At 38.4% G+C, this 72,089-nt stretch overlaps 1 protein-coding gene across 2 annotated transcripts; it reads right to left on the bottom strand.

Annotated features, from left to right (window-relative positions):
• Positions 1–22,878: 22,878 nt before the first annotated feature.
• Positions 22,879–53,570, bottom strand: LOC149305626 (ER membrane protein complex subunit 2-A). 2 transcript variants are annotated; one of them, XM_089477443.1, is made up of 11 exons: positions 53,531–53,570; positions 47,071–47,184; positions 42,209–42,300; positions 40,103–40,188; positions 39,126–39,183; positions 32,733–32,818; positions 32,487–32,546; positions 31,061–31,142; positions 30,628–30,738; positions 29,494–29,598; positions 22,879–22,965 (listed from the first exon to the last, which is right to left on the bottom strand). In XM_089477443.1, exons 1-11 carry the CDS (start codon positions 53,568–53,570, stop codon positions 22,879–22,881), a joined length of 921 nt encoding a protein of 306 aa, XP_089333569.1. The 2 variants fall into 2 exon arrangements, with proteins under 2 accessions (XP_089333569.1, XP_089333570.1); XM_089477444.1 differs by having other exon boundaries at positions 42,209–42,273.
• Positions 53,571–72,089: the final 18,519 nt, after the last annotated feature.

Genomic DNA, 72,089 nt, shown 5'->3' with positions numbered 1-72,089 from the left:
GTAGAGATCTGGTGACTGTGGAGGCCATTGGAGTTCAGTGAACTTATTGTCATGTTCAAGAAACCAGTTTGAGATGATGTGAGCTTTGTGACATTGTGCATTATACTACTGGAAGTAGCCATCAGAAGATGGGTACACTGTGGTCCTAAAGCGATGGACATGGTCACCAACAATACTCTAGGCTATCGGGTTTAAACGATGCTCGATTGGTACTAAGGGGCCCAAAGTGTGCCAATAAGTCATTTTGGCGGTAGTTCACATCAGGTTAGCTTAGGGAAAAATGGTGGAGCTTCTGATGACAGAGACACTGTAGTGCGTTTTAAAAATATGACTCCTGGGCCTGGTCACGATAGGGTTGATTAGTTTAGTATAGTCATATGTCTTGTGACTTAGGCGTCAGGCATCAACATGTGTAGACCACTGTGTTAGATAGATAAGGAAACGCCCGGGCACATAAGAACAAAATGGCGAAGGACCTCTGTTTAAGGTGCCCGGCCAGCATCATAAGATGGAGGGCCAGCCTGCGTCACAGAACAGAAGCCACCAAGAGATAACACCATGACATAAAGACACTTGTCACTGGAGGATTCTGGAAAGTCCCCACGACGGTTATAATAAGCTAAGGCCGCAACCACAATCTTTGGAACCTCACCTGTGGTGTTTGCAAGAACGTGCATAGCTAGCCCAGGATGGATCCAGAGATCCTTGCATCCAAGACAAGTGGCTCTTCGAGTCTGTCCTTGTTTTCTGTCATTCCGAATTAAGAATTAATGAAATCGGCAAATTGTGTTAAATTTGCAATTCATACGACTTGGCTAGAAACTGCATGTGTAGTACTATGACATTTCAGGTACTGTACTTGTGTCAGCGTTAAAAGGGTACAATTGTACACTATGCTTTTGGTTTATCAGGATTATCAGTGTCCTACAGTATGACCTGACTAGTGACCACATGGTATATGACATCTGATATCTGCTGGAAATATATGATTTTAAATTTATCATTGAAAATTTACACTCACACAGCATGCTAGATATTATTACTTTGGTTTGAAGCCCATCATTTCATAACTCTTGTATTATCAATTCTTAACTAACCACACATTCTCTTGACAAATTCCCTTTTCAATATGTTGGAAAAAATTGATCACAGAAAACCCTAAAATGTCCAGCCGGCATAGTTCTGTGTGGTGGAGAATTAAGGAATGGGCCAAACCCAAAAAAATTACCAAAATTTTAAGAAAGACCATATTTGTATGGTAATAGTAGGATCTAAATTAGTCGGCAATACCATCATAAGTTTAAAACATGGGAAGGCATAACTGATCCACACATTGTTTTCTCATCACCATAGGGAATATATATGTTAGTTTTATACTATGTGTTGAATCTCTCATAAAATGCACAGTATCATGTTTCTAACTTGTGTGAAACCAATAGAAAAAGGCATTGCTTACTTGTTTTACTAGATGAGTTGTTTTCTGAAACCTAAAAGTACCAAGAATAAATCAATTTTAATATTATTAACAGATATTATACTAATTAACATCTAAAATGTATAAAAAAAGATAGTCACTGCAGACTGGTCTCTATTTCATATAACAATAGCAGGTCTTTAAAAGCAATGTTGCTAATCTGCTTTGGATAATTTTTATTTGCGGTAAATGTGTTTGGGTTCAATTTAAAACACATCTGTCAGATTTAATATAAGTGCTTAAAGCACATCTAAAACGCTGACTCTCATATAATATTTTAATTCTCAACAGTCACTCACTTAATCCCTCTATAACATTTAACAGTTTATAGAACTTTTCCCATTTCACATAAAATAATTCAGCTTTAAAAATGTTATAATCCTATTTAGCTTTAAACAGTATCTTAAGCGGAGCTTTCAATTTCTTATTGGTGCCAATTTGCATAAAAATCAATATTTCACTGTTATATTCTTGGACTAAAGCTCTCAGGTTTACAGATGTTTCTATATTTAGTTCCTCAGATCACCTCAATAAATCCCTCTGAAGACTTGCCTTAACTACAGCATTAAGTAGCTGGTACTAATGATACAAGCTGCATGAAGAGCTCAAGAGTTAGCTTATGTGACACAACTGTGGACCTCTTCATGGTTCAGATGCTCCTGGTTGGAGACGAATGTCTGCTGCAGCTTTAGGCGTCTTCTTAGGCACATAACTATTGGAATCTATATACAGGCACATAATATGTGCCTTAGGCACATAATATATATGGAATCTATATACAGGCACATAACTATTGGAATCCACACACAGCAAGGAGTCTTGGAACTGGCAGATGGCAGCAGATTGGGGAACTGCCTGGCGGCAGCAGACCAAGGGATTGAAGACAAGGTCAGACATACCACGTCATGCACAATAAGGCCGATTTGGCCTTATTGTGCATGACGTGGTATGTCTGACCTTGTCTTCAATCCCTTGGTCTGCTGCTGCCACACTAACATAAGATGGAGGAACCAACTAAGAACAGTGCAAGTTAAATAATAATCAATCCAAACTGGGTATCATGTTAGGAGATGGGAAGGTAAATGAAGTCCAGAGCCAGAAGTCAAAGCCCAAAATACCAGATGCGCGCACACCAGGATAAAATTGCCCGGGAAACAATGCTCCAGTTAAGGAGGCTGGAAGCAACCCCTGCTGTAAAGGTCTTCGTGTGGTGGAGGCCTGTCAGAAACCTGATACAAACTTGATGAGGACATGAGGGAGGCCGGAATCCCGGGAACCAGAGACACCTGGTTAAGAGTCAACTCAATTTAGCAGTACATATAATTTGAATATAAAAAGGGGGGTAGGATTGTCGTCTCTTCATTTGTGCAATGGAATAACATAATAAACCTTGGGGTAGCTAATAACCCAATTATATCCCTTAACCTAATTGTCTTCTCAGGGGATGGGAGGATTAATTTATAATTAAGGCTCCTAAGGGAGCCACAAAGTGAATGCCTTGCCTCTACCTTCCAGGAACAGGATAGATGGTTTAAAAATGAACAAAATATCTTCGGAGGGTATATGTGCCTCCCTAACCCTATTTACCTCAGTGGGATTGGGACTAAAGTTCTTCATTTTTTCACGTTTTCATCCTTGCCCTGTGTGGGATGAGTGAAAAAATAAGGATTTATAAAGCCTCTATACTCCCCACCCACCAATTTCTGTTCCCCAGGTAGGGTACTAGGCCTGGCTCGCAATCTTCATTCTAGTTAATGCCAAAACTTCGATGGGGTTGAGGTCAGGGCTCTGTGCGGGCCAGTCAAGCACATCCACACCAAACCCATCAACCATGTCTTGCACTGGGGCACACTCATCCTGAAATAGAAAAGGGCCTTTCCTGAACTGTTCCCACAACGTTTCACTATGCTAAAGCATTAAATCTATACACTTGATTTAATATATATATATGTCCCAATACTTTTGTCAATATAGTGTACTTCTCACTTTCTCAGCCTATTTTTTTATGTAAAAACTATTTTATTACATTAGTTATTCAAGGTTATCTGTGTTCCAAAAGGCAACGATTAGTCAAATAGAGAATTTTTACCATGTGTGTTAAATTTGGTGGTGGGTATTTATTTTAAATGTAAACAATTTGATAATAATGGGTAGCTGTGTCAAACAATATTTAATATGATTATGTATGCATTGAAAACAGATTAAACATGGTCTCTTGACAATGAAAACAATCAAACATATTGTTTAAATAGATTTTTTTTTGCAGCCCATTTATTACATTACAGTTATATAAACTCGTGGTGCCATTTTCATTTTCTTAGCCAAAAGTATCACGTTTCTGTTGGAGAGCAGTAATAAATGTTAACCAAGTGTCTTGGGAGATGGTGATAAATGTATTAAAAAGTGATAATTTACCTTATAGTTTATGCATTGAAAGACATCTTAAACATGTGTATTGTAATCAAAACAAACCATACAACATTCTGACACATCATTGTGGCCCTTCTAGAGTTACAAACATCAGCTTAATGACACACTTTCTTGAGCGATTATAGGTGAAGCCTAATTCTTCTGTACCTATGCAAAAACAATATGCATTTTATGGGCCGCTCATAAATTGGGAAAGAAAAAAAAAACAATAATAGTGCAGATTATCCAATTATTTGATATTAATATGAAAGATTTAGTGTTGCACTCACCAACAAACTTTAAGTTCATCTTAAAAAAAAAACCAATATTTACTTCTACCATATCTTTAAAAAACAAAGGTACACTAATGGTACATTAGCTTCACAGTTACATTATAAAAAGGCATAAAAAGCATAAAAGGCATACACGTTAATAATGACAAATGAGTATACAAAACAAAAATCACAATCACCGGTTGCCAAACGCCACTCTTCACAAAGGGATAACACCACCAATCCAAGACAAGTTTGAGCGGCTGGGAGTATTTAATTATTGTCAACTTTATAAAGAGCAAGAAAAACAAAAGTGTTACCTAGCGTATTATAGCTTCATACAATTTCTGAAAGGTTTACAAATGGAGCATCTTCACATGTGCGTCTGCATCCATTTGTAAATAATATCAGAAGGTTTCTGGAAATACTTTTTCAAAATAATATGTAATCTTGTACGTTGTATACATCCTCAGGTGCCCATCTGCCAACATAAGTCAGATATATGTGAAAGGTTAAATGCAATGGCAGTGCACTATAAAGAGGCAGGACATCCTGCTAGTTTAACGACATATCTCTGATAAACCCTTTGAAGTTTAAGCTATAAGGAGTTTTAATAACTGGAATTCATTATACAAAAAGCCATAAGGGTGACATTTCTCCTTTAAGCAGATAAATTGTCAAGCAAAGCAGTAGAATTTTGACTATATCCCTAAGGCCCTTCATACTCATACATACAGACATTTGGATTTAACAGGTGAGCGAAAAAATGAGTGGCTACATTATTAGCTTACAGCCACAAAACCACAGTGAGATAACCGCTAACCAGTGTCTGGTGATATCCCCATTGTTATGTGTGATTTCACTCTACATTTTTTTAGGCAGACCTCCTCACTTAAGTCCCAACCACAATTGAAATAATCCTTTGCCAATCTTTCAAAAGCACATAAACATAATAATGAAGATTTATACAACATTAACAGACTCCTTGGCAGACATCAGATCCTTTGTGATTCCATTAGGGATAGTAGTAATTGTATATAATAATAAGAAAAAATAAAAAGAAGAGCCAACAAATAGAAGTAAGCCAGGGTTATAAAGAGTGGGAAGCAATTTAAATTTCTTAGGTCTAACCATACATCATTTCCAAAAAAGTGATTTTAATCCGTAGTTGGAGCCCCTTCCTAGCTCCATCTCTGCTTTAAAACGATATGGTCGTGAGAGTTTAGAGTGATGGGTCCTCGGTTCTGGTATGAGATCTTTTTTGCTTGGTCTACATGGGCCATTTTTATATAAGTTGCATGTTATGTGTACATTTGTTACAGTTGATACTTTGAAACTGTTATTAGTAAGCATCAGTCTCATTGCTCAGATTTCAATATAACAATATTTTTACTCCCTAGAAATAAAAAGATTGGGATAATGAAGTATACCCTTACCTTGAAAGACTGAAACATTAGGTCATGGATTCTTCTGAAGACTCCTGGACAATAAAAGGAGGCAACTTAGCACATCTACATTACAAACAGGATTCTTGAGCTTTTAGGAAGAAATTACAAGCCAACAAAATGTTCTTTTCAGGAGCCGGGAAGGGAGAAACAGTTCTCTGAGATCATTGCATAAATACCTGCAACCCAAATTATCCCAATCAGAGGCCATATTACTTTAAGGTAAGAAATGCAAACTTAATGTATTTACTTTGCGTGAGACAACATGACGATCATGATACAAAGAATAATAAATTATAGGCCCCCTCTTAAATCCTAGTATGTGCTTGCGATATGTGGCATCTTGTCTGGGTTTCAGAGGTCTATTACAGTTCTATACACCTGTCAAAACTTTGCAAAATAACAGTTAATCCATCTTAATGGCCTGCCCTTCTATACATGTGTGTAAGTAAGCATACATAAAGTTCATTGGAGAATTGGTAACCTCAGACAAACTGAACAGGTCTTTTTTGATATTCTTGGAACCTGCAAGTGTAAGTAACGAGAAGCTACTGCATATTTGCCAACGAGTCAAGCTTAATTAGCTGTCTTTCCATTCCTCGACTGGCTAAACTAAGAGTTCCACACAAGATGCATTGAATAGCGAGCTATCTTGCCATCACAAACACGGCAGATGCCAAGTGGAAACCATACATTGACAAAAAAATAATTTCCACTACTAAGAGAAAAATACGAGAAACATTAAATAAAATATCAAAATATCTGAATATACCTACTTCCAGATTTCTACTGTTTGTCTAAATTAAGATGAACAAAAAATAAAAGCAATTGTCTTTTTTTTAAATGTATAAAAACACTAACACATGGCATATGCTAGAGGCCTGTGGATGGGGAGAATCTATGATTTCCTTGTATTTAAACCCAACAGTATCTTAGAATTTATTATTATTATTATGATCTTTTATTTATATAGCGCCAACAATTTGCGCAGAGCTTCTTACACTACATATATTCAAGGTGTATGATAAGACTTTGTAGACTTATGTTAGAATTAGCAATTTAGATTTTATAAATAACATAAGTTACTAATAAAGACATTGTTTATTTGTGCTCTAAATAACTGATCCAAAATGATGGCTATAGTCAGTGTGTGTCTGCCTGGGAATGCATGTTAGTGTGTGTTTGCATGGGAATGTGTCTGCCTGGGTATGTATGTCTGGTTATGTAAGTGTGTGTCTGCCTGGGTATGTATGTCTGGTTATGTTAGTGTGTGTCTGCCTGGGTATGTATGTCTGGTTATGTTAGTGTGTGTCTGCCTGGGTATGTATGTCTGGTTATGTAAGTGTGTGTCTGCCTGGGTATGTATGTCTGGTTATGTTAGTGTGTGTCTGCCTGGGTATGTATGTCTGCCTGGGTATGTATGTCTGGTTATGTTAGTGTGTGTCTGCCTGGGTATGTATGTCTGGTTATGTAAGTGTGTGTCTGCCTGGGTATGTATGTCTGGTTATGTAAGTGTGTGTCTGCCTGGGTATGTATGTCTGGTTATGTTAGTGTGTGTCTGCCTGGGTATGTATGTCTGGTTATGTTAGTGTGTGTCTGCCTGGGTATGTATGTCTGGTTATGTAAGTGTGTGTCTGCCTGGGTATGTATGTCTGGTTATGTTAGTGTGTGTCTGCCTGGGTATGTATGTCTGGTTATGTTAGTGTGTGTCTGCCTGGGTATGTATGTCTGGTTATGTTAGTGTGTGTCTGCCTGGGTATTATGTCTGGTTATGTAAGTGTGTGTCTGCCTGGGTATGTATGTCTGGTTATGTTAGTGTGTGTCTGCCTGGGTATGTATGTCTGGTTATGTTAGTGTGTGTCTGCCTGGGTATGTATGTCTGGTTATGTTAGTGTGTGTCTGCCTGGGTATGTATGTCTGCTTATGTTAGTGTGTGTCTGCCTGGGTATGTTAGTGTTTGTCTCTGGGTATGTCAGTGTGTGAACATGTGTCTTTGGGTATGTTAATATGTTTGTCAGTTCGAGTATCTGGGTATGTTTGTGTGGGCGTCTGGTTATCTATCGTTTAATCTGGCGTCTGTGTGCATTTTTGTGTTAAGTGTCGAGTGTCAATGTGTGTTAGTGGTGTGTGTCTGTATGTGTGTGGTGGTGTGTTAGTGTCAGTGCCCCTCCCAAGGTCAGGCTCTGAATCTGCCCTTGGATAAGTAGTGTAGCCTCGTGCACATCAATAGCACAGTGAGGCAGAAGTCCCGCACTCCCACCACAGGAATTTAACAAGTTAAGTGATGGGGAGAAAGGGCAAAGATATATAGTAAAAAAGGAGAGAGATAGTATGAAAATTGAGAGATAACGTGAACGATATAGGGAGATAATGAGGAGAAAGGGGAGAGCTGGAGAGAATGTGGAGATAATGAGAAAGAAGATGGAAGAAAGAATAAGAATTAGACATGGGAAAGTTTACAGAGAAAACAAGAAATTAGATTGATGAATAAAGGGAGAGATAATGAGGGAGACAAAAAAGAGAGAGGGGTATGGAGAAAAGAGAGAAAGACAAGGATAGATAAAGAGAATGATCAGGAGAGATAAACAGAAAGAGGAGAGATAAATGGAAAGGTGAGAGATAGGGAAAAGGGGTGAGGTAAAGAGAAAGATAGAAAGAAGAGATAAAGGGAAGGAGAGATAATGAAAGGGGATCAAATATAATGTCTGATATTTAGCTGAATCAAGAGAATCATGTTCTCATGCAGCAGCAGACCCAGTATTTAGATAAAATTGAAGGCAGGATAGCAGTATCTTCAAGAAGATCACCGCAAAGCAGTGCTGGATCCCCCAACAAGGCTAGCCCAGGCAGGAATAAGAAATAAAACAGTATTTGTTTATCTATGTACTGTACAGGTGAGGCTACTACAGCATCAGTTGTGATGGCCTACGATGTTGGCAGTGCCATTGCTCCATATAATTTTGATGATCCATCGTATATATCCTATGCTAGTCCTTTGCCCCATGGAAACATTTATTTTGACCCCTATGGTTATAATCTAACTCAAATAACATAAACATAAAGTTAGATACTTGCATTCATATTTAATATTTATATTTTCTAGCCCAACAATTGTGTCATACCTCTAGAGCTTAGCCAGTCGGTCTGGCCATCGGTAATGGTTGAGTCAGACACCCAGCATGTCAAGAGAGCACAACTTAATGGTTGGAGAGTTCTCCGAGGCTAATATTCCTCAGAAGAAGAAACCCTAAAATTAAAGGTTAACCTGAGTCAAGCTGAGGGGAACTGTTGAAAAAATACTCTTCTCAATCATCCTTGAGCATGTACTTTTTTTATGCATGGGAGAACCTTGCATTAGCTGTTGAGTAGGGTTTTTTTTGCTCAAGTCTGGACTCACAGACCTTGGCTGGGTTCTTGCTCAGCTTGACTCAGCTTGCACATGGCCTTTTCTGGCTTTCTTTACTCAACTACTTGTTAAGGGCAGATGACCTGTATATACACAGGATCCTGTCCACAAAACTTATGACCTCTACAACCCTCATATATAATATCAATTAAATTTGGTAGTCGTCTGTATGGACCCAGTTCCTGACAGTGCAGTTTATGATACAGAAAATTGATTTAAAAAAAAATTATCACATCATTTGTATGGATTTATTAATAAACACAAGGTTTTCGGGGGGAAAAAATTTGTCTAAAAACTGTATATAAAGGGATTCATACAGGCCTGCACAACATATGGCTGCATGTAACCTACTGGGGAAGACTGTGGGGCCCAGACCTAGCTGATGGAGGTACTCAGAGCCGCTGTCAGCAGTAACGTTCCTTTCCCGTGGTATCAGGTTTCAGTAAAATAGCAGTATAATGAATGATATTATTATTATTATTATTAATAATAATAATTGCAAATAAAATAAAAAAAAATACTAGAAATAAATGTTTATAGGGACCACAGTGATGCCATTGTGATGTCAGGGGTTTAGGTACAAGAGAGATCCTTTCTCGCCAATGCAGGGAAAAACTGTCAAAAGCGCCCCCAGTATAAACATAAAATCAAAGGTCTTCACTGGCCACCAAGCCAAAAGTATTAAAGAATAGATCCCCCTGTTACCAACTCCTGTTTTCCATGGACTAATATTGCCCTTATGGGTTTTGGAATTGTACAAGCATAGGTTAACAAATATAGTGTTTTGTTCAAAAGTAGGCTAATAATTGTGTTCTCAATCGTTATGAGGCAAGGTAAGTCATAATGTAAATAATAATAGTGATAATTGCAAAACTGATTAATAATAATTAATAATGCTAAAATCCACTTAGTTCTGCTTAAAAAGCACAAATGTATTGAGACAAGTTTTATTTAAACCAATGCGAGTATCCCACAAGGCATACACAAGAGATCTAGAAATTCATGAACTTCAATAATGCATAATATTAGCGCATAACAACTAAAACATAAATAGAAAACGCAAACATTTTACATACCTTTCGTTTTTTTCACATTTTTGCACCCTAGGTGGCGCTCCTATATGCAGCTTCGAAAGATTGATTTTGTTTAGTGTGGCATGCAGTTATAATAAAATACATTTGTCATTTTTATAGTTGCTTTGGGGCTTGGTTTGATGAATTAAAACATTTTATTCCACTGTCTTAACCATGGGTACCAAAAGTGCAATCTTAGCAACAAGTGATGTTCATAATAATGATGACATTTAAGGAATCTCACACATTGCCTAAAGACGGTTTAGATAATGTACAGAAAAGAAAATATATAAATTGTTTAGCGTAAATGCAAACAGATGTGCAGTAACTCATAAACTAAGAGGGGAGAGAAAGTATAAATTGTGTCAATCTGTCCCTCGCTTGGGACATCACCATGTGGCACTTTGGCACTCAGACATTTTCTCTCGAAACATTCTGTATTGCTTGTAGTTAGTAGCATTATGTAGAGCATATAGGTTCACCTATACACTCACTTTAAATATGAGTGCTATACTCACCACCAACCAGCTCAACTCATGGCTTGTGCAACAATTCTAGGGGGTCTAAAGAGACTTCCCTCGCACATGTACACAAAGTACTCCCATTCACCTGCAGTTTTGTTATGTGCTTTTATTTACATAATGCTTTAACCCCTTAAGGACCGGGCTCATTTTTCGTTTTGTACCCTGTGGGACCGAGGCTGTTTTGACACTTTTGTGGTGCTTGTGTTCAGCTGTAATTTTCTCCTCACCCATTTAGTGTACCCACATAAGTTATATATTGTTTTTTTCAGGACAAGATGGGCTTTCTTCAGATACCATTATTTTGATCGTATTATCTTATTTACTATAAAAAAAATAAAAAAAACATGGTGAAAAATTGAAAAAAAACCACATTTTATGACTTTTATTTGAAAAATCTTTTACTCACCTAAAAAAGCAAGTAAAAAAACCTGCTAAATAGATTCTACTACTTGTCCTGAGTTTAGAAATACCCAATGTTTTTATGTTTTTTTGCTGTTTTTTGTAAGTTATAGGGCAATAAGTACAAGCAGCGTTTTATGATTTCCAAATCTTTTTTAACAAATCTGGTCAGTCTGCCTCCATCTCCTCTTTGGAACATCTTTGAAGCAGGTTAACTCAATTTAACCCATTCAAACCATATATTTTTGAAAACTAGACACCCCAGGGTATTCCAAATGCTGTTATTTTAACCCTTTCCATGCACCAACTATACAACTACACTTTGTCAAACTTTGTAATAGTAATTTTTTTTATTTTTTTTTCCACACAAATTGTACTTTAGTTATAGATATACAGGTGCTGGTATATGTCACTGTCAAACAACACCCCAATATGTGTTCAGCAACATCTCCTGAGTACAGCGATACCCCACATGCATGGGTTTGTCAGATTGTTTGGCTGGTAAAAGGCTACTTTTGGGGCATGCGTAATTCAGGTGGTCATTTGGTCATTGTGCCTCCCTCTCCTCTTTGGAATATCTTTGAAGCCGGTTAACTCAATTTAACCCATTCAAACCATATATTTTTGAAAACTAGACACCCCAGGGTATTCCAAATGCTGTTATTTTAACCCTTTCCATGCACCAATTATAGAACTACACTTTGTCAAACTTTGTAATAGTAATTTTTTTATTTTTTTTTTCACACAAATTGTACTTTAGTTATAGATATACAGGTCCTGGTATATGCCACTGTCAAACAACACGCCAATGTGTGTTCAGGAACATCTCCTGAGTGCAGTGATACCCGACATGCATGGGTTTGTCGGGTTGTTTCAGATTTAAAATGCCACATTTGGGAAGTGCGCTTATTTTCTCCATTTTGGTCAGTCTGTACCTATGCCCTATATTTGAGCTAGGCCACTCCAATTTACCCCATCAGCCATTTTTTTTATATATTAGACACCCCTTGGGTATTTGAAGTGCTTTTATTTTAACTCTTTGTTGAGATTTTTGAGAATTTTTAGCACTTGCTCAAAATAATAAACTTTATTTTTTAATTTTATTTTATTTTTTTAATACTTTTTTATATTTTTTTTTACACATTTTGCTGGTACTGGATGGTTCATCTAGTGACATCACTGCATAATTATTTTTAAATGTTAGCACATTTTTTTTTAATTTTTTTTTCCATTTTTTATTTATTTTTATTTTTTTTGAATATTTTACTAATCACATAGTGATTAGAAAGCTGGGCTCCATTGACTTGCATGGTTGAATGCAGTACCTGTATTCAACCAGCAAGTGGAGCCAGTTCTCTAGAGGGTCTGGAGACCCTCTAGCGAACTTTTTCGTCTTTATTGTTTTATTTCCCGGGCCGCCACCATCTTGCTTGATGGCGAAGATCACCGGCAGCGGCGGCTGTGACCGCTCTCCGGAGCGGTCACAGCCCACCCAGAGGTAAGTGTTTGGTGTCGCTGGATGCCTCCTGATCGAGGCATTCCAGCGACACCATTTAAGTTTAGGAGGCGATTGTTGATCGCCTCCTAAACGCTTTTAAAACGGGCGTCCGCCGCCATACAATGTATGGCGGCTGTTGACGCCCCGGGGAGGGGCCAGACATGGCCCCCGATGCCGATCTCAGCCTTGCTGAATGCCTCGACATCGAGGCATTGCAGCAAGGCCGTTTAAGCGAAGAAAGTGATCCTTGATCACTTTCTAAGCTTATTTAATTTTTTGACGGTTCAGGACCGTCAAAGGTCATTTAGTGACCTTCTTGTTATGACGGTCCTGAACCGGCAAAGGTCGCGAAGGGGTTAATATGCATTCTTCAATGGTGGGTCAATGGCGAGGCATGGAACACTGAAGACTGGTGCTTAGGAGACCATGTTCATTTAAGTACAACTTATGCAGCTGCAGCAATGTTTATCACCAAGTTAGTTATGCCAACGAGATAACATATTTCTCTAATTTCAAAAGATCTCAATAAGAAATTAAGCATTTTCATAAACACAGTATTTGCTAAACTAAAACTTTCTCCTGTGGTTAGTAAATGACTTGCTTGAAGAATGTGGACTAGATGTTTTTTGCAAACAGCAAGCTATTTACAATTCATTTTTAAATTAAAACCCCACTACAGTCGTGGCCAAAAGTTTTTAAGAATGACACAAATGTTCATTTTCACAAAGTATGCTGCCTCAGTTTAGCTAATGGCAATTTGCATATATATACTCCTGAATGTTATGAAGAGTGATCAGATGAATTGCAATCATTTCCAAAGTCCCCGTTTGCCATGAAAATGAACTTAATCCCCAAAAACATTTCAGTTCTGCCCAAAATGAGCAGCTAACATCATGTCAGTGATTCTCTAGTTAACGCAGGTGAGAGTGTTGACGTGGACAAGGCTGGAGATCACTCTTTTATGCTGATTGAGTTAGAATAACAGACTGGAAGCTTTAAAAGGATTGTGGTGCTTGAAATCAAGTTCCTCTGTTAACCATGGTTTCCTGCAAAGAAACACGTGCTCTCATCATTGCTTTACACAAAAAGGGCTTCACAAGCAAGGATATTGCTGCTAGATTGGACCTAAATCAACCAATTATCGGATCATCAAGAACTTCAAGGAGAGAGGTTCAATTGTTGTGAAGAATGCATCAGGGCGCCCAAGAAAGTCCAGCAAGCGCCAGGACCATCTCTTAAAGTTGATTCAGCTGCGGGATTGGGGCTCCACCAGTGCAGAGCTTGTTTAGAAATGGCAGCAGCCATGTGTGAGGGCATCTGCGCGCACAGTGAGGCGAAGACCTTTGGCAGATGGCCTGGTGTGAAAAAGGGCAGCAAAGAAGCCACTTCTCTCTAGGAAAAACATCAGGGACAGACTTCTGCAAAAGGTACAGGGGTTGGACTGCTGAGGACTTGGGTAAAGCCTTTTTTCTAAAGAATCCCCTTTCCGATTGTTTGGGGCTTCCAGAAAAAAGTTTATCCGGAGGAGACAAGGTGAGCGCTACCATCACTTCTGTGTCATGCAAACAGTAAAGCATCCTGAGACCATTCATGTGTGGGGTTGCTTCTCAGCCAAGGGAGTGGTCTCACTCACAATTTTGTAAAATGTATAGAAGGAAATATGTTAGCCAATCCTACCTGGCCCTATGTGGATAAAATATTATAATTGGTAATTGGGTTCAAGTTCACTAGACATACCCAGGCAGGATTACTGCCAGTCGTGCTGAATCAAAGCATCAATTAAATAGAACCTGTCTTGCAGGGCCGGACTGGGACTGAAAAGCAGCCCTGGAAAAATTTGGAGACCAGCCCCATATAGTTTATCTCATGGTCAAGCTCTTATACCCACACGCACCCCTTATACATACCCGCGTCACACTATTCACCATTCTTTTTATCTCATTATTTGTATTAAAATGCCAGACAGCAAAAGTGTTAAAAAGCCCTAATAAATGAAATACATTACACATAATGGGATGAAAACATTTGCTACTGCAAACATTTTTAGATGAAAAAGTTCCATTTTATTCAGTGGAACAAAACACTGATCACATTATTCTTCACGATATTCTGGTAAGAAACTTTTATTTCTTTATTAATTCATGTAGACTATTTTTTTCCATATTTAATAAAAGCTATGATTGAGACATGTTTGGTTTTTATTTCCTTTCATTTGACAACCTACCCCCGAGTTATGCACCTCTGCCCCCAGGCTTGCCACTCTGCCCCCCTGATATGCCTTCTAACCCCCTATATGCCACTCTGCCTCCAGAAATGCCTTATACCCCCTATATGCCACTCTGTCCCATGATATGCCTTCTAACCCCCTATATGCAACTCTGCCATATAGGGGGTTAAAAGGCATATCATGGGGCACTCTGCCTCCAGAAAAGCCTTATGCCCCCTATATGCCACTCTGCCTCCCCGATGTGCTTTATACCCTCCTATATGCCACTCTGCCCCATAATATGCCTTTTAATACCCTATATGCCACTCTACCTCCAGAAATGCCTTTTACTCCCTGTCACTCTGCCTCCAGAAATGCCTTATACCCCCCCATATGCCACTCTGCCTCCCTGATATGCCTCAACCCTCCTATATGCCCCTCTGCCCCGTGATATGCCTTTTAACCCCCTTTTTGCCACTCTACCTCCAGATATGCCTTTTGACCCCCTATATGTCACTCTGCATCCAGAAATGCCTTATACCTCTATATGCCACTCTGTCCCATGATATGCCTTTTAACCCCCTTTATGCCACTCTGCCTCCAGATATGCCTTTTGACCCCCTATATGTCACTCTGCATCCAGAAATGCCTTATACCCCTATATGCAACTCTGGCATATAGGGGGTTAAAAGGCATATCATGGGACAGAGTGGCATATAGGGGGTATAAGGCATTTCTGGAGGCAGAGTGGCATATAGGGGGACACACTTACATACACACACATGCCGATTTTTATTTTTTTTTTGTTTTGTTTTGTTTTTAACAAATACAAAAAAATATTATACAGTACAAAAAATACATTGGTTTACTGACCTTCTACTTCTCTTGACTTCCGTCCTCTGGTAGCTGCACACTGTTCTCCTCTATGCTGACAGGATGTCACTGACCTGACATCCGGTGCTGCAGCAGTCTGAGTGCGAGGGGGCGGAGCTTTCACCCCTCACGCTGCTCCCATCACTATGCAGCCATCAGACTGCTGGGAATGTAATCGAAACGGCCGATGCGTGCTGATGCCGCCGGCCGGAGCTACTTTAACCCTTTTTTTTTATTTATATGGTAAGCTGGATCGGCTTGCCATATAAAGTAAAAAAAAAAGTATTAAAGCAGAGCCGGCCGGCGGCATCAGCACGCATCGGCCGTTTAGATTACATTCCCAGCAGTCTGATGGCCGCATACTGATGGGAGCAGCGTGAGGGGTGAAAGGTCAGTGCGAGGGGGCGGAGCTTTCACCCCTCACGCTGCTCCCATCACTAGACGGCCATCGCACACGGCTGCTGGGTGCTGATGCCGGCCGTCCGCATCAGCACCCAGCGGCCGCTTTGATTAGATTTCGGGAAGCCTGGGGGGCAATTGTCCCCCTGCCCAGCCCGCACCTGGCGCCTTCAGGGTTAGTCTGTCGGCCGCCCAGCCCACGGACCTGCCGGCCCACCGGGAAATTTCCCGGTATCCCAGTGGGCCAGTCCGGCCCTGCTGTCTTGCAAAGTAGGCATTGCACAGAAAGTCTACCGATATCTTTACCGCATTCCATATTTTTCAAAAGATCTTGCCTTGAGGCTTTAGAAGCTGTATCTACCTCAATGTGTGATAGCCAAGCCTTCGCACCTCTGGATACGGAAGCTGAAGATGTGCGGTATTTGCTCAATTATAAGACGATCCCCCAAAATTTGAATATTAATTTAGGAGAAAAAAGGCTGAATATAAGACTACCCTATAAGAAAAGTTTTACTAGTAAATATTAATTCACATGTAATCTATTTTTTCATATCTAATAAAAACTATGATTGAGAAAAATCATTTTTGTTTTTATTTACCACTCTGCCCCCAGTTATGCACATCTGCCCCCCAGAAGTGCATTATACCCCCTATATGCCACTCTGCCTCTGATATGTCTTTTAACCCCCTATTTGCCACTCTGCCCCAGATATGCATTATACCCCCTATATGCCACTCTGCCGCCCTGACATGCTTTTAACCCCCTATTTACCACTCTGCCCCCTAATATGCCTTTTAACCACCTATATGCCAGTGTGCCTCCAGAAAACCATTATACCACCCCCCAACTTACCAGTGCATTCCTAGACTTGTCCCCCATGCTTCAGACTCCCTGGCGTCTGGTGGGGGCACCTGGTGGAGGTCTGTGTGATGGGCGCAGACAACCCCCGCTGCTGCTGGCCGGTACTTCGACCAGGGCTTCTACGACTGTAGTGGGGTTCTAATTTAACCCCTTCCGTCCCCTATGGACCTACTGGTACGTCCAAAAAATGCATCCCAAGAATCCCCTATGGACACATCCCTGCCGCTGCACGGGAGATCAGGTTGTCGTTTGACAGCCTGGGCTCCCCGCTTTCTGCTGTCCGATCTGATGTAACAGCTTCCGGCATGAAAGCCGGAAAGCTGTTAAATTTTAAGGCATTCCCTTCCTGCTGACGTAACCCGGAAGTTCATCGGAGGACAGGATATCCTGTCCTCTGATGAGGCACAGACGCTGCGATCTCTATGCACATCTGTGAGGACTATGTCTCTCACCCCCCTGCCATGCTGCAAAAAGAAAAATAGAAAAAAAAAAAGGGTTAGTCATTTAAAAAATAAATCATTGAAATATAAATAATAATTAATAACATGTTCAAGAGGTCCCTAAGAGGACCTCTAACATTTTTTTTTTTTAAATATATATATATATATATATATATATAAATAAAAAAATATATATAAAGATAGAAGTGCCGGAAGCAGCGGAAGTTGTCTGGACATTGTGCAGACATCCACCGGCTGACAGACAGGAGGATCCAGGTCCCCTGCAGCACTTAGTCTTGTAGTCAGACATCTATTTGATGATCTAAATGTGGATTTTAATGTGACAAACAAAAATAGAAGAAATCGGGAAGGGGAAAATACTTTTTTCACAGCACTGTATAATACTGCTGGAAAATGAGTTCCACAAGAAAGATTTCACACAAAGACACAAAACGTAAAGCACAGGATCCAGATGTTACAACAAAAAACGGAGTTTATATGGAACAGCTATAGTTTCTTGTTTCAGCATCAGGCTCCTAGAATATCAGCACCATCTGCTAAAACGTTTGGCATCTTGAAAGACGCTCATATTCTAGCAAAGGTGTAAAGATATGTTTAATAGGCTTCAAAGGGAAAATAAACCACAACATTTTTCATCTACTTTAGCACGTTTTACTACCTTTCTAGTATTTCCTATCCAATCACATGGCATCAAGTGGGATATTAAAATTATCTCTTGGTGTTTCCATTAAAAAAAAGTGAAAAGAGTAGACCCAAGTCTGAAATTTAATACATTATTCTGTACTGTATGTTTAAAACAAATACCTTTTTAAAGTGGCCATTTAAAGAATGACTCCTTAGAGGAAAACAAAATGTTTTTGTTCAAAAAGGCAGATGTGCTCCGGTAGAACAAGCTGGGCCAAAAGAGCCGTATGATTTTTTTTTAGTAAGCAATAGCCCACTTGAAGTATGATATATGATCCCACTAATATATTAAGTGGGACTTAATGCTGACTCAATAAAATATAACTGCATTAGAATCTTTAGACCTTAAACGGGGCAATTATCAATAATGCATACTATCAGACTGCTTTCAATTAATGCTATGCCGGAGGGCACATTTAAAAAATAAAAATAAAATCAACTGATGACTTTGTACCTTTTAAATCCTATTAAATCTATAAAAAGGAATGTTGAGGACTAAAATGTTAAAATTAGGTAAAAGCAAGTATGAGTCTGTGTTTTGTGGTGTTTTGCCATGTGGTAAGCTCAGCCAAATGACACCAAAATCACTTGGTAATATTACCCTTAAGGGTGCTGTCAACAAAACAATAATTGCACCCCTACTATGTTGAGCAAAAACTATAATAGATGTATACTTTTATTCCTTCCCCTTAATGTTTAATTATATTTTTAAGCAGCTATTTTTAGCCTCTATGGCAGTAGCCAATCAGCAACTACTTTAGAATCTACAAATATTACAAATGTTAATAAAAAAAAAAAATATTTCTAGGGTTTGGGGATTCCACATTTCTAGGTATGTTTGCAATGTTGTGTTCTGTTACAAAACTCAATGTTAAATTCAGCAGTTTAGGGCAACCCTAGAATGTTTCTTTCAAAAGGAGAGTGAGTCCGCTTCTATTATTGTATAGTGAATTAGTAAAGTGGTTTTCAAGAACTCCCACTGAATTATCCTGCATTACACAGGGACAACTTTTATTTATACAGAGGGAGAGATGGTGCTGTAGAAAAAAGCTGAAGTTGTAGGAATGATGGCAGGTATGTTCTTGCTGAAAAGATTGTAGGCTTCTCTGAATAAGTGGGGTTTGCAAACGTGAAGGATTTTTAACTATTTTGTAAAAGGGAAGCCAATGGAATAGTGTCATGCAAGGAACATGTTTTGGAGCGATTGCAGAGGAGAGAGTGGAGACACAGTTATACCAACCAGTATGATGTTGCAATAGTCAAGGTGGGAGATTATAAGAGAATGAAGTAGGGTTTTTGTGTCTTCTTGGGCGAGGGTAATGTTTTTAGGTCCAAGCAGCAGCCAGCAATGCCTGAATTATGTGAATTTAATAACATTTTTGATATTCTAAAAGACTCAAATGTTTCATTTTCAGCCTGGTCGTGGCTCATGTCTTAGGCTCTACAGGTTCTCTACAGAAAGCATGTTACCCATTTGAGTTTAATCATGAGTCCTTGGGTATATAGTTAGGTGTGGAAGTATTTGGACACTGACACAAGTTTTGTTATTTCATCTGTTTGCCAAAATAAATTAAAGTTACAAGTTCATTCTCCCAGCTTTAATTTGATGGTATTCACAAATTGTCGGAACGGTTTAGGAATTACAGCTCTTAATTATGTAGCCCCTTCTTTTTCAAAAGTAATTAGACAACTGACTCAAAAGGTGCTTCATGGACAGGTGTGGGTTATTCCTTCACTATTTCTTCATCAATTAAGCAGGTTAAAGTTTCGGAGTTGATTCGAGTCGGGGCATTAGCATTTGGAAGCTGTTGCTGTGAACCCACAACATGCGGTCAAAGGAGCTCTCAATGCAAGTGAAACAGGCCATTCTTAGGCTGCAAAAAAATAAAATAAATTCCATCATAGAGAGAGCAGGAACATTAGGAGAGGGTCAAATCAACAGTTTGGTACATTGGGAGGAAAAGAACAAAAATGGGTGAGCTCTGCAACCCAAAAATGACTGGCCGTCCACAGAAGACAACAGTGGTGGATGACCTTGGAATGCTTTCCATGGTAAAGAAAAATCCCTTCACAACATTCAGCCAAGAGGTAGGTATGTCTATATCTAAGTCTACCATAAAGAGAAGACTTCACAAGAGCAAACAGCTACAAGGTGCAAACCATCCATAAGCCTCAAGAATAGAAAGGCCAGGTTTTAAGAAAAAAACCAGCGAATCCAGTTCTGCAACAGTATTCTTTGGACAGATTAAACTTGTACCAACATGATGTGAAGAAAAAAAAAAAACAAAAAAAAACCACTATGGAGAGGGCTTGGAACAGCTCACAATCCAAATCATACCACATCATCACGGTGGGGGCAGTGCGATGGGGTGGGTATGCATGACTTCCAGCGGCACTGGGTCTGTGATGCGACAGAAGACGGAAGCAACCGGTTGAATTCTAAAGTGTATAGGGATATATTATCTGCTCAGATTCAACCTAATTCAGCGAAGTTGATTAGACTTTACAGATGGACAAATGACCCAAAACATACTGCAAAAGCAACCCAGGAGTTTAAGGCAATGAAGTAGAATTTTCTGCAATGGGTGAGTCAATCGCCTGACCTCAACCCAATCGAGCATGAATTTCACTTGCTGAAGACAAAACTTAAGGCAGAAAGACCCACAAACTGAAGACAGCTGAGGTAAAAGACCTGTCAAAGCACCACAAAGGAGGAAACCCAGCGTTTGGTGATGTCCATTTGCTCCAGACTTCAAGCAGCCATTGGAGGACTGTGTATGAAAATGGTGGCAATTCCTGAACGTTTCTTGATATTTTGTTCAACCCCTTGAATAAAAACTGAAAGTCTGCTCTTCAATTGCATCTTGGTTGTTTTAAATCTATTGTGGCGGGATACAGAGGCAAAATTATGAAAATTGTGTCAGTGTCCAAATATTTCTGGACCTACTAGTTTCAGCATAACTAACCCCATTCACCATAACTAGAACTTTTTATTTACCAATCAATATAATTGTGTTGGAGACTATTTTACCTTCATGACCCTTATAAGACCCCTTGGAACGTTTTAAAGTCAAAATGAATTTGGCTAAACACATCTCCAAAAAACAAAATACTGTCTGCGCTTCTCACCCTAATAAAGTTGGCAACAAATATATAAACATAATATAAATGAGAGGTTTTGGTTTTATGAATTGGCCAAAGCATAATTAAGCTCACCCGCCACGTCAAGGCACACTCTCAATAGGGTGAGATCCTACTCTCACCTCCTACATAGTGGGCACACAAAGCAGTTTATACTGCTACCAAAACCTTATTAATGTGTTGGGGGAGGTGCAATTAAACCTCCTCCCATTTAACCCCTGGACAGCAAGCTGCAACCAGACTGATGAGGAGCCAACAAGGTCAAATATGTGCAAACAGGGAAAAGAAAAAATGTCGGTGCGCTAAGCTAGTCTCAGGCTCAAATAATACAAATGTATAATATGAGGCCTACCAAACAGTTTAATTGCACCTCCCCCAACACATTAATCTGGTTTTGGTAGCAGTATAAACTGCTTTGTGTGCCCACTATGTAGGAGGTGAGAGTAGGTTCTCACCCTATTGAGAGTGTGCCTTGACGTGGCGGGTGAGCTTAATTATGCTTTGGCCAATTCATATAACCAAAACCTCTCATTTATATTATGTTTATATATTTGTTGCCAACTTTATTAGGGTGAGAAGCGCAGACAGTATTTTGTTTTTTGTATACATTGTACAGCCAACACACTGTATTTGCAGCATGCTCACACTGTTTGGTAGGCCTCATATTATACATTTGTATTATTTGAGCCTGAGACTAGCTTAGCGCACCGACATTTTTTCTTTTCCCTCTAAACACATCTCCAACAATGTAAAAAACTGGGGGCAGAAAAAGAGAGCAAATTCTCAGGAATCCCTCATATCCAAAAAATAAATAATTTTATTGGAAAGTATAATATGCATCACCAATGTTAAGTCACTGGCTGATTAGTGGCCTAAAGAGTCATAATTTGATTATTAGGTTAAAAACTGATCACTTGTTAATAATAAAAAAAAAACATAAAAAATATTTTATTTTGTTTAACTTATGACCTGTCCCCTTTCTCTCTGACTCTCACTGATGGGAGAAGGGGTTATCTGCTGTAGAGTGTACCTGACTTTAAAGTACCTTTGACTTCCAGGTTAGTGCTGTTGAAGACTTGTTTTTCTTATTATGTGTTTTTTCTTTTGTTTTTTAAAACGCCTTCAATGTTCAAATTTTACTTGGTCTCCACAAGCATTAATCATTGCATAATCGTTCATGGAGCATAAAACACATTTTTACTGGGGTATAATATACACACACCTTTGCAGGACTCTTGAAAGGGGGATTTTACAGTACACATTTAGGTACAATTGTTATGTAATAACTGTAACTTGGAACGTTAGTTACTCGGAACACATTATAAAAGATTTTAAATATATCCTCTCGGTTTCTACAAAAAAAAAAAAAAAAAAGTCCGATTTGCTTATAAAGCCACAGCCAACACATAAAATTTAGTCTGTGTGTTTGGGGAAACACTATAGATACGACTGCACACTGGTTTTAATATATCAAGAAAACATTAAATTGTGGGAAATTAAAAGTGCTAAAGTTTCCTAAACTGGCAAGAGCTGATCGGGCTGAATTTGAGTGATCCTGTTTCGAGTTCAGTATCTTACACAAGTTAAAACGAGGTCAATTGAAATCATATATGTAAAAATACATATAAAAGAAATAAGGACATCGCATGTCAAAAGGAACATTTAATTTAAATTAGCTTGAAACATTGATGAAAGTTAACAATGAAATCACATGAATTAAAGTAGATACAGCAATTTGTTGGTCTGTCTATATTAGGATTGTGTAATCTGCAGAGTTTCCAGCATATCTTCTACTGCTTTTAATGAAAACTGCGTTTCTTTCATACTGCGACCTGCAATCTGGGGAAAAAGAACACAAAAAACCAAAATCACTCATCAACTTTATTAATGTGTGCAGATATAATATGGTTAGATTATTTAAGAAGACAACTTGTTCTGCTTAAATGAACCATAATTATGCCAAGTGGCTCAGGTAAAAAGAGCAAGTAGATTTATGTGCATAAAGTATATACAATATTTATTTATTTTTCCTGGAACCATTGTATTGTTATGGTTTCTGGCCAAGTACTGCCATTTTCCCAAACCACTTACAAATTCACCAGACATATTGGTATTATTTTACTTTATAAACTAATATAGTACAAGATTATTCATATTCCATCTATATACTGTGCTAACAGAAATGCAAGGTCATTATACTGAAGTTTTATTTAAATTTTACAGTTCCTTACGTGCCATAAAATGACAAAATAAATTAGTAAAGGATAATTTACACATGGCGCCACATGGTGATGTTAAAAATAGACAGAATCTAGGATTGTCTTGATTTATGTAGTTTTCAGTACTGTTGCAGCATTTAGACTATTTCATATTTGTGTGTATTGAATTGGACAAAGTAAATTTTTTTTTAATCCAGATGGCAGTTTATTTAGCATTTGGATATGTTAATAGGGTGTCAACATATTCCGTATGGAATAGCAACAAAACCAGGAAAACAGCATTGCTCACTAGAACTTACAATAGACAAGTCCAAACAAAACGTTAGTTGAGTGTGGTGTGCCTTTTGATCGCCGCATTATACAGTAACCCCCCAAAATCTGGAGAACTGTAGAAAGGCAATGATTTCCCATCATCATGTAATTCCAGACAAGGAACATATTGAAATGTGCATATTGTGGAGTTTTGGCAGAAGTGTAGGAAACCCTAAAATCTGGAGAACCGGAGAAAGGCAACGATTCCCCATCATCTTGCAATTATATGAACAGCAGCTGTTGGTATGGTTGCTTCTTGTTCTGTCAGGAGTAATATGGGGATCTGGCCCATGCTAACATTTATTACCAGTGTGAAACAAAACCTAATAACCAGAGATCTGTTTACCGTGTAATTAGGTACCGCATACATTTCATTCAAACAGTGCTATAATTAATTAAAAATCTCTACCCCCCCACCCATTCCCGTAACGCTTTGATGATCATTCTGTGTTATAAACTAGTTACAAACGGCACAAAGGAGCTGGTTCCCACTTCATCTGCAACGTTAAACTACCAGATATTGTTTTGAGACACACAACACAGAAGCTCAATGAAAGGTTAACAATCACCTTTATCATTAAACTAAGATTTCATTTCCACTCACAAGTATTTACTCAGGAAGAAATTAAGCCCAGTCAATTATATCTTCCGATAATTATACTCTCAGTCAGGTCTATTAGAGGGCTGCAAACCTTTGAATTGAAAGCTGTTGAGTGCTTCATGCTGGTTTCAAAATGAGTTTTCCAACAACACTGACAACCTCCATTACTCACCAGGCTGATTATACTAAATATATTAAGAAGTTAAATTGCTGTTTTTGTCAGTAAAAAGCATATTTTCAATATCTTAGCAGCAAACTATGTTTTTTCTCTTGAGAACCCTGGAGTAATTTGCTTTGAGTAAGGGAAACCATTTCTTAACTTAATGTGAGCATTTAAACACTTAATAAATTCTCAACATATTAGTTTATTTTCTGCAATCCTGCACATAACCTCTTTGATTTATGACTATTCTGCTGAATTAACTTCACTTTACTAAGCTTCACATGAAGTGTGTGGAAGGATTATGTGATCAAGAACAGTTCCACTGAGGCAGCAATAAGCACCAAGAGTGGTTAACCTGCCTCTGACCTTCATCTAACCATCCAGATCAAATCGGTTCCTGGGAACGCTAATGTAAATACAGACCTGCATTTTAAGGATTTGAGCACTGAATAATTGTTCACAATCAACTTAATTTTTGCTTAATGCTGAAGCTGAGTTTGAGAATATTTTTTCAGCAACACAGATAAAAAGGAATGATTACGGAGGAATATGGCTCAATAGGAAAACCAGAGATCCATTGTTGCTTATGCAATTAGTTCTGTCTACCAAACCAAACAAGACCTACCAAAACTGTTGCTTACTCAATAGGTTCCGCTTACCGAATCAAACGGGACCTACAGCTCTCCGCGATGCAGGATAGTAGACGCACACGCAAGGTTTTGCTGGTAAAATAATCTTAAACTACGTAAGTCGAGTCCTATATTGTAGATACTGGAAGACTATTAGCTTGAACTATGGTTTTTTATCATATGCACCTTGACCTTTGGGACTTGTGTATGCTCTGTATAATTTTATAGATGCACCAAAGAGTTTCATTAACTTACACGAACATTAAAAACTACATATTCTCCAAAGAGATTTTACTGTTAGCAACAGCAACGTTAATACGACTTCTTATAAAAAGGATAAAAAGAACTATTAATAAACACAGCAAAACAGTAGGAATACCTTCTAAAATCAAGTAGGACACAGAAAGACATACGATCTCCTGATACCCCTCACAGAGGTGAGTTGGTTTGATTGTGTTAAATAAACCAACTCTTGTCCAGAAAGGATATCCAGAATTCCTCGTTTGTTGACCTTTAGTTCAAAACTCCTGCTCTAGATACTTGGCTATAAGGCAAGAGCTGCTGTGCCAGGTTTTGGCAACCTATACCCTCCAAGCTGTAGTTGGCTTGCTGAAAGTAACTGCATTTAGTGAATTAGGGAATTCACAAGTCTTAGTTTGTGTTATCTGAGTTAAGTAACCAAAACACAAGGGCATCTTGTCCTAAAGCTAAATACAGTTAAACTCTATTAATTCATTATTTGCTAAGCTGCTAAACATAGACACGCTTGCGGATGCCATAACACACAGGAGTCATGCTGGACCAAGGTCCGGCTTGAGAAGCCAGCACATAATTCCAAGGGCGAATCAATTTTTTAAAATTAGCTGACTGTCTTCATTTTGGACTTAATATAAGCGTCTATAAAAGAAATGCGAAGCTTTGATATACATTTGGAAATGCCTTGTTGCATTTTATACATTTTCTGTTTTATCATTTTTAAACTTATTACACATTAGTTTTTCCCCAATTTCTTCACACTTGCCACAAATAAATGTAAATAAAATAACATGAAGCTGTATTACCTACCCCCATGGCCTAAGCTTATTTAAAATGTGTTTAAAAACATTTACATGTAACTCATCTTTTAAAATTCTGCCAACCATGATTAAAAAGCTTTGTAGAGCAACATTTTTTATTTTTTTTTTTATTTCCCCTTTCCTGGCTGATAAAGCAAAACTATGCCTGGGCCTGTGGGAGAACAGAATGTCTTTTCTTCTGCTTCTTCCCTTCCCAGGCAAACAGTAATGGTCCTAATCTGATGCTTTGGGAGTTCCAAATCCTTCGAGAAACAGCTTTGATGCAAGAAAGCAAAGTCAATCTTTAATGCTTGGGAATCATTCGATAAAATCAGAGGCTTTTGAAGAGAAGAGGTCAGATTTCTGCACTCTGAGTAAACATTTCAGAGATAATGCTAAAATATTAAAGCATGGATACAGATTAAACAATGGGTAGACCAATTTTGACATGCATGGTCCATTTAAGAGAGCCCATTGTGATTTCTCTCGCTTATTTTACAATAATATACAGAGTCCTTTGTACTTGAGATGATTATAGAAATAACGATGTATAGGTGGTACATAGGAGAAAAGTATAGTTAAAATGATACCATTCATTGGCTAACAGAGTTTAATTGCGAGATTTCGAGACCAAGTTGTTAGGTCCCTTCCTCAGGCATTACATAGGAACACGCCAGAAGTTAAATTCTTTTGAAGGGTTCTAGGATGCGTTATTTTATGCAATAACAGTAATCTCCTCTATTCTTATTGGCTCAAAAATGGTAATTTGTAATGGCAAAATATATTTAAGTGTTTTACTAGATAGCGATATTACCGGATAGACATAATGGAGAGTTTATAAAATAAAAACGCACAAAAGAACAAGACGACAAAGATTGTAGAAACATTGGCAACGACTATAATTGGCACGCAAAAGATTTAAACATTCACACTGGATAAAAATTTTTTATTTTTTTTTTAAACGGGAAAATAAAATATATCCCTCTACTCGTCATCACAACACACGGGTGGGTATTGCAGGAGCTCCTCGTGGGACTAACATTAGTCAAAAGCTTATTTCAGAGGCAAACTGTTCAAAAGTGCTCTTAAATATTTATAATGTTAATTAATGCTTGAAGAAATAATGTTGCAAACAGGTCTTTTTTCAGCATAGCATGTACTGCCCTCAACAAGAGAACAGCTCCATGAACGAGCATCAAAAAGCTGCACTGTACACGCATAGACATTAAGTATTCAAATATACTTACACACTGTCACTTGCCACAATGTGCAAATATATATATATATATATATATATATATATATATAAAATATCAAATGTATTATTTGCAACATTTTTAGAGATAGGAGCAAAACTTTGTTAAAGGCATTTAAAGCTGTAGGTGCCAGAGAGAAAGTTTTAGGGACCGCACTAAAGTTTAAGGCAGGGGTTCTCAAACTGCGGCCCTCCAGCTGCTGCAGCACTACATCTCCCATAATGCTCCTTCAGCTAAGGGGCTGGCTGAGGAGTATGGGAGATGTAGTCCTGCAGCAGCTGGAGGGCCGCAGTTTGAGAACCCCTGGTTTAAGGGCTAGGGAAGGAGCCTATCCATAGAGATCAAAAGAAGGAGGTATAAACATTTGGGTGCCTTTTAAGTGCTTTCAAGTGTTTTTATGTCTAGAAAAAAATCTAACATTTTATATAAACTGTATTAAAGTATTTCCTTTTGGTGCAGATGCCTTTAAATCTTCTTTTACTATTTTTATTCACTTATTTTACATTTTTTCCTAGGGTTTTGCTGACCAAAAATTAAAGCGTATAATTCAGAAATATATATTATGCATCTATAGTTGGATTAAAACTCCAGATGCAACACTGAATGGGAATAAGACCATTATTCATGCAGAGATACTCTCATTTAGTGCATTGGTTGACTCTGTACATCTTGCAACACTACATATTAAATTTAAACATGAATGCAGAAAAATAACTTATTGATAATATTAAATTTTAGGCCAGTGCATCTGCAATCAATCAATAAATAAGCATATAAATTCAGGTCAAAAAGTGATACTTTAATATGTAATGAAAAAATTAGACTTGCTTTCATTTATACAAAACCATAAGTTTTCACATAAAATCTGCCTGTGTTTATGAAAAAGGGGACCAAATAATTCCAAATAAATATTTAAAGTATACTCCTGTCAAAAGCAATTCTGATCATAGCAAAGAACCACACTGATTGAGGTAGTTTTCATTGACTAGCAATTATTTTGTCCACACTAATCATAAAGAACAGCATTTAAGAAATGGAAGGAACCTTTGTTTTACCTAAATTATGTGCACTTTAACCACATGTGCAATCACAAACACGTGTCTGTCATATTAAAACTCAGCAGCCTGTCCAAGTAAGTATTTAACTGGAAAATGACTGCAAAGTGGATCGCATGAATGCAATCGGTAAGCATTAATCAGATTTGCCTGCTGGTTCCGAGTCTGCCGCTATTGGACATGTTTAAGCAGTTAACATAATAGAAAATGTGAAGGTTGCAATAGAAAAAACCTTCAGAAGTAGTATCTACGTAGTAATTTGCACTGTAAGAATAAAAATGGGGAAATAATAAGCATTGTGGAATGTATACAATTCTGTGTCCATACAGCAGTGCAAAATTAAAGTTTCCATACAGCAGCAGGTGGTCCTCATACTAAGAGGTGCAGGTTATGAATTATGTATACAAATATAGTATAAGTTATTCACAAGTTCAATGATATCTTTACTCTACAGTTACTCAACCCTTCATCTTACCAGTGATACATCTATGTGGCCCCCAGGTCACTTCCAGGGGCAGGGAGGACATTACCAGATCATGTGCGTTTTATAGGGTTTGGCCAGGATTACATGTAAGTGCAGTTTTGAGGCTAAAGGGAATGCAGTCGCTTCGAGACCCTTCATTTTGGTCAAAAACAAAAATGCATTTTTATGTTTTTTTTCCATTTTTTACTTAAAAAGGCAGACCTTTATTGTCCTGTACCGCATTTTCAAACGATATTCGATATTTTCGATATATTCACTTTTGTTTATAGTCTGCCAAACTGGGCAGGTAAGCAATTTCCGTCAGTATTCTATATAATGCATCTTTCATCACCCATATCTCGTCTGGGCTGTGACACGAGCTTCACCGGCGCATTTAACTTTGCAGACACCCAATGAGTGAGCTAAGATGCAATGTAAAGTTATCTAAAAATAATGTTTTTCTTCACTTCACTTCTTTACTGTAATAACTAAATCCACAAGCTGAAGGTGACATATCACATTTTGTGCATTTTTGTAAATAACCCAGGGAACGTCTAACTATTGCAATGTTTAGGAAAAATGTTACATCACTAATTTTCTTGTTTAAATCATACCTGGTAAGCTCTCTTTATCTGATTTGCTGCCCATGAGGCATACTTGACATTGTCCTTCTTCATTTTTGCACTGGCTTTGGGGTTGGATGCAATGTGAATGGAGGACTATAAATACGAAACAGAACAAAACAATGAGAACGTGTTAAACAAAAAAAACACAACATCTTCATCTTTTGCCATTGGTCGAGACTAAAGTAAATCAAACTATCACATTGCAGTGCTTCCAACTTTTGAGCCTTAGTATATCCAAAGCCAAGGGTTTGGTTTACAAGACATTGAAACTCCAAGCACAAGCATGCAGAAATCATAAATAAAAAATTGCAATACTAGAATGTCAAGAACTCACAATTATGAACTGAAATTCTCATTAGAGAGCACAGCGTTCTTACAATAAATTAAAAAGTAAAGCTTGGGAGTTTTCTAATGATGTTAAATGGCAATTGTATCTTTGCTCTGCACTGTACATAAAAATACAATGACTTTTTTTTTATTTATTTTTTTTTTTAAAATAAATGTATTGGACAGCCAGTGGCAACTATTGAAGAACAACAGCTCACAAGGGTCTCTATTAGGTACATACAAAAGGACTTTGGTTGCTGTAGTTCATAAAAATAAAACTAATCCAGCTAACGAGTTGCATGTTTTCCAACACAACACTTAAAAAAACACTTGGAAGAGGTAAGAGCCTAACCTAGGAGGAGACATTAAGGTAATATAGTTATCTGAGCCTGGCTGGTCAAAAGTGGAGGACTTTAAGCCAGAGTTGAGGAGGTCCACCTTGAGATATCTTCACAAGCCGAGATTTATTACAAATACAGAGAATATCAAAGCAGCAGTCTTCATGGATAGGATACTTTTTAATTAAAGCAGCCAAATGGGCATAGTATAAAGACTAACCAATGACTGTAAGACATTTAATAAGATTTAATAAGACAAAAGCAATAAAGATAATGAAAGCCTTCTCCATTCTCCGTACACTATTATATCTTGCAGACAGGGTACCAAGATTAAGAAAATCTGAAATATATCGATGTCAGTACCATTTTAATCGTAGGATCTTTTTGAGAGGTTGAAATATTTTTTTGGTTTTTTTTAGTTCCTATGTATATATATTTTTTAAAATAGGAAACTTACTATGTAAAGTCCAAACAATGATCTCATACTCTGATTGTTCAACTTCAAAGCCTGGGAAAAATATTTTCTAGATAGTTCAAGATTTTCAAGTCCACCTTGAGTATATTTCACCTGGAGAAAGATGATTCATTAGCAAACTTTGGTGATGAAACCAAACAAAAATATCAATGCAAATTACTGGGTAGGGAATCGCTACAGAACACACCTCTTTGTGAAATGATGGTTAAAAGGCTACTGTTGAGCAGCCATAATGCTTGAACGAAAGGCGCCAAGATATGCGTTACGGAAGGTTACCATGAACGGCAAAACTATACGCAATAATTTAAATATAATAAGAAACTAAGCTTGGGATGACCTACTTATACCTAGTGCCTTGTGGGATATTCCTCATTCCAAGACTGGGAATTGCTCAATTAATGTGGAATATACTCACTTCTGCAAACTGCTGGTAATAGAAATGGTTGTGTGGGTTAGTCAGGATAAGCTCCTCCAAACAAAAAGCTGCTTTTGCATAGCTAGGGAAAAGAAAAACAGAAATGGACACGTGAAAAGCGGGTTCATACAGCAGTCATGTATAGATGCACAGATCACCAAAGTTCCATGTTAAAGCCTCAAGATTGTAAGCTTGTGAGCCGGGCTCTCTCCGGCTGTCAATTCTCGTCATACCTCTTCAATATATGTATTGTATTAAGTGCTGCGTAAATTGTTGGCGATATATAAATAAAAAATAATAATAATAGTCTATATTTGTTGGGGCGATTAACCCACAAACTGCGCACATACAGTTATTCTGTAAGTATAGACGGCAAATGTAGCAATTAATTATACTGATATACACTGTACTGTAGGTCAAATAGCATAAACGTAATTTATGATTAAAAAAAAAGGCTCTTCATTTTTTTTTTAGTTAGTAAGGAACATAAAACGATTTACACAATAAACGCTTCCTAAAATTTACTCAAGTATGTGACTGCGAATGGCTATTTTTATCATATTCTTGACCAGATTACCCTTTCAGAATTTACAGAGAATTTAAAAAATGGGCTATTGTAATTCTTCATTTAGAGATCTAGTGCTGGGACATAAGCAAAACTAATCGAGAACAGGAATTTGTGGAGACTTATCTGACTAGCTTGGGAAAATACAAAAAAAAGTCATGAAAACTAATTTGAAAATTACATCGTTTTTAAATTGCAGATATTCTTTCCGAATTGGGTGAAAAGAAGGTAGAGTGTTGAGTTATTTACATACATGCAACAGGCACAAAAGAAAAAAAAATACTTTCTCTTGAGAAAATCTTGGGACTTCACCATACACCCAACACGAAAAGGAAGGAAACAATGTGATAAAATAGGCAGGGCACAATAACTTAAGGCAGATAAAATAACACGCCTCTGCCTTCGAGAGAGGAGGATAGAATTAATGCTGCAATATTAGAAAACTTGAACTAAGGCTTGAGGCTAATCCTTTCACATTGGGATTTCCTCCTGTCAATGCAGCCATAAAAGCACCCAACAAAAAACATTACATATCCAATAAGCAGACGCCCATCACACTCAGAATTCCTGATTACCGCTGGCTTTGTACCCTGGCAACTGGGAGCCTCGAGCGATAAAATGACCTTTGTTGGCAAATACACTTAAGTAACTCGACATGTTAAATTGTTTTGTTCGCAAGAAAAATAATTAAAAATGATTTAAACAGGCAATAAAAAAAAGGAGGTAATAGGCCTATCAGAAGTTTGCTGCACACGAAACAAACAATTTTAAAGTAATATTTTTTTTCTGTTAATAAATATTTAATTTAATATAACCGAATGCTGTCTGATACATTACAGGTGTACCAACTCAGTAACTTACTCAAGTTCATTAATGTAAAGTTCTGCGAGTTCATGCCAGGCTTCCTGGTCGCCAACAAATCTGGGAGGAAAAAAAAAAATAGATATACTTGAGGAATAGACCACGACTGGGTGGGAAACGAGAGTAAATGAATAGTGTTGGCACACAGCTAAATCAAATGCAAATTTTAATTAATTCCATTTTAATTAAACAAAAAAAAAATATATATCAGAAGAGTAAAACAAAATCCTCTTGTAAAACACTCACTGTTCCAGATACTCATTCAGCTCTCGGATGGCCTCGGTGCTTCGTCCCTGGGCTTTTCGAATGGCGATCTTTCGTTTTCTGGCTGCCTATAGGTTAACATTAATAGAGGATTAGTCGCTTACAAAACCCAAAGGGATTGCGAGGAAGGTAATGTGTGGCTGTGTAAATGATCTTAATGCCAGAAGAATTCCTCTACATGGTCGCTGTTTGGATTGAGAACATAAACACACGCTACGGTGTCCACCGAGACAATGCAGAGCCGTGCTCGCAATCACATCTTGTATGCCCTCTTTTTGATGCAAACGCTGTATGCATCGCTTCATTTGAAGAAACGACCGGTCAGAATCTAGTAATTACAAATCAGCAGGGGATTTTAATCCCCAAACACCATTCAGAGCCGTATCTCTCCTTCCTGTGATTCCTCTAATCTGTCTGTATCTCAGCGGAGGTTTTACTACCCTAGAGGTGTAAATACAAGAGGGTTTCATTGCAATTCCTTTGGTTGACTCAATCAGTTGCTACGTGAACCAAAAAGCTTTGCTTTCAAGAGTGAACTTATTCTCATTGGCAAAAAAGGGATTATTGGCGTTATTAAAATGTTCACGGAAATTAGAATAGAGACGGAAGGAAGACTGCTTAAATAAAATAGACGTCTGAAGCCCATTTAGGTAGCCCAACACACATGGGGCAGAGTTATAGAAATCATGTTGGTTGTGATTTTATTGTATTTTACACATGTGGAACAAAACTACTAAACTAGCAAAAACAAAAAAAGTACAGTGAGTTGCAGATATGCGCAAATGAACCAAAAACAAACAATTTGGACTAATTTTTCGGTTCATTTTTGGCTAATTTAATTCATAGGCCATTTGATTCAGGAGAAAATCAAGGGGCATTTTTAATTTGGGAACATAATTTGTTGCCCGGTGCTCACATTCACTCTCACGCTCTCTAAATGTTTCCCTACCTTCTCTGCTGACCACTTCCATATCTTCTTCTTCATCTTCTATCTTAATTCACATCTCCACAGATGTAACCCGGTGGGAGCTTCTGCCCAAATGGAGATGCATGTGGTGCTCCAATAGGGAGAGAGGATGTCATCACAAGGACCATCATTTGGCCCTAACTTGGACTCTGAGCAATATGGCACCGCTTACTGTGATGTCCTCTCCCCGATCCTCCAATCAGGGAAAGGGACCTCATCACAAGCTCCGTCATTTTGTCCTCACTTGAACATGGGGCAATATGGTGGGGCTTGTGAAGGATCGCGGAGAGGACATCATAGTAAATGCCGCCATATAGTCCATAGTTCATGTGAGGGAAAAATGACAACGCTTTAGGTAACGACCTTCTCCCCGTTTGGAGGATTGGGGAAAGGACATTACTATAAGCGCTGCAATTTCAGCGGACGTTCCCACCAGGTTATGCCTGCGGAGAAGTGGATAAAGATAGTAGATTGAAGATGGAGAAGATAGAAGAAGAAGAAGTAGATGCAGAAGTGGTCGCCAGAGAAGGTAGGGAAACATTTAGAGAGTGTGAACGAGAATGAGAGCGTGAAAGGATGTGAGTGAATGTGGACCCACACGTTTCAGATGAAAATTATGAGCTTTTTGCTTTGTTTTCTTCGATTCATGGGTGTCTGGCATCTGGCTTTATATAAATGAATTTGCCAACATTTGGTAAATTTGCAATTTGTACTAATCCGAACGCACAAGTCTAGAGTGTCGCTTTATGCTTCACTTTCCATTTCCAAACACATATTAACACTTATTACTTTAACATGGACACCAGAAATGCCCCCACTTACAATACTGGGAGACTGATTATTTTTTTTTAAAGTTGCTGTTCCATGTGGATTTTTTTTTCTCTCATAATTTGTTATGTACTACCATTAAAGTATATATCTTAAATTAACATTCCCTGTGGAGCATACAACTATCAACACTGGAGTACAATCTGTTTTTTTTTTTCCTTTTTATGCCCCAAACGCTTCATAATTCCACAGACAAACCTAGCGCAAGCACATGACACCACACATGCACACATCTCTAGCAGTGAAACTGATATCTAGCAGAATAACCAACTAATTATGGCATTATATAGTGAAAACCTAATTTGTTTTCCACCTGTCCTCATATAAAAGCCGGGTGACAGATTTACTTTTAATTAAGCACTAAATTCAGAGAATATAAAAAAAAATGAACATAAACGTGTCAACCAAAGGAGCTTTTTTTTTTTAAACTCTAAAAATTGCAATCATTACATATGTATTATATATAGGGCTGCAACAACTAATCGATAAAATCGATAATAATCGATAATGAAAATCGTTGCCAACGAATTTCATTATCGATTAGTTGAATCGATTTTTATCGATTATAAAATGAGGGTTTTTTCAGAGCAAACGCTCTGAAAAATACCCCTCATTATATAAACCGTTTCAGTGACTCACAGCAGCAGCTCCTACTTACCAGTCCCTCCCTGTAATCACTGTGACAACTGGCCCCGCCCCCTTCCTTCTCCCAGAAGGCCAGAACCACATGGCTGTGACACTCATCTAACTGTAAGTATAAAATTTGGGCTGCTGAAAGTTAGGGGAGGTGGGGTTTAATTTAGGGGCAGTTATGGTTAATGGGGTGTTTAGGGTTAATTTAGGAGAAGTTGTGGTTAATGGGGTGTTTAGGGGCAGCTATGGTTAATGGGGTGTTTAGGGGCAGTTATGGTTAATGGGGTGTTTAGGGTTAATTTAGGGGCAGCTGTGGTTAATGGGGTGTTTGGGGTTAATTTGAGGCAGTTGTGGTTAATGGGGTCTTTAGGGTTAATTTAGGGGATGCTGTGGTTAATGGGGTGTTTAGGGTTAATTTAGGGTAGTTGTGTTTGATGGGGTATTTAGAGTTAATTTAGGGGTAGTTATGGTTAATGGGGTGTTTAGTGTTAATTTAATGATGAGGACTGAGGGTTAATTTAATAAAGTTAAGGCGCAGTTAGAGGTAAAGGGGGGCAGACTAAGGGGAATCTAAATCCTGGGGGCAGTGAAGATTAACCCAGTACTTATTTATAAAAGTATGGTGTCAGTGTGATGCGAACAGGTCTGTGACTCTATGAGGGGACTATGAGATATCTGGGGGTATAAGGCATATCTGGGGAGGATGGAGTGACATATCTGGGGGTATAAGGCATATACGATATATAAGGCATATGTGGGGAGGGCAGCGTGGCATGTCTGGGAGGCAGTGTGGCATGTCTGGGGAGGATGGAGTGGTGTATCAGGGGGTATAAGGCGTATCAGGCACAGTGGCATATGTGGGGGTAGAGTGGAGTGGAATATGTGAGAGGCAGCGTGGAGTGGAATATGTGGGAGGCAGCGTGGAGTGGAATATGTGGGAGGCAGCGTGGAGTGGCACATGTGGCAGGCAGCGTGGCATATGTGGGAGGCAGCGTGGAGTGGTATATGTGGGAGGCAGCGTGGCATATGTGGGAGGCAGCGCGGAGTGGCATGTCTGGGAGGCAGCGTGGCATGTCTGGGGGGCAGCGTGGCAAGCCTGGGCTCAAATGTGCATGTGGGAGGCAGCGTGGCATGTCTGGGAGGCAGCGTGGAGTGGAATATGTGGGAGGCAGCGTGGCATATGTGGGAGGCAGGGTGGAGTGGAATATGTGGGAGGCAGCGTGGAGTGGTATATGTGGGAGGCAGTGTGGAGTGGCATATGTGGGAGGCAGCGTGGAGTGGCATGTCTGGGAGGCAGCGTGGCAAGCCTGTGCTCAAATGTGCATAAATTGGGGGGGCTGGAAATAAAGACAAGAAATGCATTTTATCAGTTTTTTTTTTTTATTCTGCGTTTGTATTTAACATCCATTGTTTATTAAATTATTTTAAATAAATGAAAAATGTACATTCATTTTTTTATCCGATTAATCGAAAAAATAATCGGCCAACTAATCGATTATGAAAATAATCGTTAGTTGCAGCCCTAATTATATATAAATATATTTAAGGAAAAACTAATAAAAGAAAAAAAACAAAACGATGATGCCTCTTTCTTGTTATCAAATGTAGGCTTTTTCTCTCGATTTTTTTCCGAATGAGTTGAGCAAATTGTATACAACAGAGGAAGCGTTAAAATGATTTGGCCAAAGCAAGCTGTTTGGCTGGGTTAACGTCCCTTCATTTTTGCTTTATTCTAAAATCTAAGCAACTCCATGTGTCAGCATACACATAAGAAAAAGTGATAGTCTGTTCTATATGCCAAAGTAAACTTTGCAAAAGTTCTGTTTAAAATCCAGAGATTTTTTTCCCTGCTCACAGCAGCCGCATGTGCATATGGAAATAATTAGCAGGTAAATCATATATAAACAATTTCAATACCTGACAATTTATGAAACATTTTTATTTAGCTTTTCACGCCGCAAAATAAGACGCCTAGCCAAGCCGAATTCTTTATTGTCTTCATGTCAGTGTTGCTCTATAAACATGAGGTGTCTCACTTTCAATTTTGTTGTTAAATTTGTCATTTATGGGGGCAGGAAGGTAGGGTTTGGAGGGTGTGGGAAGACTAGCCGAGAAGCTGGGAATAGCGGAAAACAGAAAATAATAAAGTATACAATAAACAAAAAAAAAAATAATCGAAACAATAGCATAGGCTACTAAAGACAAAAAGTACTAAGTATGAGAGTAATCTTTGACTATAAGCCGGAACCAGGTAAATGATTACTGAGAACATGAAAATGTTGCGCAATGAAACGGAACCACCGACCCTCAATACTTCAATCAAGTGAAAACGATGTGCTCCTTCAACATTACAATAACCATAAAAGCCCAGAGATTAGCAGCTGGAAATACACAATGTCAGGGAAACTTTGAGCTTGCTTACGTTAAGCGAAAAAAACCGAAATTTTCTTATCATGAATTTTATAGCTCCAAGGGGCAACATACTTTTGGGCAGGTCAAGATCGGAAATTAAAAGAATAATAATAAATAACAACAAGCTCTTCCTTCTCCTACAGGCTATAGTCACACCACCCACATGGATCCCCAGAAAATACAGAGCCAAAACAAATTTAATGCAAAAAAGACACTAAGGGAGGGAATCAAGTGCTGCCACTTGGAGTTGGGAAAATTTACGTTAAGTAAATGTTTTGTTTTCCCCCCATCCTTTAAGCGGCAGCGTATATTAGAGACATAGCAAGCCAAAGAACTAGGTTGGGTTAACCATTGACTGCAAAACTTTACACCGAAAAGGAGCATCCTCAGAGGCCAAAATGTTGAGCCTGTAAGGCTTTAAGAATGTATGGAGAGATGACCAGGTAGAGTTTTCGCAGATCTGATCTGGAGAAGCTGATATAACTTTCAGTTTTTTTGGAGGATTCTGAAACTGCTTTAATGCAAGCAGAGTAAGATTTTCTCTTATACCCATCAGGTAACAAATTAAAGGCTTTTAGAATAAAGGATCAGGAGGAGGTTTTCACAGAACCACAATATACCACATAAATTAAATAAAACACAGGTAACTAAGGCTTGAGAAGCTGTGCAAAACCACAATGGCAAGAAACACCCAGACCACCCAGAGACAGTAACCAAACTGCTGATGGGAGAGAGCCGGGCTTTAAAATCTGCATTTACCAACCAAGCTATCTCATAGTCAGGTACAGCTGACGACATCACCGTGTGACATACGAGACTCCGGCAATGGCTGACTAAACACAGCCGCGCATGCAACCGTTTATAAACACAGTGGCAGTCTTCCAGGGACCTTCTGGGATGCCACTCATTGAAGGAGAACCAACCCCGGTAGGAAAATAATAAATGGAAGCAGAAGAAACGCCTGTCCCTGCCCAGGACAGGGAAATACTGGGGATCAATGCGGGTGGTGTGGCTTTTTGGCCTGGAGGAGGAGAGGGTATGTTAGCTTTTTTATTTCAGATCCTGTCCTGCCCAAAGGTTTCAGGATAAACCCTAATGTACACTGCTTGCTTGGAGGAAAACACACTTGCTGTATCATAGCGTGCTAATGCTTTAATAAATAAATCGCAGGATACTTAAGAAAACATTTCCATTAAAAGCTAAACCATTCCTTCAAGACGAAAATATTGGATAGAATAAGTGATACGACCCCTTACAAGCAATGCATGAATAGTTACAACTGTAACAATAATTATAAATTATTATCAGTCACCAGATACAGTTAACAGTATAAACTGTCCCCATTTAGATATTGAATACACAGCTCATGGTACTTGTGCAAGGAAAGAATATGTCTCTGTTAATAAAAAATAATTAAAGGAAATGTATTTCCCCTATGGGAGAGGGAATGATTTCAACCAATATTTTGCTATTCAAAGTGTATAGTCTTGAGCGGGTTCTATCAAATTTCCCTACAGGCACGATATTTCACTTACTGTGTTGGTTGGATCTTCTTGTAATATTCTGTCATATATCTGGAGTGCATCATCATACCTGTTCCAAAATGGAAAGTGAAAACCACGTCTGTAAAATTAGTTCCAGAAAACATACATTTTAACCAAATAAACTGCACGATTCAGCACAAAATGGTTCTGTTCTGTTGAGCTCAAAATATGTTCTTCTGCCATTTAATTTGGTTTATGAAGGCAAGGAAATTGGAAAACATTAAAAATACAACTATTTTCCATTGCTCACTATTGGGTGTTACCCTGATGTACAATAACACTTCTTAGCCAAAAATAAAAAGGGATTCTGAGTTCTGTCGTTGTTGTAAATTCATCACATCAAATAAAATGGACTCATGAATATAGGAAGATGAAAAATGTTAAGGGGGTTTCACCTTAAAATGCACTGTCTATGTAATAATGCTCAGGATGTACCGATTATCAGGTTTAAACCCTGTAGCATTAGCAAATTGCGTGTATGTGTATGTATATATATTTATATACATAGACACACTGTATGTATACTCAAATACACATAAACAAGTCCTGGGCCAAATCAAGTGCTAAAATGATCTTGATGCTTGGGCTATGTGTGTTTTCTCCCAAGATGATTTCCATTGTTGTTCTGGTAAATAACTAATACATCATAGCCATAAGAAGTTAGTTAATATTAACAAGTTTGATATAGCTGGGAACTTAGCGTGCATATTTGTAAATGGCTGATGCTCAACACGCACATCGGCTCAGCTTCCGTTGGTTTTAATGTAATGTCCGCTCTTAAGTATGCAGTTGAGCCGCCATGACATCCGCATGTTGTGAACACCCCAGCACTCAGTAGACAAGAGTGTATTTTTCCACATTTGATTATGCTCCAAAACTTGATTTGGTAATCTACAGGTTTACATGTTGCAAAAAACTGACAAAAACAAAACCAAAAAAAAAACTTGAGAAAGTAGTGATATTCTTACCTTTCCATAGCTTCAAATCGTAAGCCGGTTAGTTTCTTCACCCTGTGACTGCCAGGAAATTGTCTTCTCAGCTCCTGCAGACAAGACTGGAAACACAATGAAATATTACTATTCGTGGGCTACATAGAAGAAAAGGCTTTAGGAGTAATTATTTCCGTAAGGAACATAAAGTAAGCAGACAAAGCATCAGAAAAAATGTAAGCAGCATACTGAGCTGTATACAGAAAGATGCAGAAAGAGGAAGGTTTCTGGTCAGACCCAACCAAGGAGTATTGTGTACAGTTCTGGAGACTCCAACTCCAGAATTCTAGAGAGTACAGAGGAGGGCTATAATGGTGAATGGTTTGCAGGGTAAACGTTATCAGGGAAGACGAAAGGATCTTGATTTATACAGCTTGTGAAGAAAAGAGAGTGAGGGAATGTGATAGAAACATTTAAATTCTTTAACAAAGTACAGGAAGGAAGTTTAGTTCAAACGAGAAGAAATGTTAGAACAAGAGGTCAATCTAAAACTAGAAGGTCAGAGGTTTAGCGGTAAGGAAAATAAGTTTTATTTTGCTGAGAGGGTGGTAGATAAGTGGAACTGTCTCCAAGAAGAAGTGGTAGAGATTAACACTGTAAAGGAAATTTAAAACATGTATGGGATAGGCATATGGCGATCCGAAACCTAAGATGAGATCAAGGACTGATTGAGGTCGTTACGGCAGAATAAACAGACACCAGGCGAGCTGAATGGTCAGTTTATATATTATATACATATATATAAGTATATATTATACAGAATTGTATTGAAACGTCCTTCATACCGTAGATCAGTCATAAGCCTTTACTATGTATATGTCGCGGGTCTCCATCAGATCCTATTAAATACTATTTTTCTGTTGCAAATTTAGGATTGGGGCCTTGGAATGGAGATTTATGTGAAAAGGTTATTCACATAAATTTTGGCAGGTCAAACCATGTCTGCAAACAGACAGACAAATAATACGTATTATAATAACGGCTTGCCAGGAAAAATTTTAGAACGGGAAAATAGATTTTATTCGCAGACCACAAAAGCACCGAAAGAATGAATTGAACACGCTTAGTTGGGTTGCATTTATTTGGGAGGCGGAAATTGCATTTCCCAATTAATGTACAGCATGCCCCCTGCTTATTACAGGTGGTGGCCCAACTTTGAGGCAACCTAAATTTTAAATGTCCCAGAAGACAATGCAAAGAACTTGCATGAGAACATGCATAGCAATCATGTGAAATATGACAGAATTGACAGAATTTCCAATAAAAATATCAGTAGGCACATAATAATACTACAGGTATTCTGATAGGACACCGTGTCAACAAAAGTGCTGATTAGTAGTGCGTAAAATGTAATAATTGAGGAAACTTTAAAGAAATCTCTCTGATTTAACTGCATATTATACAACGGGCATCCAGGATGTTCCTCTCTTTTTGGTGAATAGACCAATAGACTATGGCCTAGGGAATGACTAACAGAGCAATTTAAATGCCTTGGAACTTTGGGGAAAACTGTAATAGGGGGTTATCTTTTACTGGATCCAGTGAAACAGATGTGCTCAAGCCAGTAAGAGATGAAGCTCAACATAATTTTACTTTAACGTTCCTTAACTTTTCCTTGAATAAGCGTTATTGCAATTTCTCAATACATAATTTTTGCAAGATGGTGTTGCACAATGCTGATTATAAGTGACGATTCATAGGGTACCCAAACTGCACATCTAAATACCTGCTACTCTACCCATCATGTGTTTTAGTTTGATGCGTTTGGAAAGAAGAACAAAATGACTGTATCTCGTAACGACTGGCTGCTCGTTAAAGGAGGCGTTGTACGGGCTCTTTTACTGCAGGCCTTATTTTAGACTGCGGTCTCATCTTAAACGTTGGGCTACAGAGGATGCGGAGGGAAGCGTACGTAAGCATGGATCTTGCGCTCAGTACAGGCAATCAGTGGCGAGAGGAAAATGAGATGGTATTCTAAGCGTTGCACACAGGTTACACTATGAATAGAATCCAGCATTTAGGAAGTCCACAACACACAAGCAGGATATAATTGTTGGGAATTTACATAAAACAAATCCCACTTACCATCGCTATATCGTCACGGCCACAGTCCAGTGCAGCAATCAGCACTTGTTCATGTATTATCCAAACTGCAAAAAGAATGAATATAAAAAAAAAAAAAAAAAGTGTATACAACCTCATAACCAAAACTAATAGACTGATACGAATTCATTTTGGGCAAGTGCAAAAGTGGTTGTTTTGAATTAAAAGTGAATTAAAAAAAATCTAAAGTTATGTAAAAGGGAGGTGCTCAATCTAGCGTTATAAACATTTAATGTCTATACTGAACCTCAACTCACCATGTTTTGTACAAGTTATAATTCACCTAAAGAAAATGTATTATTAAATGACTATTGCATTGTTGGTATAAAGTTAGCCAGCTGATCCCCGCAGCCTTTGTACGGGGGTCCGAGGAGAAAAGACAGAACTTTAGGACAGTGTATTGATCACCGAGTATCTGACTATACGTTACGTATCTTGTACTGTTAAAAAGATGCGATTATTGACAACTAACTCGAGGTGCTAATTTTTCTTTTAATCCCTTGAGAATCATTTTGAAAACTTTACTTTTCATATAAGTATATTTACAGCTTTAGGTATAACTTGTGCAGCACTCCTACTGAAGTCAATGGGAGTAACACAGGCCAATCACATAACTTTTAGCTACGACATATCCGATTGGCTGCCTCTACTTCCATTGATTTATGTGGCATTAAGCTCCTGACTTCAATGGGAGAACTACTGATCATGTGCAGGAAGTGTACTTAAGTATGCTTCCTGTTACTACTTCCTGGTTTCAGGAGAGGCAGGGAGAGGCGGACATTAGTCTCTGCAAAATAGACCACCAATAGGCATTTTCTAAAACAGGGAAATTATTCAGTCTGAGGGAACATTGTAAATGATTCCAGGACCGAACGTAACCTCTAACATGCATTGTAATTTATGTCATTGGGCATGTAAACCAAAACATAAAACATGAAGGTCCCCTAAATAGCACAAAAATATTTGCATTTGATAGATGTGTTTGTACTTTAATGATAGAGAGAACAAAAAAAACAGCTTAAGAATCAAACAGACCACTGATTCAAATATTCTCACTTATATAATCCCTTATACCATCTACTGTCTTGCTGGAAAAACAGTAAAGATCTTAAATTTGCCAAGCACAAAAAGAGTTTATAATACTACATTCTGTACATTCGAGCGGCCCCAAAATGGGATTTTTCCAGAGACAAATGGAAGGTCTTTCGCCATTTTACTTTTTATGTACATGTAAGTCTAGCCACTGATAAGTATGCTTTGATGGAGGTAGAAAAAATAAGGTAATTGAAACATGCTTTGGATAAAAAATAAAATGATGGTAAGGACTGAAAGGAAATCAAACTGGAGATCAACTAGGATCTACCGCCTTAAAGTAAGCAGGGAAAATATGCAGACTAGGCAGACGAACAGGTCCTTATCAGTCATCCACATCTACGTATATACACACCAAAGAACTTCTACAACGTCTGAGCCATCTTATTTACTCTACGTTAAGAAATCAAAAGTTGATTGCCATTAAAGTCATAAAACTGAAGAAATATAGTAACCACCACTAAGAGTTCCTAAAACTCTCTGGTAAAAGACCTGTGTTAGACGGGAACATGTGAACTTAAACTCAAATCAATAAAGCCATTATGTACTGAAACTTTAACAATAGGCAAAATATCACAAAGTTCATGGAATAATGAACATATTACATTTCTTGAACTTGACCAGGGAAAAAAAAAATCTCTCACAGAAAAGCATTTTGTCTTTAGTGACCTGGCATGGTCCGCCATGTCTTCATTATCTTATTTAGCAGAATCGGTAATTGAAAAGCTCCAAGCTCCAAGAGATAGTCTCTTGGAGCTCTCCTTGGTCAAGTTCAATAAATGTAATATGTTCATTATAACATGAACTTTGTGATATTTTGCCTATTGTTAAAGTAGGACCAAGAAGTAGTGCTTGCATACATTTTTTGTCTACATACCCTTATGAAATGGAAGATAAATAAAGAGGATTTTTTTTAAAAAGTGTAAACTTACCACCTCATTATGGTAGACAAACGACTTGGGGCTCCTAATAACATTATTGTAATAAACAATATAACCATTGTTTAAAAACTATAAAAGTCATACCACTAGACAGAATGCGACCCAAAAAGCACAGGGAGAAACATAGCCAAGTTTTATATGGAGGTGCATGCCGTTGTACATGCATAAATCAGGATTTTCAGCGATGTCCCAAACCAAAAGCACAACATATTTTTGTATTACTTGAGAATTAAGAAAAGCACCGGTGCTGCCAAAGTTCACAACTCTACAAGATAAATGAGCTTTTACCATTGGGGCTCTGTTTAATATTGTTTAAAGGTACCAAACGATAGTCCCGTGCCAAAAGGGGTCAGATTTCCTATATGTTAGGTGACCGTTTCCTGGAATCTGTATATGTTGGAACAGCTGCTGCTCACAGGAGACCTAATTATCAGCAGAATGCAATCCTGTGGAGACCAAGCATGGGGTACCCAAAGCAAGGAGAGATGTAATGTATCAGAATGTGCTCTCCGTCGCCTGCTCAGACGACCCACCGAGTGATGACAGAGTGCCGAGCCAATACAAAGTTGACTTCTGTGCCAAAGAGATATTTTGCAGATCTTTCATAGCAAACAAACTACAATTAAGCTCACCAGGCTTGTTCATAACCTTTGAATATACATTTCTGCCTTTGTAAACACACACTCCAATCTGCCGATTTATAGAGTGCTGCCCAATTTGGTTTAGTTCGGGTTTATACAGCACAAATCCATGCAGGAGCCTGATGAACGTATATACATCAATATACAGTGTTAAAAAAAAGATGGCATTAAGTAAAATGTTAGGAGCGATGGCTCCCAGGATATAAAGGAAGCAACACTTGGTAAATTACATCAATATTATTTGTGGAGCTGCTTCTCTGGTGTTTCACACATTATGAAGGCTCTCTGCTGGGGATCTCATGTTATGTGAGGTTTTTGTTACTGTTGGATCGCTCCACGGAGCGACTTACATAATTTGCTGGGAGACAAAAAGCTGTTAAGTCAACCTAATGCATTCCTTTACTATCTCTAGCTTATATAGGCACTTTTTTGGGAGATCTGTGGATGGATCAAATAGGGCATGGCAAATAATTGAATGTGCAGTCATTACTCGAGCAGAATTTAATTGACTTCTTTGTGTGCATTCTGCTGTGAATAGCCGGACAGCACACCCGTTAGTTCAGCCTGTCAGGAGGCGGGCAGCAGCCACTGGAAACCACTCAATTATCGTAATTCACATTAAAAAAAACTTCCATAGAAAACATATGTATACATGCATGCAAGTGTGATTCCTAAAGATCAGTAGTAACCATATTATAATCCACCAAAAAGGAGGAGTAAATTACGGACTATGGATAATCATGTAAACCCAGAAAACAGGAAGCTAAGAGTTGCTTCTTTCACTACTGTAAACATAATGCGCTTTTCTAATACATTTCAATTTATAAAGCACAATTATTTATGATTACAGTATTTTTTAATGATCAATTAGCTTTTCAAACTTAAACTTGTGTTAGCGAACACAACACTGGAACACAGGAGTGAAGGTTGTGAAGGACCTCTGTACACCTATGAAGACATTCAAAATCATCTGTTTCCAGCTCCAATAGTCTTTTACAACATTAACAAAATCTGTGCTGTATTTCTGATCCGTAATTTTAATTGGCAAAATTTGCTTTTCTTTCAAAAAAAAAACTAAACTTCTAAGTGACCTCAAACTTTTGAATGGTATCATATAAGTTACTTTAGTGGACTGGTCTTCAAATAAAATGTATCAGATGCCAGACTTGAGCATATGAAACGGACGAAACCAAAGCAAAGAGCTACAAATTTCCCTCCAAAGTTTGCGGGCTCTTCCTCCCTTCTCTGCCAACCACTTCCGATTTCACGTCTTACATCTTCTTGTTCATCTTCTTTTTTCGTCTGTGGATATATCCTCCCGGGAAAAACCTCCACTAAATTGTGGGAGCTTCAGGTGATGTCCTCAACCCTAATTGGAGGGTCGGTGTAGAGGAGGTTACCAGAAGCTCCCCCATTTTGCCCTAAGACCAAAATGGTGACGTCTTCTCCCCTCGATCAGAATATCGGGGAAAGAACATCACCGCAAACTCCACCATTTTATCCTAAGATAACCTTGTGTGAACACAGAGGCTCAGGATGAGAGGACAAAGACAGAAGCAAGCAGGGAGACAAGAGAAGATATAGAAGAGAAAGGAGAAAAGAACAAGAAGATGTGAGACACAGAAGTGTCGGCAGAGACAGTAGGGAGACATTCAGAGAGCATGAGAGAAAGAGTGAATGAAAAAAGCAAATGTGGGCATGTGGACAACTGACCCGAATTTTAAATCACCCCTGATTTTTGTTCAAAGCGACTGAGCAGGAAACAGAATTTGTTGTCCGAAAACAAATGGGCCAAAAACGAACTGAGAAATTTCTCTGAATGATTTTTGGCCCATTTGCACATGTCTATTAGATACCTAAACAATGTATATCGCACAGGAGCAGTTATCTTGTCTTCCAGTCCACAGGATTTGAATGAGTTTCTGATATATATTGTCAAACGGCTGCAACTCTGGTGGAAACTGGTTCCTTTAGCCTTTGAATAGTTTATGGAATGGTCTGTGCTAAAAGCAGTGACGTAAACCTGTATGTAAAATGTAGGAGTATGGAAAGTGACAGAATGATTTTAAATTGGAAAATAATAGAACATTTCCTAAAAGATCATCTATGAGGAATAAGGGCTAAGGGAGTTTTATAAACATCTTTGTAACAATTTGTTTCCATTACTCACTGTCATCTCCAAGTTTCGAAGCATGTTCATTTAACAATTCTTCACCAACTTGAACGATCTGTTCGCTGTTTCGATAGTTTTCTTCTCTCCATGTTTTCATTTTGTCTCGCATTTCTAGAAATAATTTAAAAAAAAAATATTTATATTTATAGATCTTCAGATCTCCATAAAAAGTAATCATTCTAAAATACACTATAAACTATGTGCAAGGAAAAAGCAATTTCTGGATAGTATGCTAGAATTAGCCAATATTGGGACAAGTACGGTCAGTTGTATAGAGATGTGTGCACCGACAAGCCTGTTCGGTGGTGCAGAGGCATTTGACATATTGGTTTAAAAAGCCAGAGGATAAACTTTCCAGTGACATGTCTGGATTAATGTCTTAACTCATCCCACATCAAAAAATCCTCCTTAAAGGATCATTCTATTGACCCTAAAAAAATTCATTACACATAAAAACACACTGAAGAACTTTGTGAGTACCTTAATATGCATTTTTGACTTTGCGATACAATACCTTTACCTTCTTCCAAAGTTGCAGCACCCCTAGGATTCCCACTAGTGTTGACCGCTAAAGTAACTCAGTTATTTGGCAGGGGAGCACTCATTACAATCAACAGGAGCTCCAAACACGCATGAACGCGGGCAGTCTCAGACACATGGAAATCATGTGTGAGCCAACGCTGGAGCTGGCTGAAGGTGACCACCTTGAATATGTGCAGTCCCAGCAGCATATGTATTTGGCAGAATGCACCACCTGGGGCTATGGGGCAAATGCTCATCCATAGGGATGATTAGATGGAGTCTCTCCATGCATTTCCATGGAAAACTGCAATTCCCAGCTAACACTGCATTAAAATACGTACCTATAATATTTATTGAAGAGTTATTCAGTGAAAAAAAGTGATATCGATTACAAGCAAAACTTACCAGCATGTTGGGGGAAAAAAATCTGAAAATGGACTGACCGTTTCTTACCTACTACTACATATTTCTAAGTTTTTATTTTCATCTCTCAGTCCTGTACAAAATGAATACACTGATATATGTTTTCGGCAACAAACCAACAAAAAAGTGTGAAAAAGCGACATCACACAAAACAGCAAGGATTGGGCATAACGCTTCCATGAAATAACCCAACACCAAGAAACAAAACGTTTCTAAACTCAGAGCTCAAAATATCAGTAGACTAACAATCCTGAGAGAACTCACATTTGCCATCGCTAGATATTACATTTTTAAGCCTAACCAAAACCACCCTTGGGTCAAATTTCCTACGAATGCCTCTGAACAAACACTTCTTGACATAAAGATCCTTGGAAACTATAATGGTACTGTATGAATATCTGTAAGCATGAACGCATCAGCGAATTGGCAAAGGCTGAATACATGGAGAAGCATGGCAGCCAAGTTTCCCTAACCTACCAATAACTTGGCCTCCAAAGCATTCTCCACACCATTATAAATGAGCGCAGTAATGGGTAATGCTATCCTGTAACTATACCCTCTGAAACATTTGTCACCCAAATTTGGAATTAAAAATATTGCTAATTCTGGCTAGTGAAAGATATTCTTTACGGTATCATTTCTCCAAGGAGTAGCTAGAGAAAAATGTGCTTTAACACAGCCATTTATGACACCTTAGAATATAAGCTTTCTTTTAATGAAGAAATAGACTTTTAATAACATGTTAAACACATGCACATAATAGGAAACCAAGTTCTAGAAGATTCATCATACGTATACTATGAAACAGAAATAACGTGGTGAGAAATGAGGAATATTTGTTAAATATTTGGATAGCTATTTATCTAGACAGGCAAACATTCAAACAGATCTTTGATGTTTACTGACGTAAACCCTTAAATCAGGGCCAACCATTCTCAACTTCATCAAAGGCCGAGATGGCTATGCAATATGTATTATTAAATTGGTGAGATTACTTCAGAGAAATCCTTAATCCATAATATCCGGGGGCGGGGGGGTATAGAAGGTTAACCTTATCATTTTACATCTACATAAGAAAAATTATCCTGTTTTTTTTTTTTCTACATGTATAGGATGGTGAACGTGACAGTGGTATTGTACATGACAAGCTGTGAAAGGCTTCCTTACATATATATATTAAACTCTAAAATATCACACAGATATAGGCTAAAAAAAATAAAAAATCATACGTTTTACATTAGATATTTCTAACATATATAAGAGACATTTTAAAATGATTTTCTTCTGACAGAGTAGCGGCTATATGCAACAAAAAGTGAATTTCCCCAAAACCAACAAATCAAAATCTCCTAAGAAATAGCACCCAATCTTAAGTGACAGGTATTAAGAAGAAAATATGCCCCCCCCCCCTTCTGTTATTTAATCTAAATATATATTTTAATCAAGATAAATGTTGGTAGAAGGAGACAAAGCTAAAGATTCCTAAAATATTTTGTGGTATAACATCTGCACAAAATATCTTCAAGTAGTTCTACAGAACATCAGTGAGCCATCAATCAGCAGGTGATTTTTATTAAACCTTCATCATAAATAGCATAACCAATACGTTTTTATATACCAAAAACTTAAGCCTTTAATTATATTTGAAATGACAAGAGAACAAAAAAAGAAGAAACTATTTTTCCGTAATAAAGATGAAGCTGTCCTGACCAGAAAAAACAAATCACAGGCCAGGCTAAATAACTGTCACGAAGCAGTAAAGGCCCAAGGAAGTCTGCAAGAACTAAAGATCCTCTATGGATAAAAACATTTCTTGTATGCGTCTAAAAACCGTACATGGCATTTGCTCAGATCTTGAATATGGTTTCCGAATCAAAAATTGAGAAGTTACTCTTATAATGAACAGATTAATGAAAGTCCACTTTTGATCAAAGAACAACCCCTCTGTTAATTTGAGGCAATATATTGATTGAATTGTAGAAACATAATTTTCATAGGTGACATGAAATATATATCCAACTAAGTACAATTAGCCTGAATTTTATGACTTTTTATGCTTATGTATTTAAGGTACACTAAATCAACTGCATAGACAGACACAGTTCTACTTAACCAAGAGGTTCTTTTCCCACGTAGAGGAGTCCTCCATACCTCAGGTAGGGCAGGACTCAAACACTTAAAAAGCCTCTTTCAGAGAGCCCCAGTGAATAAAAAAACGACTACACAGAAAGCGAAATACAATGTAAAAAGACTTCATTCAAAGAAAATAAGGGGACAAATGTGTCATGAGGGATCAGCCGGGAAAAGAAGTTCCCTGCCATCCCATGTGACACTGTGGACAGATATACCAAGACTTAAGAAATGGTGGGGGAAAAAAGAAGAAAAAAAAATAGCCTCCAAAACCTTCTGACCAAAAGGCAAGTCTTCCTTAGCCATGCAATCAAGTCTATAATGCTGCCCTGGTCAGGAATGATGAGGGACCTTTCCGCCTAGGAGGTAGATATGGTGCAAGTAGAGTGGGCTCGGATCCCAGACGAGGCAGACTGACCAGCGGCAGGATAAGCCCAGACTGATGGCCAAAAATAATTCCACGAAAGAGTGCTTAAAAATACTTAAGGATTTAATTAGGACTGGACGAAGCCAAAAAAAACACTGCCTGAAGGGCAGAGTTCATTCTAAGTAGATAGAGCCGGTTAATGTAAGACCTCCTCCTTCGTCAACTGGGGAGACAGAAAAAAAGGTCGACAACACAATCTCCTGGTTCTTGTGGAAGGCTGACTGTGTTGGGTGTAAACTCAGGAGGCAGAGGCAGCACCACTTTATCCAGAAAAAAACCCCAAAAAAACAAAGAAATGGTTCCTTCATAGATAAGAGCCCAATGTTCGCCCATATGTCTAGCGGAGGTAATGGCCACCAAAAACGCTGTCTTTAGGGACAGCAAAAAGAGAAAACGACTGAAGAAGCGGATTCTCTGAAAAACCAGATTAAGATCCTAGGGAACCATATTGGCGACAGGACGTGGTCATATCAGATAAAGTGGGGCTCTCTGGGAGGGGCTTTTAAGTCCTTCCTTACCTCAGGTACGGAGGAGGAGTCCTCTCTGTGGTGTCACTTGGGCTGGAGATAAAAAACTCAAATGTGTACACCTAAAGTCTTTAAATCTTTAAAAAAAATCTTTATGATCTATTCACTAGATCAAGCTTAATGCATAACATTGTTCTATGACCTTATTGAAAGTCGTGGTGATCATGTTCAAGCCTAAGAAGTACAGATATTTATACGATAGCTTGAGGATTCAACTAGTCATGTCATTCTTTTGATATATTTTTGGCTGTTAAACTCTTATATGTGCTACTGGTTCCTATATGTTTATGACTATATGTTCATTTAAAGAACTAACTGAATAATGCAGCATTATATTGAAATTTACCAAACAAAATACACTCACTGGCCACTTTATTAGGTACAGCTTGCCAGTACCCCCTTTTGCCTTCAGAAATGCCTTCATTCTTCATGGCATACTTTCTACAAGGTGCTGGAAACATCCCTCAGAGATTTCAGTCCATATGGACATGATGGCATCACACAGTTGCTGCAGGTTTGTCGGCTGCACGTCCATGACGCCAACTTCCTGTTCCACCACATCCCAAAGGTGCTCTATTGGATAGAGATTCTGTGACTGTGGATGCCATTGGAGTTCAGTGAACTCATTGTCATGCTCAAGAAACCAGTTTGAGATGATGTGAGCTTTGTGACATGGTGCATTATCCTGCTGGAAGTAGCCATCAGAAGATGGTTACTCTGTGGTCATAAATGGATGGACATGGTCACCAACAATACTTAGGAAGGCTGTTGCATTTAAATGATGCTCAGTTGGTACTAAGGGGGCCAAAGTGTGCCAAGAAAATGTGCCCCACACAATTACACCACCAGCCTGAACCGTTGATACAAGGCAGGATGGATGCATGCTTTGCTGTTGTTTACGCCATCTGAATGTCGCAGCTGGAATCGAGACTCATCATACCAGGCAACGTTCTGCCAGTCTTCCGTTGTGCAATTTTGGTGAGCCTGTGCGAATTTTAGCCTCAGTTTAATGTTCTTAGCTGACAGGAGCGGCACCCAGTGGGTTCTTCTGCTGCTGTATCCCATTTGTTTCAAGGTTCGACGCGTTGTGCGTTCAGAGATGGTATTCTGCATTACTCGGTTGTAACGCGTGGTTATTTGAATTACTGTTGCATTTCCTCATCTTAAACCAGTCTGCCCATTCTCCTCTGACATCAAGACATTTTCATCCACACAACTGTTGCTCACTGGATATTTTCTCTTTTTCAGAACATTCTCTGTAAACCCTAGAGATGGCTGTGCGTGAAAATCCCAGTAGATCAGCAGTTTAAACCTCAGCATGTTGTCTTGACTAAATGCTCTGAGTTGCTGCCATGTGATTGGCTGATTAGCTATTTGTGTTAACAAGCAAATGATCAGGTGTACCTAATAAAGCGAGTGTATATATTTGTTGGTTACATTTGGGTTCCTCAGACAAGTTATGGACTTCACAAAACCCTGCAGGGCTGAAAGCTAGCCTAAGGACCACCTGTTAGACAACAGCATTGTAAAAGAATGGTGCATTATTTAGGGTATCTTTTCTTGTCAAGTAGAATGACGAGCAAGTATTTTGAGAGAAAGGATATTAGTTATATTCCATGGAAAGTAACAATTATGGCAGGGACCACATGCACATTAAGACAAAAAGAACTGGTGCCAGAGAAAAAAATTGCACACAAACAAAGGAGTTGTCTAAGATACAGTCTAGAAGTGTGATTTTCCTCCTATTAGCCTTCATGGGTCCACTATTATGCATACATTACACATCAACATTTGGAAAGACACTATAGTTGCGTTATATTAATATGTTAGGGAAGGATATGTATAAATTATAAGTATGAGTTATTTTCATAAGAACATGGTTCATACGAAATTAAAATATATAAATAATCCCAAAATACAGATAGCACTTTACTGATTAAGAATTAAGAATTATGACAGTAACCCGCCGAAGTAAGACACTACGGGTTATGAGCTTCTAGAGCTAGATGGCGGTGTTTATTCACCAATCCATAAGTTGAAGAATGTATGTAGAATTTTATTTATTTAGCGTTAACAGATGTACTTAGCACTTTGCAGTAAACAAGTATAATAAGGAGGAGGTACAATAAGAGCAGTCATAGACAGCAGTCTACAGACATCACAAAAAGAGGTCCTTGCACTATAGAGTTTACAATGGACTCTCTAATTTAACTATTCACTGTGCAGGGATTATACATTGAGGTTTTTCATGCAAGAGGGCCATGCAAAACGTATGAAATCCAGGACCTTTAATGCTTTATGACAAGTTCAATCATATATTGTGCATTAACAAATCTACCTGTCATGGGGGAGCAAAATGGTGATTTCATGAATACAACATTACCTGCAATACCCACAAACACACACATATAACTCAAACATTATTTACCTTCCCAAGTAACATCATATAGGTCTGAAATTTTTGCCATCTTCTACACTGCAAAACAGCAAAAAATATGTTATTTCCTATATATATATATATATATATATATATATATTATACATACACACATTGATATATATATATATATATATACAGTGCCCTCCAATAATATTGGCACCCTTAGTAAATATGAAAAGATGTTTTGGGGCTGTTTTTCTGCCAGATAGACATTAAATTAATACCTAAAATAGCCCCCAATTGGATCTTCCAGCGTAAAAGTGGTCCAACCATGGCCCTCCCAGTCCCCTGCTACGAACCCCATAGAAAACTGAAGAGGACCGCCCTTCAGCGTCGACCTCGAAATCTGAAGGATCTAGATAGGTTCTGTACGGAGGAAAGGTCTCAGATCCCTTGCCATGTATTCTCCAACCTCATCAGACATCATAGAAGACACAGAGCTGTTATCTTGGCAAAGCGAGGTAGCACAAAGTATTCACTAAAAGGGTGCCGATAATTTTGCCACACATATATTTCAATATTTTTTTTGTGCCGTGTTGGCAGTTGTTTGATATCAAAAAGAGCAGACTATTTTGTGTATTATTGTTGGAGAAAACATCAAAAGGTTAAACAATAATTAGACAATATTTCATAGCATTCTTCCAAGACTACCAATATTAGTGGAGGGCATCGTATATATATCACAAATACACAATGTTATTCTTAGAACATCTCGTGAATTTTTTTTTAATATAGGTCAATACCATGGCTTACAAACAGTAATATTTAGAATATTTTTTAAAAAAATGCCTGTGTTATGGTTTTGTTTCAAACTATAACAACTATCACTAAAGCTTAAAGTGATTGAAACAATTATGCAACACAGGAAGCATAAACACATCACCTTCTTATACATCCAAGGTTATTCCCAAAATTATGTAATAGCTTTATGATGGCTCTTAAAGGTTCATTTCTAAATGCACAGCACGCCCGCAAACACCCTCATGTATTGTTATATTCCCAAGCAGTGAGGTATGCCCGTTTTATTCGCTGTAAATCAATTATACACGTAGTGCATTAGAGACCAAATCTCTGGACGATGTATGACATAGTAAAACAAACAAATCATCTGTCGGAGGGCGGGAGGACGCAATAAAACCGCACGACTGGATAACATTGTTATTAGGATCCAATACCTGGAATCCGACACCCGAAGCACACAACGGACAGCTGTTCGATGGAGATTCAGTAAGCACCGGGCGCGACGCGTGACGTCACTGTCGCACTTCATTGGCGTTAGCTGTACAGGCGGCGCAGCGCGATGACGATCGGGGACGCGCGATTGGCGCGCTCGTGATGACAGAACCTGAGGGGTTTAGGTCTTTGTCGTTCTAGTTGTTTCTACGGGCATTTGGTGCCTCGTGCTGGGTTGGGTGATTGTATTTCCTTATAGGCGGTGGGAATAATGAAGTAAAGGCGTCTCTCCTGTCGAGTTTCTTTGTTGTCGCTATTTTTACTTCACTCCTAATAGTCATGGTTGGGTTAGTGGGTTGTGTAATTTGCTTATATACTCTTATTTATTTTAAGATTTTTACAGGAAATTTATGTTTTATTATAATTCTTATTAACAACAATTTTCCTTTAGCTAGTTAAGTGGGACTCACTAATTCATAGGGAGATAGCTAGTTGCCTAATCATAGATGCCCCAGTATCCTCCCAATATCTAAACTGCCATTCCCTAGAACACTATGACAATTGCCCACCAGTAACCTGCTCTATAACCACTAACTAGGTATAGTTTCTGCTAGTTGTAGAATCCCTCCTGATGCTTGGAACATGTGTCCCACATGATGCCATTCTGATTTCATGTAGGACGTTTATGTGATGAGCCCTCTGGCTAATCTGTTTTTTTCTTTTTCTATAGTTATATATATTATATATTTTTTTTGTTGTTTAATGCTAGCATCATACATTTTAAATTGTAGTTTATATCACCGTGTAGGCTCATATTTTGTCGGTTCTAAAATGAAAAACACCAAATTTCCACTATTCTACAAAATGAAAGTAGAATAATATATTTTGCACCTACTTTTGTGGATAACAACTTCCATCACACTCAGCCAAGCTGATAAGGGCGATAGGAGTGGTGGCCTACAAAAGCGGGTGCACGAGAAAAGCAAAAGGTATTCTACTGTTAACTCTACTGTTAATTACTGTAGACACCAACTAGAAATGACACCTGGCTTGATGACTTACAGCAAAGAGCTTTTGTGGAATATTCAATCGATGGAGCATTTGGGGCACTGTGACCATAGTGACACTGGAAATGAATTAAAAAAAGGAAACTAGTAGAAGCTCCAGAAAACCACTGAATTTTAGGAACACCAACTTCTTTTTTTTTATAAATTCTCCGTTTATTGAAAGAGTCATAACAGAAAATACCAAAACACAGCACAGTGCACCAAAATGTTATACAGTCTCATCCGAATACGCATAGATCTCGTAAAAACATTGATCGAGCATCAACCAGAGAACCGTTCAAGGAGACAGAAATCACAATAGCATATAAGAGGCAGTACAAGTGACGGTTGTTAAGTGATGCATAACGAGTAACATGAGACACATAAATGTAAAAACCAACTGCATAATGGTATGTGTAGGAACCAACATTTTAAGGGCATCCCTGTAACCAATTGGGATACAATTTGTACATTAAGAAACGCCAAAAGATAGGTAGAATATCATTAAACTTAATTGAATAAAATTCGCCTATAAGCATGTTGGATTTTGGAAAAAGAAATACAAAAGAAGTAAGTGAATGTGATCAGGAAAAAAAGATTACCATTTATAGTATGTACAGTGGTAAGAAAAAGTAAATTAACGCTATCTGATTTTCTGCATTGCTTGTTAATAAAATGTGATGTATAGACAACACACCTCAAAAAGTTCTTCCACTAGGTGTGGATCAGACCTGCACAATGTTCAGGAGGAATTTTAGACTGTTCTTCCTTACAGAACTGCTTAACCCCTTCGCGACCTTTGCCGGTTCAGGACCGTCATGACATGAAGGTCACTAAATGACCTTTGACGGTCCTGAACCGTCAAAAAGTAAAATAAGCTTAAAAAGTGATCAACGATCACTTTCTTCGCTTAAACGGCGTTACTGTAATGCCTCGATTTCGAGGCATTCAGGCCCACTTTTGAAGGACTTTGCCGCCCCGCACGTTTTTTTTTTTGAAGCGGAGGAGAGGGAGGGGCGCCGAGTGGTTTTCGCTTACCCGCTCGGCGCCCCTCTCTCTCCTCTGTGAGCCCTCTAGCTTCGTCTCGGTTTGTAATGCTGAGCTGGACTGTTTAACGGTAAGTACAAAGGGGGAGGGTAGATAAAGGCGTCGGCGAAGTTTAAAATGCCGCATTTTAAACTTCGCCCCAGGCAGCATTAAGTCTTGGGCCGGCCCTGCTTATACCCCTATATCCCATTCTGGCATTTAGGGGGTTAAAATGCATATTATGGGGCAGAGTGGCATATAGGGAGGTATAAGGCATTCCAGGAGGCAGAGTGGCATTAAGGGAGTTAAAAGGCATTGTATAGAGCACTCTGCCTCCAGAAATGCCTTATACCCCTATATGCCACTCTGGCATTTAGGGGGTTAAAAGGCATATTATGGGGCAGAGTGCCATATAGGGAGGTATAAGGCATTTCAGGAGGCAGAGTGCTCTATTAAATGCCCCCTTAACGCTACTCTGCCTCCTGAAATGCCTTATAACTCCCTATATGCCACTCTGCCCCATAATATGCCTTTTAACCCCCTAAGTGCCAGAGTGGCATATAGGCGTATAAGGCATTCCAGAAATGCCCTATGCCCCCATTTAACACGCACACACACACTTACCGGTGCGGGGAACTCTGATCTCTGACAGCCGGGGAAGGTATGCGCGACGGACGCAGATCAACCCCCGCTGCTAGCCACACCTCCTTCCGGCTGCAGCGGACGTTGTCTACGTGGATCGCGTAGACGTCAACCCGCTGCCCCGGCAATACAGCAGGAAGCACCGGTAAGTGTGTGTGGGGGGGGTTGTTAAATGGGGGGGGGAGACAGGAGGATCCAGGTTCCCTGCAGCGGTGCGGGGGATCTGGATCTTAGTCTCATAATCAGACCTCTATTTGAGGTCTGATTAGAAGACGAGGGGTATTTTTCAGAGCATTTGCTCTGAAAAAAACCTCGTCTTATAATCGAGCAAATACGGTATTTAACATAATTTGTTTATTAAATTATTTTAAATAAATGAAACATTTACATTCATTTTTGTTATCCGATTAATCGAAAAAATAATCGGCCAGCTAATCGATTATGAAAATAATCGTTTGTTGCAGCCCTAAACCTAAGTAAACAAAATCAGATTTTGCCAATGCAAAATTGTAATCTTTCTTTATCTGATCGAGATGTCGTCTATCCATATTGACATCTAATATTGTTTTGTTTACGTTCATTTTATATTTAGAGATGAGGCCGCATGCTTTAATCTCTTCCATTAGATGAGTGAGTGATTCCTGTGGGCTGGTAATCGTAATTAACCCCTTCAGGACCAGGATTTTTAAACTAGGACTGGAGCCGTTTTTGTGTTTTTGCCATGTCTTTCTTCAACTGTAATTTCTCTCTTATCAATTGGTGCACCCACACAAATCATATATTGTTTTTTTCAGTACAAGTAGGGCTTTCATTTGAAACCATATTAAGCTGGGTAGTACATTGTTTTGTTTGAAATAAACTGAAAAAAGTGGGGAAAAAATGAAAAAAACGCATTTTTTTACAGTTTTGTATATATACAAATTGTACACACATTGAACCAATGGGAAAAAATTATCCCAAATATATTCATTAAGTTGTCCTGATTTGGAAACCACCCAACATGGCCAGGATTTTTATCTATTTTGACCGGTATAGGGCAAATATTGCAAGGCATGCATCACGTTTTTGAAATGTAATTTTTTTCAAATTTGGCATGGTAGTCTAATAACTGCAATAGTTGTCACAGATACTGATTATCCCCCCAAAATGATATTTTTATGAACAGTAGATAAGTCAAGGTGTACAACTAGGGTCATTTTGACACTTTTCAAACAGGGATTTTGTCGCCAATTGCTGGCAAATTTTGAGGTATTTTTACATTTTTTTTGTTTTTTTTTGCATATGTTGCAATGTTGCTTTAGATTTTATATTATATTTTGTATAGAATATGTGCAACTGCAGAAAAAAAACACCAAATTGTGTTCACCAACATTCCCCGGTTCCAACAAGGCCTCACATGCATGGTTCATGCATTTTTTGAGGAAGCTATGAGGGCAAAACTCGAACATGCGCATTTTAGTTTTCAAATTTGGAATTTTCAGAAATTGGTTTCCTGGGCCCATATCCCATTTGGGACATTTTGGAAGCCCCCCCACTGTAAATTACCCCATAAAAGTATATATTTATGAACAGTAGATGAGTCAAGGTGTTCAACTAGGGTAGTTTTGACAGTTTTCAGCCATTTCTTCACTGATGTCTGCCAAACTTCACAGGGAAATTATTTTATTGCGTTTTTAACGCATACATTTCAATGTTGCACTGAATTTCTTGCACACCATAAGTGCAACAATGGAAGAACATTTTGTTCACCAACATCCCATGAGTCCAACAAGGCCTCACATGCATGGTTCATGCATTTTTTGAGGAAGCTATGAGGGCAAAACTGGAACATGTGCATTTTTTTAAATATTTTTTTTTATCAGATTACTTGTAAGTGACAGGTTTAGGCCGCTGACTTCAATCAGGGAGACCGATCAATAATCAGCGACTTAAAATGTCACCGACAAGTGATCAGGTAATAATTATGATTTATTTATTTATTAATAATTTGTGTTTTTTCATAATTAACCTAGATGACCTCCTCTCTCTTTGTAGAGCAGGGTCATCCGTGGGCTGCCATAATGATCCGATCACTCCTATTGGCCAGGAGCGATCTGATCAGCCCAGCTCAGCATTTGACCTGGAAGCACCCTGGACTTTCAGGTCAGTGCTGTTATTTTTTTTTTTTTATTATTATTATTTTATAAAAAAAAAATTTAATTTATTTATTTTTAATTTTTTTTTATTATTATTATTTTTTACTATTTTTTTAACTCTTTCAATGCTGATGCTCCATTGAAGCACAGCATTGACTGATATTTAGTCCCCACAAGCTTGTGGGGACTAATATTAACCCCTGCAATGCTGCGATGGGGGTCATACACAATCGCAGCATTGAAGGGGTTAATTGAGGAAGAGGGAGGTAGGGGTTAACTTAGCAAGGGGGCTTCACTCATGTGAAGACCAAAGAACCCTGTCTCCCTGTCCCTGAAGCTGCCTCTGGCAGCTGGGACACAATCTCCCATAGACTGGAGATTGTAGGGGAGGAGTCTCTTTGATCAGTCCTACAGGACTGATCCAAGGACTTCTGGGGGCTCGTTTTTGTTGTTGCTGGTCTGCCTGGGCTTCCAGGCAGACCACCAGCAGCAGAGCCCCCTACAAAATGGGAATTAACCCCTTCAATGCCGCGATCGCGGCATTGAAGGGGTTAACGCTGCACTGACGCTCTCGTGGAGCGATCAGGCAGCAGGGGGTTGTTGGGTCAGGTCCCCACACTTGTGTGGGGACCCATTCAACACACCACCCCCTTCTCTGAAGCTGCCTAGAGAATCACTCCGTGGGAGTGATCGTGGGCTTGGGGGCGGGTTTACAGAGGCTGCGCTGTCTGCCCAAACTCCTGGGCAGAGAGCAGCAGCAGCGCCCCCATGATCACCACGATTGTGGCGATGTGGGGGCGTTTTTTGGAGGAGACGTACCTGGTACGTCCTGGTACGTTCTTTATATTCGATGGGAAAGCCTTGAAAATTAAGATTGTCTCTAATACGGATAGCTAGTTGCTCAACAGACATAATGTACACGAGTGGAGACAGAGGGCAACCCTGTCTTGTTCCATTTTTCAACATAAACAAGTCAGAACAGATGTTAGGACCCACTGTTCTGGCTGATGGAGTTGCATGTAAAGACATGATTGCATGTATCCACCCCCTTAGTCCAAACCTCAGTAATGTTCTACCCATAAAGTCCCATCTGACCTTCTTGGATGTCGATAATTCTTCTAATATGATTACAGGACGTTCTCCCAGAAGTGAAACCCACTTGATCATGATGTATGATAACGTCCAGAATTGTTTTTAATCTATTGACGAGAATAGATTAAAATACAACGAAGGGGGGAAAAAATTGATCCCCTGCTGATTTTGTATGTTTGCCCACTGACAAAAACATGATCAGTCTATAATTTAAATGGGTTTATTTGAACAGTGAGAGACAGAATACCAACAAAAAATCCAGAATAACGCATTTGAAATAAGTTATAAATTGATTTGCATTTTACCCGGTGAAATAGGTATTCAACCCCTTTGCAAAACATGACTTAGTACTTGGTGGCAAAACCTTTTTTGGCAATCACAGAGGTCAGACGTTTCTTGTAGTTGGCCACCAGGTTTGTACAGATCTCAGGAGGGATTTTGTCCCACTCCTCATTGCAGATCCTCTCCAAGTCATTAAGGTTTCAAGGCCTATGGGATTAAGGTCTAGAGACTGGCTAGGCCACTCCAGAACCATAATGTGCTTCTTCTTGAGTCACTCCTTTGTTGCCTTGGCCATGTGTTTTGGGTCATTGTCATGCTGGAATACTCATCCAGACCCGTTTTCAATGTTCTGGCTGAGGGAAGGAGGTTGTCCTCATTTTCTATAATTTTGGGGTGGGGTTGTCTAAAAAAAGATTCCAGGTTGTGTGTTCTATCTAAAAATGATTTATTGCTCGGGAATAGCTACTATACACGTTAGCGCCCCTATTCCTATGTCCATATATTCTATCCTCCCTTGTTGATTCATATCCTTCTGGAAGTAACACTTTTTTGCGTATTATATATTATGTTTAAATATATCCCCTCTGGAATAGTTCACAAATTGTGGATGACGTTGTCGCTAAAGCTTCAAGGGATGGAGGGGCTGTAGCCAAGTACCTTCAACTTCTCCATAACGTTATTTTTATTTTTTTTTTAAAAAAGAACACATACTAAAGATCTCATGAAGTATTTTTAATGTGCTGTTTTTTAGTTAAGGCTGACTGGGACATTATAGTGCCCTTTTAAATAGAGTAAATACATATAATCCACAATTTAAAAAAAAAACAATCTTTTTTTGTTTTGATCTATCATTAATACTGTATATTGCCAGTATAACTTTCATATTGGTTATTGTAAGGATGGATTTTGGTTAATGTATGCGCCATTGTCTTTAATTCCATTTTCTCATATTACTACTCTCTTAATAAGTCAGGCGGAGGCAGTGGTTGGGTTGTACCCAAAGTTATCCACCTAGACTCATTGAGGAACGGACTAGATATAGGCACTTTATGTACAGTGACCTATAAATTGTCATGTGTGCAGCCACCTGCTAATGGGTGCCTATGAAGATGTCATGCGTAAGTACTTAATTTCATACACCTGCTAGCAATGAGTGTGGCTGACCTCATACTTTTGGTTATGTAGTGTATCTGATAATACAATGAGCCAAACTTTTAAAAACATTTTTTAATAAAAAAAAAAAAAAGCGTAAATCAACAAATCAACAGCTGTGTATACTTGGAATTTCAAACACAAGGTATTTAATAAACCTTTTTTCTCTCCAATAATCCAGAAGATGCTGTTTTATTTCATAATTTCTATAGAATATACATAGAAGTGTAACTAGATTAAAAAGGTTGCACACTAACACTACTTAAAAGGTGCTGTTCCACTGAGACAGAACAGCACTTGCATTTTGTAGTATGCTAAGTACATCTGCCATCTTGTTCTTTAATTTAAATGTTTCGTCACATTAAAACAAAGAAACATTTAAAGTAACATGTTAGTGTGTGATGCACCATCACCATTAAATAATTGATGTTTTTTAAAACCTGTTTAAAAAAAAAAAAAAAGTAACTTACCTGCTGAGAGCTGCAGATTAATGTCCCCTCCTTGGCTGCTGATCGGTTCCCATTGAAATCAGTTGCTATGTGCACATGGGGGTCATGTTAGACACCTCCCCCAGTGCAGAACTGGAGGTAAGTACACAATGTGGACACAGGCCACACGGATACATCTCCTATAAGCCTAGTAGCTGGGGGACGGAACGAGACATATGGTTTCTGCATAATCCTTCCTTGCATTTTTTAGAGAGACCACACAAAAATTTACCACTGAGCTGTTATATGCGTTAGAGTGAATGTGATGAGGTTATTGAAGTTTCTATAGTAACAATATATTTATTCATGCCTGTTTTTGTCTCACATGAAAATTATTTTTCCAGCAAAAATTATGAATGAGAAAAATAACTAAATACTTATTTTAGCACAATATTTCTAATACTGCATTTAGTTACAAACCTTTTAAACTGAGCAGATTAGGTGGATAACACCTTTAATAAACAACTCATATTGTACATTTTAAGGCATGCATAGCTAGAATGCCACCTCCAGTCTGTAATTAAAGTTGATGCCTCACATAGAAATTATCATAGTTTTATTGAAAGTTCATTTTAGCAAAAGAGTTACAATATCTCTTTATGGGTAATTTTACTAAATGATATTTTGATACTGTAGCAAAGTGAATTATAATGAAAAATACATTAGATGAAGGCTTTGATGATAGAAAATAACAATATATCTTTGTTTGGCAGACTGTCTCATAAGAAATAAAAATCAGCTTCCCACAGATCTCATGTGTCTGGCAGATGCTCCTGCTATGGCAGAATGATACACGTTTTAAATATTAGCTTTGTGATATTTGGCTATCAGATCTTTGAGGACATGGGGTGAAAGTAAACCTAATTCCCTCTAGTAAGCCTCAACCTAGTTATGCTGGGTTTTTCACCCCAGCTAAAAAAAAAAAAAAAGTTTTCTCTAAAATTGTACTTCTTTCCTACATCTGGGCTCAGTGAAGGAGAAGAAATGCAGATAAAACACAAAAACCCAAATTGCAACCCCTTTAAGTGATAGGTGAGGACTGATATAAGTATTTTTTATTTTATTGAAATTCCAAACCGATACAGTTTGACTTTGGATGCTCAGAGTTCTTGTACATGTTAGTTAAATTTACAGTCAGTTATGTAAGTATTTGGACAGCGACAACATTTTCATTATATCTGTGGCTCTGTATACTACCACAATGGATCTGAATGGAGCAATCAATACATGATTAAAGTGAAGACTTTAAGCATTAATTTTATTTCATATATAAGAGTTATAGCAATTTTCATACATAGTCCCATTTTCAAGGGCTTGAAAAAGTAATTGGACAAACTAAGATAATGTAAAAGTGCACACCAGAATGCATTTTTCCCAAGCCAGGTTTTGAGCCACAGACCAGCTTGAAACCACCAACACCAACCAAACACACTATTTTCTATTAACCAACCATTATTCTACCCCCCTACCTTACACTGACCAGCCCCACCACAAGGTCAGCTCTGACACCTCAAGTTGGCTGGGCTCCTCCGCCTCACAAAAACAAACACCCTCTCAACCATAGCACAAAACCCCCACTAAAACAAGGGCTCCAGGCGCAAATATGACCAGAATCTCACCGATTCCCACCTCTCGATCCTCTTTACAATATCATCCCCAAAACCCAACTGTGCTGCCTCCGTTAATGCCCCGATCCTAAATGAGCGTGTGACGGCTCCAAACCCAGCCAAAACACTCTAACAAACAAAAAAAATGAAACTGCAACAATGCTGACCCTTTCTCATGTTTGGAAAAATGAGCCCCAATCTCTGACCTCCACTGAAAATATAACTGGCGGCAATGCGCAGGGCATATCACGTCCCCTCTCAACCGATATAAATCCACCTCACAGCCCCTTTTCAATGTGTCTGTCTTACATTTCCGCAACCTGCCTTTTTCACACTCACCGGCTCCCCAATCTGAAAAGCCCCCAAAAATGCCAAAGGTCGACCCAAATAAACTAGCATCAAAATGAGAATAACAAATCTGCGGGAGAAACCAATTATTTTATTGACCTAAAACGGTAGCTACTGCATGCTTCAAGGACAGTGGTTTTACGTAAATGTCCAGTTTGTTTAAAGGGAAACAGGTGGGCTGTATGTTTTATGATATTGGCAATATTAAATGTGATAACAAAACTTCTTCATGCTTAAAGCCAGAACATGCTATAATAATTTTACTCTTTATAAGACTAGAAAGGAGCCAAGTATATGTCTTAACTTTTATATTAGAGTTGTATTTTAGTGGGGTTTTTCTCTAACACATTATGCTGCAATATCAATAAAAATAGGTGACTGAGCAAAACATTAATTACTTTGACACTTTTTCTATACAATGTAACCCCTCATCCCACTTAAATGCCACTTGTGTTAATAGAATTATGGCCTTAAAGTAAATACAGATGTTGCATTGCATTTTGACCTGTTAACAACTATCACTGCGTAGCACACTGATGCCAGGGGAACAGAGAACTTTTTGACTACTCAAGAGAAACAGATAAACTTAATGCAGAGGAAAATACTGTGAACTTAATATGCACTTCCAAAACAAAATAACTTATGTAAGGTCTCTGTCTAATGTATGTTTTGCCAAGCTTTAAATCCAAGAAGCTGTAACTGTCTATAAATATCAGGTTTTCCTGGTAACCAAAACAGTATCCTAACCACACAAAATAATCAAACAGTTTGCTTTCCATTTAAAAAAATATCCCTAAGGACAGAGGATACAATGAGAGCTCTAAAATGAAGCTGTAGATTACACATATTTTGACGTCATTGAAACTTCTTCACAACATAGTCAACTGTCTCCCCTTTCTGCATGCCAGACTGGAGATAAAAATATACTAGAATATGTTACAGTAAAATCTTATGGTAGACCATCGAGATTACTTTTTACATAAAATCACACTAATAAGTCACCCCTAGATAGATGATTATATATCCTTACTGGATGGTGTAAAGAGATTGATTGGCTTGTTAAATTAGGATTCTGTTATTAAGTTGGCAACAAATATATAAACATAATATAAATGAGAGGTTTTGGTTATATGTTTATATATTTGTTGCCAACTTTATTAGGGTAAGAAGCGCAGACAGTTTTTGTTTTTTGTATACATTGTACAGCCAATACACTGTTTTTGCAGCATGCTTACACCTGTTTGGTAGGCCTCGTATTATACATTTGTATTATTTGAGCCTGTGACTAGCTTAGCGCACCGACATTTTTCCTTTTCCCTGTTTGCACATATTTGAGGTTGTTGGCTCCTCATTAGTCTGGTTGCAGCTTGCTGTCCAGGGGTTAATAGGGAGGAGGTTTAATTGCACCTCCCCCAACACATTAATAAGGTTTTGGTAGCAGTATAAACTGCTTTGTGTGCCCACTATGTAGGAGGTGAGCGTAGGTTCTCACCCTATTGAGAGTGTGCCTTGACGTGACGGGTGAGCTTAATTATGCTTTGGCCAATTCATATAACCAAAACCTCTCATTTATATTATGTTTATATATTTGTTGCCAACTTTATTAGGGTAAGAAGCGCAGACAGTTTTTGTTTTTTGTATACACTACCACACTGGGACAGAATTCAGTAAGCTGTTCTTTCATTACATATGTTAGAGTTTAGGTGAGGCTGGTCTTATATGTTAAACCATTTTGTGTAGGAGGTATATGTTTTCCATTTTGCTAATATTGGAATACATGTGTTTGGTTCAGATAACCAATCATGTTAAAACTATTTGTGTGCCAGACAGGTGTGCAGTGCTGGTTGCAATATTGTATTTAATTTCTTATATCTGGGATAAGGGAGGTATGCTTTAAACAATTTGAATGATACTGATGTGATCAATGTATTATGAAGTTTGATATGTATGTATTAGGTATTAGTACTGTTACACATGTCAGGTGTGCAAAACATTTTGCATTTGTTTGTTTAGTATGCAAGAGAGAGAAACCGAGAGGAAAACAGGACACTAGAGTAGTGCTATGTCGTGCGGCAGAAGTGAATGGTATGTGTGCTATATGTAGACCAGGTTGGCACCTTGCCTAGGCCCTGTGGAGTGTTAATTGTTCTTTACCACTAGCTGTGGTGGACAGACACACAGTGTCTACTGGGGCCAAATCAGACAATTTTTTTTTTGTGTACATTTTTGGCCCATTTGGGGGGGCAACAAATTCCCTTCTCTGCTGACCACATAAGCTTCCGTGTCTCTTCTCTTTTCTCTTTGCATCTCCACGAACTTAACTTCCACTAAAATGGAGGAGCATCCAGTGACATTCTTTCCCCGCGATGCTCAAATCGGGTCAGAGGACGCCACCTGAAGCTCCCCTATTTTTGTGAAAGTTTACACACGTAGCGCAAAATGGCTGAGCTTCTCATGATGTCCTCTCCCCCGATTTGAGGACATCAAGGGAAACTTCCGGAGAGAGAAGAAATTAAGTAGAGTGGAGAACAAGAAAATTAAAAACAAGAAGATGCCAGACACGGAAGCGGAGCTGGGAGACATGGAAGCGGAAGTGATCGACAGAGAAGGTAGGGAGACATTCAGAAAGTGTGAGCGAGTGGAAGTGAAAGAGCTTGCAAGTTTCAGACGAAAATTTTTAGCTTTTTGCTATTTTTTTGTCCAGTTCGTGGGGGGTCTGGCCTCGTTTTCTGCGATTCATATGAATTGACCAAAATGGCTACATTTTGTTGAATTAGTACAAATCCAAATGCACAAGTCTACTAAACTTTGTCCACAGTAAAAGGAATGGAATCAAGTGGTTCTATAGAACGTTTAATAAAAAACACTCTGCAAACCATTAGAATGCTGGGAGATGGCATAAGGTGGTAGTTATGTGGGTTTTTTTTAATCACTGTTGCTGTAATTCTCTGCTAACAAACTATGCAATGCATTTTGCAGCACACTAGGGCATTAATTTGGACAGTTCTCTGATCATTGCTGGTACTCAAATAGTTAATCATCACAGCAGTTGCCAATTTCGAAAAAAATAACTTGGCTTACACATCTTGTGTGAACCGAATTGCTGATTGTTAAATAACAATGAAATATGCAGCCTAGAGACAGTATTTAGTTCAACTAATCATCAATCTTCTTATATTTTATATAGTATCTGGATATTATATTTACTTAATTCGGAACATGTTTGACTTGATATAGGTTACTTTATTTCCATAACAAATCTATTACATTTTGGCATGTTGTTCAAAACATATATTTTTGCAGGAAATTCTTGAGCAATCTGTCAAAAAGAAGATATTCACAGGATCATAAGTATAAGATTATCCTTAAACAGAGGTTTTTGCATAAAAAGCTACATCATAATTATTTCTAAAACAAAGAAATGAATTTAGTGGTTGCTTATTTAGGTTAATTACATGAATGCTCAAAACCAAAAGAAAGAGCAAGCTGCCATCACAGAAATTCAAGGTAACAAGATCAGTTCTACCTTTTCTGCATAATGCCATCAAGTGGCTGTAAAGTACAGGGTGCTGGGATGTGATGTAATATCTTGTTTGGGGTGAGCTAGCATTGGACAATTGACCCCCAGGCTGATCCTAGTTCTCCAAACAGTGCCAGCCCAAGACCTGCTCACAATGGTGCGTGACCCTGCAGTAATAGCATGACAGCTCACACCTTCATTTATCATTATGTGTTAGATTGTGTGTGTTTGTGTGTTAGTTATGGATGAGGCACTTAACATTACATGCCCCTTGGATGAGAAGGTGTCAGGTCTTGAATAGAAATCTATTCTAGTTGTGCACATCATCGCTGCTGCTTCCATTATACCATTATGAAGGAACCATACTATGGAAAAAGTGTGAAGGAGTACATGAAAAACAGTTTGCAAGTGAAGTGGTCATCACTATTGCCATTAATTCCTATATCTAACAGTGGCTCTTACGCAGTGTTGTTCTACATACACTAGTCTGGTTATGATAGCCTTACTGTGTTAGGTGGAAACTGACTGAAAATTAATATTTCTGTCACTCTCAAAACCTTTGGCCACGACTGTAGAAGAGAACCCAATGTGGTTATGCTGAAAGTTGTGACAGTTCTGCTTTAATAGTTGATTCTAAGCAACAATTGTTCTGCATTTTAAATTACTTTACACGTCTAATCTTTGGCAAGCCTACACATTTATTAGACCAGTAGAGAAAGTGATACTTTGGAAACATGGGATGAAGATATAAATATTTATTTTTAAACCATTCTCTACAATTTCGGGAAGAAAAGCCATAAGAAAATATTTTCACATTCCTTGGCATTCAGTGTGTTTTTTTGCTCACATATAATGTTGTGTCATAATTACAAAACTGATTACCTCTGCTATTTTTGTTAGGATTTAATTTATATTGAGCATTGTTTATTTATTCTTAAGTATGGGCAAAAAAACAATATATTTTCTTACAGTGACTAAGTATCGGTGAAATCCTCTGGAGACTTTCAAATTATAAAGTCTGTGTATAGTCAGTATTGTATTTTCCAACAATCATTGCTCATGATATTCTAATATATTTTGTATTTTAGGAATATCATCTCTGGAGAAAGGGTGCCACACAAGATTTCTTACACAATTTCTAGACTTTGTTCTAGAATAATATTTATATATACAGTGAAAGACAGTAAGAGTCAGTTTCAGCCATCCAAAGGTTTATTCAATAAATGGAGAGTTGTTGTTTCATCTCCATGGCTTCTGCTGCAGGAAGAGCTTTGCTGGCCATGTATAGCTAAAACAATGAGATGTCTTCTTCTTTTGAGGAGAAGTCTCCTCACACATTGAATACATTTAAAGGATCAGCCCTGGTTTTATTTTTTGTAGAAACCTGCCCTTCATAATAAATAGTGACGTGGAAGAGTTGAAACCACGGCTTTCCAGCCTCTCCATTAAGTAAATAAACCCCACTGACCTAATTATACATTATGAAGTGCCATTGACCTTATCCTGCCAGAAGGTTTGGTTGTCCCTCTATAATGAAAAATTAAATGTTCTCAGATTGTCTGAGCTGTATATTATGCAAGGTTATCTCATCTCTTCTATTATTTTAATATGTAATTCAAGCTATTGCAAATTCAAACTAGAGATAATCAATTTGTGTCTCTTCTCCCTTACCACCCTCTCATACTTAGTTTTGGTTCCTGCCATATCCATTAAAAAAGAAGAATGCATGTTAAAATACTCATGTATTGCATGTGTAAATACTTTGTGTGTTCTTTGAAAAAGAACTTACCTCACCTAGAAGTTGCAGCCCTGTTGCTGCAGCTGCCCTTCTCCTTTGTAGTCTGACATGTCACAGGTTATTAACATCTATTAAGAATACTTGGAGGCAGGCCTGAATTTAAAAATTGAAAGCCTGAATTTGGCCATCATTCAGCCTGGGCCTATTGTGCCTGGGCCCATTCTCGCCAAACTTTGGGGTGCTTTGATGTAGTGGCGAGCTAAGCTATATATGGCCATATAGTGTGACGTGATCCCCAATATTTATGCCTTAGGTGTTTTCTGAATTTCTTGTTTTGTTTGGTGGTTGTTATTATTCTAGAAGCAACTGGGGAATCTGATTTTTTTTGTGGGCTAATCTATTTTTGTATAGGTTCATGCTTGGCTATTGGGCATTAAGGTCCTCTACATGTTGAAGAGCTGAGTAGCTGGGTTCCAGGAGATGACAATGATGTGCTTTAGCTGCTTCCCATGCCAGGTTATTTATAAAAAGAAGCAGGTTGTAAGTTAAAGAAACCTCATTTTCAACCTGCTGAAAAGAAGCCCTGCTTTGAAAAACATTGAGAAACATTGTTCACCAGGAAAACTGTATTTGACCTCTATTACATGTGAAGAAGTAAACCTTGTATCACAAAATAAGTTGTAAAGTAAATATTATAAGCATGACATAGTGTATAATGAGTACACCCCTTACATTTTTGTAAATATTTTATTATATCTTTTCATGTGACAACACTGAAGAAATGACACTCTGGTACAATGTTAAGTAGTGAGTGTACAGAATGTCTAAACCTCGTAGGGCTGCAACTAACGATTATTTTAATAATCGATTAGTTGGCCGATTATTTTGTCGATTAATCGATTAATCGGATAAAAAAATACATTATTTTAAATTGAAGAAAAATTGCAATAAAAAACGTACAATTTACACTTTCATCTCTTTATTGCAATGGCCTCTCTCTCTCTATTCACCTTCTTTTTTACTGACATAATAATAAAAGCTACAAGAACCCAAACACAGTGTTTCTCAAACTAGGTTTTAATACAAAGTTATTAGTAAATATTAATTCATATGTTAACTATTTTTCATATTTAATAAAAACTAAGAAAAAGCCTTGTTTAAATTTTTTTATTTACCAAACTGCCCCCGGTTATGCACATCTGACCCCCAGCTTGCCACTCTGCCCCCATATATGCCTTATACCTCTTATATGCCAGATTCCACTGTGCCCCCTGATATGCCACTGTGCCCCTGATATGCCTTATACTCCTTATATGCCAGTGATATGCAACTGAGCCCCCTGATATACCTTTTACCCCCAGATTTGTTTTATGCCCCCCTGATATGCCTAATATCGATATGCCTTATACCCCCTATATGCCACTGAGCCCCCTGATATACCTTTTACCCCCAGATATGTTTATGCCCCCCTGATATGCCTAATATCCATATGCCTTATACCCCCTATATGCCCTAAAAATTCATAATACCCCCCATACACCACTATAACTCACCCATACACCACTCTGGCTCCTCCCCCCTCCCATACTCCACTCTGCCTCCTCCCCCCTCCCATACACCACTCTGCCTCCTCCCCCGCCCATACATAACTTTGGCTCCTCCCCTCCCATACATCACTTTGCCTCCTCCCCCTCCCATATACCACTCTGCCTCCTCCCCTCCCATACATCACTTTGGCTCCTCCCATACTCCACTCTGCCTCCTCCCATACACCACTCTGGCTCCTCCCCCTCCCATACTCCACTCTGGCTCCTCCCATACTCCACTCTGCCTCCTCCCATACATCACGTTGGCTCCTCCCCCTCCCATACATCACTTTGCCTCCTCCCCCCTCCCATACTCCACTCTGCCTCCTGTGAACCTCCGTTTCTGACAAGACACCAGGGAGCCGGGTAGAGAGGCAGAGTGGCTTATGAGAGGGGGAGGAGCCAGAGTGGTGTATTAGAGGGTGGCTCCCATACACCCCTCTGACTCCTCCCCCCTCCCATACACCGCTCTGCCTCTCTACCCGGCTCCGTTACTGAAGGCACTTTCCCTGCAGCTTCATAGAAGCCACAGTGTAAGTGAAGGGCAGTAACGGAGTCTGTCTGTGCGATGCAGACCCTCACCGGATGACAGAGAGGATGATTCTCTGTCAGCCGGTGGGGGTCTGCATCGCTCAGACAGACTCCGTTACTCACCTTCACTTACACTGAGGCTTCTATGAAGCTGCAGGGAAAGTGTCTGTCAGTAACGGAG

The sequence above is a fragment of the Sceloporus occidentalis genome, unplaced genomic scaffold (genome assembly GCF_023333645.1).
Source record: "Sceloporus occidentalis isolate IW3139 unplaced genomic scaffold, rSceOcc1.0.p SCAF_11, whole genome shotgun sequence".
Taxonomy (NCBI): Eukaryota; Metazoa; Chordata; class Lepidosauria; order Squamata; family Phrynosomatidae; genus Sceloporus; species Sceloporus occidentalis.
This window is presented reverse-complemented; position numbering and strand designations above follow the sequence as displayed.

What these genes read in the sequence shown, in the direction of transcription:
- LOC149305626 (XM_089477443.1), bottom strand. Translation starts at nt 53,570, where the DNA reads ATGGCAAAAATTTCAGACCTATATGATGTTACTTGGGAAG. An exon ending in CTGAATGAGTATCTGGAACA is followed by an intron (nt 32,547 to 32,732) that starts GTGAGTGTTTTA and finishes TTTTCCTCCCAG; the next exon opens with ATTTGTTGGCGACCAGGAAG. An exon ending in ATTACCAGCAGTTTGCAGAA is followed by an intron (nt 30,739 to 31,060) that starts GTGAGTATATTC and finishes ATCTTTCTCCAG; the next exon opens with GTGAAATATACTCAAGGTGG.